General features: G+C 41.0%; 1 protein-coding gene across 2 annotated transcripts; it reads left to right on the top strand.

The window, feature by feature from the left end:
• The first annotated feature begins 11,654 nt into the window (after positions 1–11,654).
• grk5l.S (G protein-coupled receptor kinase 5 like S homeolog) lies at positions 11,655–60,506 on the top strand. 2 transcript variants are annotated; one of them, XM_018254993.2, is made up of 16 exons: positions 11,655–12,626; positions 38,991–39,086; positions 41,920–42,032; positions 42,120–42,197; positions 43,924–44,024; positions 45,827–45,919; positions 46,059–46,122; positions 48,750–48,890; positions 49,418–49,608; positions 50,292–50,329; positions 51,200–51,289; positions 52,320–52,528; positions 53,631–53,768; positions 57,435–57,572; positions 57,961–58,092; positions 59,954–60,506. In XM_018254993.2, exons 1-16 carry the CDS (start codon positions 12,575–12,577, stop codon positions 60,062–60,064), a joined length of 1,785 nt encoding a protein of 594 aa, XP_018110482.1. In that variant the 5' UTR covers positions 11,655–12,574; the 3' UTR covers positions 60,065–60,506. The 2 variants fall into 2 exon arrangements, with proteins under 2 accessions (XP_018110482.1, XP_018110483.1); XM_018254994.2 differs by lacking the exon at positions 11,655–12,626 and adding an exon at positions 41,016–41,519.
• Positions 60,507–60,948: the final 442 nt, after the last annotated feature.

The following is a 60,948-nucleotide window of genomic DNA, read 5'->3' on the forward strand; positions in this document are numbered from 1 at the left end:
GTGGACCCAATACCGAGCCCTGATGGACCCCACTAAGAACCTTACTCCAAGTAGAGAATGTACCATTAACAACCACCCTATCCTGTAGCCAGTTTCCTAAAGTCTGTTGGGCTCAGACATTTAGAGGCACAGTGACTCCCCCTTCACCCCACAGAAATTCATAGGCATAGTGATCCCACCCCTCACCCCACAGAAACTCAGAGGCACACTGATCCCCCTCACCCTATAGAAATTCAGAGGCACAGTGATCCCCCTCACCCTACAGAAATTCAGAGGTACAATGATCCCCATTACCCATTACCGCTTTCCCATGTTTGAATTTGCTGCTCACTAATAGGTAATCAGCAGTGGAGCGGTCATATGGTAGGATCAAATGACCGTGACGTCAGGTCCTTTCCATGGATAGGAACTAGCCGCTACTGAAGAAGAAGGCGATTAAGATGGTGGCCTATGACGCGCAGGGACCCTCACCCACTGTCAGACTACTGTCAGTAAGGATCCCCGAGTCCATAGCAGGACCTCGCCTCTTCCATACATTATCTGCATCTGACAGCCCGGGAAACTTTGAGGAGTGGTTTCCTCTTGCCCCCCCCCCAACCTGTCTCAGTGCTTCTCTCCACCTCCTCAGCCCCATTCCGCCCAACAGCATCATGGGGGTGCAGGGCTTCCAGGAGTTCCTGGAGAAGTGTTGCCCAGGGGCTGTGGTGCCCATGGACTTGTTGAAGTTGGCCAGGATAGTAGCCAGACAACAACACAGGGCCCAGGGGTTCCCTAGCACTGGATTTAGTGGGCAGCCGGTCCTGGTGCCTGGCCGTGCAGTCCTAGTGCCCACATACACCCTCTGGTGTGAGCGCACATGCGAGCCCCCATGAGCACTGGGGAGCTGTGCTCCCCGGTAAACGGCTGGGCGCCATGCCGCCCCTAATATTCTGCTGCCCTAGGCCTGGGCCTAAATCATAAAAAATGAAAAGCAAATTGTCTCAGAATATCTCTCTTCATCATACTAAGAATCTGTTGGGGCCAGAAATGGGCTGCCAGATCAATTCTGTGCACCGTTTATAACCACAGCTGGGCATACTGGGTGCTAGTAAGGCCTGCTTGTAATTGATCTGGCAACCTCTTATTCTGTTGTTGCTGTCCTCATGCTCTGCAGAGACTCAAAGTTGAAATTGCACACACAGGAGGCATAGGGCAGGCAGAGTATGGCACATACAGGGAGCATAGGGAAGGCAGACTACAGCTGGAGACAGGGAAACCTATCAGGACGACTCTAATATGAGCGGTTCACAGGCCCGGATTTGTGGAAAGGCCAGAAATGCCTGGGCCTAGGGCGGCAGAAATTTTAGAGGGGCGCATGCCGCCTAACCACGCCCCGCATTGGTTCAGTAGCACTGGGAATTTGCAGGAGATACAATAGTTTTTAAAATGCCATGTGCACCAATCACCAGTACTCCAGACCCGATGCTGAAAATTTCCGCATGTACACAAAGGAAGCGGAGGGGATGATGATGATTGGCAGTAGGCCCAGGGGCACCTGCATTATAAATCCAGGTTCATACTGCGCTACATACAGTGACACAATGCTGGTGCCCCTCCAGCAGTTTGCATTAGGTGTGAACAGTGTTGGCACTTTCAGTCTGAGATGTGAACAGTAAAGGGCTTTAGGGGTGTGAACAATAGAGGGGTTACAGGTGTGAACAGTGCAGGGGGGATTAGAGGTGTGAACTATGCAGGATTTTAGAATCTGAATTTGAAGTGTAATCTGTGCAGTGGCCAGTTAATCTCAGTACTGACATTTTAAAGCTTGCACCTGGTAAACAGGTTTTAAATGATGTATTATAGATAAAAAAGTGTTGGAATATAAATAATGTTTCTCGTGCTAGGGGTGATGTTACCAGTTCAGATACACAGCAGCCCTAATGCAGTAAAGGCCCATGTTTCCTTGTGAAGCTCCATATGTCTTATCTTGACCAGCCTTTTCCTTGGTTCCTTGGTGCCACCCGAGCTCCACATTCTCCACTTGTACAGGGCCGCTAGTGTTTTCTGGGAAACGTGTCAATCATGTGCATAAAGGCTTATGTCTTGAGTAGGGAGAGGGTCAGAGACTGCTTTCTAGTCTTAAAATATAATAACATTTATAGAATATGTTTACTGAAACTCTGTTTCTGCATTCCAGGTATTTTAGAGCTTGGAGGACCATCACCTGGAGGTAGTATCCTTCTTTCATGAGAATAGTTTCCATACACTAATTGCTCATGACTCTGAGTAAACCCTCTGTAACATGCCTTCATACTACAGCTCCCATGCCCTCAAACTCAGTTGGAATGAGGAGAATTTGACCACCAATCAGTTTCTAATGCAGGAAGTTGCCAAGCAGTTTGGCCTTAAAGAAGAGACACTTTCCAATTTTTGCAGCTCTCTTAGGTAAGAAGATGAAGTAGCAGCAGTGTGAAGAACACGTCTTGTAGTGCCCTAGACCACAAGCTTCCAATTTAAGGCAATAGGAAATTGCAACAAATTCTTCAGCCTTTTGATTAGCCTAAAGAATGAAATATATCCTATACACATACTAGCCTCTTTTAATGGAACAGTCATTGATGTGTACCCTCTTTATGGACCCAGCATTTTGCCACTTGAGTGTTTACAGTGCTGTGAACATACACCAAACCACTCCAAATTGCCACCCCCACAAAATTAATTTCTGTAGAAATTGCTTGTGCCTGTATATACATTTTTGCATTATCACTTGCAAGCTGGTCCCATAAGAATGAATTGACAAACATTTTGCTCAATGAAACCTTTGGTGTTCCATTACACTTAAAGGAGGGAAAAGATATCATGTTATCTCACTTTCTCCACAAAGTGCACACATACATTCACTTTATCCTTTCCATTCAGTTTTCTTAGTCTATAATTTGCCTTCATCTCCTTTGTGCAGCTAAGTTTTAACCATATCCTGTCCTGTGTAGTAACCCTTTCCACAATAACTTCTCCACACTTATTGAAATACATTTTGCATATAAATGTAGCTGCAGCCTACAAGTGTTTACCAACCCTGTCAAGTCTCTATAGTAAAGACAGTGGGATGACAGAACTTATCTATAAAGGAACAGTAACACCAAAATTTTTTAACACTTAATTCATCCTCAAATAGCTATAGTACTAGGTCAGGTTTACTCTAATTTTTTTTTATAAAAAAATTCTTGAGCTTGAATATGACTTCCTAAGTATTCCATAGCAGAAAGGTGAAGGCGGCTTGAATTCCTCTGCTATGCTGAGCTTAAAGGAATTGTTCAGTATAAAAATAAAAACTGGGTAAATAGATAGGCTGTGCAAAAAAACACGTTTCTAATATGGTTAGTTAGCCAAAAATGTAATGTATAAAGACTGGAGTGACTGCATGTTTAACAGAAAAGGAAACTACTTCCTGCTTTGAAGCTCACTTGGTTTCCACTGATTGGGTTTCTTATAAAACAAGAACATGAGTAGATTTCATTTTCATTCTTCTTTAACTTTTTAGTGTTTCTTATTTGTTCCATTCTCACCCCACCTACCCCATCTATATGTTACCCCTCCCAAATGTGACCAATACCCAGAATAAAGACACACACAAAGCAACTTGATGTTAAATCTATGTACGTCACAGTTTTATTTATAATAATTAGATAAACTGCGCTATTTGATCCAGAGGAAGGCAAATAACCTCTGGCAAGCTTGGGACAATCTGCTTACTAGAGGGAAAAATTCCTTCCTGACCCCTTAACGGCGATCGGATTTGCTCCCAGGATCAATGCGCCAAATTAAATCAAGGGAAGCAGGGTGAGGGAAACAGAAGGGAATATGGCAGCATACACATGAGCACCTTTAAGCTACAAGGTGAACACTACATTCCATTCTATTGGACCCCAGGCAGCCTGTAGACCCGGCTTCTGCAGTCTGAGGGATTGAGTGGACAGGAATGCAGGGTCTACCGAGTGGCTTAAAGGCGCTCCTGTCTATGGAACCATATTTAGGGGGAAAGAAAGGACACTGTGGTTGGAATTGCGATGGAGGGAATGGAAATAGAAGGTAATATGGCAGAATACACACAAGCACCTTTAAGCTACAAGGTAAACACTGCATTCCTCTCCATTCTATTGGATCCCAGGCAGCCTGCAGAACCCAGCTTCAGCAGTCTTGAGGGATGGAATGGAAAGGAATGCAGGGTCTACTGAGTGGCTTAAGGGTGCTCTTGTTTATGAAACCATATTTTAGGTGTAAGGGGGCAGCGCTGGTGAAATTACAGTGGAGGGAATTGAAACAGAGGGGAATATGGCTACATATACATGGGAGCGCCTTTAAGCTGCTAGGTGAAAACTGCATTCCTCTCCATTCCATTGGACCCCAGGCAGCCTACAGACCCGGCTTCTGCAGTCTGAGGGATGAAGTGAAAAGGAATGCAGGGTCTACCGAGTGGTTTGAGGGTGCTCTTGTCTATGGAACCATATTTTAGATGTAAGTGTGGCACCGTGGTGGAATTACTGTAGAAATAATTGGGGAAATAAGGGACACTGTGGTTGTAATTGCAGTGGAGGGAACTAAAATAGAAGGGAATATGGCTGCATATACATGAGCACCATTAAGGAACAGTAACGGCTGAAACAGAAGAGACGTAAGGTTTGCTAGTCACCTTAGTAAAGGTGGCCATACACGGGCCGATAAAAGCTGCCGACAGACCGAGTCGGCAGCTTATTGGCCCGTGTATGGGGGCCCCTGACGGGCTTCCCCGATCGAGATCTGGCCGAAAGTCGGCCAGATCTCGATCGGATGGGGTTAAAAATCCCGTTGGATCGCGGCCGCATCTGTTCGTTGATGCGGTCCCGCGATCCGACCGCCCGTTTGGCAAACGCTAGGATCCGATCGTTGGGCCCTAGGGCCCACGATCGGATCAGCCCGATATTGCCCACCTCAAGGTGGGCATATCGGAGGGAGATCCGCTCGTTTGGCGACATCGCCAAACGAGCAGATCTATCCGTGTATGGCCACCTTAAAGGTAGGAGGAGATGGGCATGTTTCGGGGAGAGGGAACCAAGCAACAGCCCCCAGTGCAGGAGACTGTCTCTTCCTTTAGTGCTGAAAGGAAATGCATTGCCATGTGCCAGCGCTTCAGCCCCCCGTTACCATAGCAACCCGCACCTTGGACCTTCCTCTAGTTGGAGAAGTAGAGGAAGAAATAGAAGCAGACACAGTGAAGTTGTCAGCTCAGAAGCCCAGCAGAGAGGCTGGTGACAGATGTGCGCAGAGCAGGACAGTGAACTAAGAAATCGCTGCGGGAGACGGGTACTAAGGGAAATCCTAAAGGATGGCTGGGACAGACACTAAGGGGGGAATCCAGGAGAAGGTTTAGGGGATACTGGCTAGAAGAACGAGGTAGCGAGAGCAAGACGCAGCGAGAATGTGTGGATAAGTGAATGAAGCAGCGTCTTTATTTGGCTTAGAGCACGGGTCCCCAACCTGGATATTTGTGGCCCGTAGCAGCTATTTACTAAGTGGCCGCCTTGAGGTATCAGCTTTGATTGAACCCCCCCGTCTGCGCTGCCACTCTCGCAGTAGGAGGCTGAGTCCCCGCAAGATCTCCCCGAGGCGCGCCGGCTCTGCGGGGAGTCCGGGGTCAGGACAAGGAATTTCCGGGCAACCACAGGATAGGGTTAGGCTGTGGGAGCAGGGGAGGATAATGGGCTCCCTGTAGAAGGAGCCGCACATCGGGGACTTCAGCTCTTCATCCAGCCGGGTCACTTTTCCTGCTGTCAGTAGCCTATGGGAACTAGCCAGGCAGGAGAAATCCAGCGCCGCATGGATGGTCGCCATATAGCCGTTTCTGAACAGGAGTGGAAGTGGAGATTCGGTAAGTTATTTCTTAATAAAGCTTTTACAATTTTACATTTTAATTTGTCTTGGTGTTTTTGTAAAAAATGTTTTTACGTTACTGTTCCTTTAAGATACAAAGTGAACCCTGCATTCCTCGTCATTCCATTGGACCCCAGGCAGCCTGCAGACCCGGCTTCTGCAGTTTGAGGGATGGAATGCAGGGTCTACCAAGTGGCCTAAGGGTGCTCCTGTAAAGGGGGGAGCACCACTGGTGGAATCATGGTGTATTGGAGTGGAGGCACCGCTGGTGGAATTGAGAATGGCTCACTCACCTCTGTGTCATGAAGATCACCTACACAGAGGTGCATCGATACGTGGTACCGTGTACACTGCGACAGTGCTGGTGGCTGGTGGGCTCTCTGCAAAACCAAATAAAATAACATTAAACTTGTACCGAAGGGTTTTACCTTAGCAAGTGATATCTCTGTAGAAATTCGATAACATTTTGGGGGATTTTAATCAGAAATATGGCAGTTATGCAAATTAACATTACTAAATGCGAATGTACCATTTCCCTCTGTGATTATGGGACAAGTTGCAAATCGCAGGTTTCTCTGCATTTTCAAGCCATTTGATCCCAATTCCTTGCCAAAATGATGAAGATACACTTCCCATTAGTTTCTATGGCATCTCAATAGGTTTCAGCTGCGCAGGAATTATATGTTCTTTTCGTGGTTGTTTTTCACAAAATCGCAGCATTGCAATGGCTTTCAATACATCTTCCCTATTACAAAATAGTAATAATTGAACAAATAAATTCATTAGATACTGTACCTGGATATGTTTCCATGTACTTCCTGAAAATTGCCCAGTTTATCTCCTCTAGTTGTTTGTAGAGGGATTTCAGTTGGGCTTTGGCCTTCATCTTGTCCTGCAGGACCTCAGCCATAAATCTGATTTTCCACCACCTCGTTAATTCCAGGCTATACAATAATCATAGCTTGTCCATTTTATTTCGCCAATGATGTCCTTTCTCATGCTCTCCAAATCAGTGATCTTAGAGATCCTCTCCTCCTTCCTGTAGATCCACTGTGAGCCCTAGAGAAATGTAAAAAACAAGAAGACATTAAGGTTTCCAGCAGTTTGTGTTTAATCCCCAGTAATAATGAAAGTGACAATTTCTTCCCATAGGCACAATAAGCAAAACAATATGTATTTATCACCACTAGGGGAGCTGTTACATTGATAGTCGTTGCAAAGCAAAAGCTTTTTGGTTCAATAGAAGTGTTGGTGTTGAGGTGGGTAAAAGACATGCTTTTAAGGCTTTCAAGTTAGCTGGGACAGCCAAATCATTTATAAGGTACAAGGAGGCCAATAAATCATGCAAAGAAGCTATAAGGCAAGCTAAAATTGATATGGAAAAGGATATTTTTTAAAAATAATCCAAAATAATTTTTTAAATATGTTAATAGTAACAAAATGAAGCAGGAAGGGGTGGGACTTTTAGTATCAGAGGGTGGTCAGCTGGTTGATGAAAACAAAATACCTGTACAGATTCTGAACTCATTTTTTTCGTCTGTCTACACAAATGAGGAACCCGTTAATGAAGGTTTCCTTCTTAATAGTCCCAATTTTAGTAATACAGCTAATGATGCATGGTTCACACATGAGGAAATTCAAAAGAGACTAGAACATGTTAAGATTAACAAAGGTCCGGGCCCAGATAGTATTCATCCCAGGGTACTTAGCGAGCTTAGCTATGTGATTGCCAAACCTCTTTACTTAATTTTTCAGGATTCATTGAGGTCTGGCATAGTGCTGAGAGACTGGCGGATTGGTAATGTGTTGCCTCTATTCAAAAAAGGATCCCGTTCTTAGCCTCAAAACTATAGGCCAGTTAGTCTGACGTCAGTGGTAGGAAAGCTTTTCGAAGGGTTAATAAAGGATGGACTTTATAGCAAATCATAATACTATGAGTGTGTGCTAGCATGGTTTTATGCATAATAGATCTTGCCAGACTAACTTAATTTCTTTTCATGAGAAGGTAAGCAGGGACCTCGATTCTGGGATGGCAGTGGATATGATTTACTTAGGCTTTGCTAAAGCATTTGATACAGTGCCACACAAAAGGCTACTGGTAAGATAAAGGAATGTTGGCCTGGAACCAGCGCCGATCGGCGCCTTTATGCCGCCTGAGGCGGCCTTCCGTTGCCGCCCCGACCCCTCCTCACGGCGCTCACATTTTCTGCGCAGGAGGGGGTCGGGGCGCTGCACGACGCTAGTGCAGAGAGCGCAATTGCCAGTGTTTTGGGAGTTTCTATAAATGAGAAGGATCTAGGGGTTTTTGTAGATAACAAGTTATCTAATTCTGGGCATTGTCATTCAGTGTCTACTAAAGCAAATAAAGTTATATCTTGCATAAAAAAGGGCATTAACTCAAGGGATTAAAACATAATAATGCCTCTTTATAGGTCCCTGGTGAGGCCTCATCTGGAGTATGCAGTGCAGTTTTGGACTCCAGTCCTTAAGAGGGATATAAATGAGCCGGAGAGGGTGCAGAGACGCGCAACTAAATTGGTTAGAGGTATGGAAGACTTAAATTATGAAGGTAAACTGTCAAGGTTGGGGTTGTTATCTCTGGAAAAAAAGGCTCTTGCGAGGGGACATGATTACACTTTACAAGTACATTAGAGGACATTATAGACAAATAGCAGGGGACTTTTTTACCCATAAAGTGGATCACTGTACCAGAGGCCATCCCTTTAGACTAGAAAAGAATTTGAAGCAACGTAGGTGCTTCTTCACAGTCAGGACAGTGAGGTTGTGGAATGCACTGCTAGGTGTGTGGCTGATTCAGTTAATGCCTTTAAAGGGGAAGGAAACCTCGTCGGCGCTAACCCCCCTCCCCCCTCCCGTGTATTGCTTCTCTCTCTTCTTCTTTTGCTGTCTCTTTCACAATCGATTTCTCTCTCAAAGTGGTCTCTCGCAAATCGCTCAGAATATTTCACTTTTTGGGGAGAAATAATAAGAGATTGTGAGCAGGAGCATAATGGGGGCTGTGGACCCTGACACTTCTAGAGCCCCAGATGCCCTAAATGGCAGTCAGCTCTTTATCCTTCTACACTGTGATTAAAAATAGTATGCCAATGCATAAACTACCATAATGCACTCACTATAAGGCTGTAATTGGAAGTGAGGGAGCTTGACTGCTGTTGCGTGTGCTATTTAGCTAACAAAAATGTTGGGCAATCAGGATGTAGGCTTTTATCACTGGCATCTCCCATGATGCGCTGTAAGGGTTGACCATAAGAGGTAGGTAACATTTGTATTGCTTATAATGTCATGATCAGGGTGGGCTTGTAACAGCCCTACAGATCCCATCATGCTCTATGAATCCTTGGTTATATTAATACAGGGGTCATCTCCATATTCCTATTGGTTTCCCTTTCCCCCTGCATGTACTAGTGTGCCTGCTTCCGATAACCAGCTGTGTTTTGATCAGTGTCCCTGCACCCATAATGCCAGGAATCCTAAGGGCACACATTTATTCTTCTGATTTGTGCTACTTGTCTTTGTCTTTTTTTTCTTGTCTCCGAACTGTCACCCACTCTAGTGCTGAGGCCAATGACTGTTGCTAGGATGAGTGCAACCGTTGGAAAATGACAGTTGGCATTTATAGCAGAGGCAGAAAAAATTGTCTAATGCACTTTGACACCCACATGTGTTAGTTGATTGGGGGTCAGTGCTGCCATCAGAAACCCATTTTCAGGTGATACCCTGTATAAGTGTAATATCTAGGTATCTGTATCCAATTAATACTGAGTTAATTTGAATATATGTTCTGTGCCTCTCAACAGGCTGCAGTTCCCGTGTACAATTGCAGAAATTTCACATGTTTAGAAAGTAAGAGCACAATGTATCTTATACAATCATAGTGTATTTATTGCAGGAATGTAATGACAAGTTGCCTTAAAGGAGAAGGAAACCCCCTGGGCGCAAAACCCCTCCCCTGTGTTGCCCCCCCTCCCTCCTGGCCTACCTGTCCTCCTGGGCAAATGCCCCTAACTTGTTACTCACCCCTCTGCGCAGGTCCTGTCCACGGAGTTCACAGTCGCCATCTTCTCCCACGCGCGTCTTCTTCCTGCTTTGACGGTGTCTTCTGGCACATGCGCAGTAGGAACAGTTACCGGTACGGATCTACTGCGCATGCGCCGAATGTCACGAATCGGAAAACTTTGTGACATTTGGCACATGCGCAGTAGATCCGTACCGGTAACTGTTCCTACTGCGCATGCGCCAGAAGACGCCGGTCCACATTTTCCGTCAGCTCATGAAACACCAAGGCAACAGTTTCTATACAATTTATTGTTCCCAAGTTGTCCATTACATTATTCTCCATTAAGGGAGACTTTCAGTGCATGGCAGAAAAGCAAACCTGTTTATGGTTAATGAATATAATATCATTATAGCTGTGTCAGTATGTCTTGCCTTTTATTTTTATCTTGCCATTGTTGCACCGTAATTGTGCGAGAGTAATGGTTAAAAAAAACCCCCAGCTCCAACAACAATATTGTAGCTGCATTTGGGTGTCTAAATATTGAATACAGTCTACCTGACATTAATTCACTGTGATCCCCCCTCACCCCACATAAATTCAGAGGCAGTGATCCCTTCAATCCCTACAAACATCCAGCGACACAATGAACTGCCCCAAAACCTGAGGTAGAGGTTGCAACCTGTACTAAACATACAATACAAGTTGGCAACCCTGGGAATTTAGTTGCAGGTCCTGTCAAGAGTCCGCAGCCCGCCACTAGAACCCATTACCACTTTCCCATGTTTGAATTTGCTGCTCACGAATAGGTAAGCCGCAGTGGAGCAGTCACATGGTAGGATCACATGACTGTGACGTCAGGTCCTTTCCTAGGATAGGAACTAGCCACTACCTTGGCTCATGTGACCTAACATGTGTGTGGTTTGTTTGTGTGTGAATCCTAAGATCCCAGGCGGTGGCCCTTATTTTTTAAAATGCCAATTTTCTATTTAGGATTGCCCAATGGCACATACTACTAAAAAAAAGTATATTATTATGAAAATGGTTTATTTACATGAAGCAGGGTTTTACACATGAGCTGTTTTATGCAATATCTTTTTATAGAGACCTACATTGTTCGGGGGGGGTTGTTACGTTTTCCTAATGGTTTTCGTGAAACAATGGTTAAACTCAATTTCACTAAAACCAAAAATACCATGTCATTTATTAAAAGATCCGAATATAAGTACAACCGTAAACACAGAAGATCCACATTAAAATGAGAAAGTCCAAATGGCTAAAAAAAATATGGTCCAATAGGATGAGCGCAACTTTTATGGTGTTCTCCAATGTTTTTATTTGGAGAAGTTTTGCATCAGAGTTTTTTGTGGTTTTTACACTTTATAAAGCTCAACTTTTAAACATTTTAAAGAAACAAAGACACAGGCCCCAGTGATCATAATATTTTAAAGGAAAACAGACTCCTGTGACTATATATTGCTGTTAACATAATGCCCTGATTTTTACAGGGATTTTACATCATTTTGTTCCTGGTCCCCTGAAAAATGTGAAACCGGTAGAAACGATGGATGTATTGTCACCGGACACTTCTCAAATACTTCTGGGCTGATATAATTCTAGGCTGAAGTTCCGGAATAAAAAGCAGGCACATCTCCAGGGGCACAGTATCACGCAGGAGAACAAACTAGTCCACAATTGCAGAGAGCAGGACTGTGACTAGACTGCACCAAGCAGAACTACCGGAAATCACTTTCGTTTCAAACTGGTCCTGCTGCTCCTCGAAAGAATCTCCTGGCGAACCACAACTCCCAGAGGCGCTTTGCGCGCCCCCGTTGACGTCATGTAAAATATCCCCGCCCTCCTCAATGGGGACGGTGCGTTTCCAGCCTTCTGATTTCCAAGTCCCCGCCTCTTTTTAGAACGTTGTGTATCCTGCCCTCTAGTTCCATGTTACTTCCTGCTGGTGCTTTTGCTGCTGATTACCGAGGGCTGATCACGCGTGGGGGTAACAAGCGGAGACATCCCCAGGTTCTGTTACTGGGCTGCTCCGATCCTTTGTCCCTGCGAGGAGGCGCTGACCCTTAGGGTCCCATCTTGGCTGCTTGTGAGGGGCGAACATGTAACAGGCGCTCTCAGTTCTGTTCCTTACATCCCCTTATGAATGGATATGGGGGGTCCCAGCTTGTAGATACTCTGCTCTTCCGAGAAGTGTTCAAGCCTTTTAGAACCAAACCTCCCAGAATATGCCATTGGGCCAACACACCCCTTCTTGGGATTTGGGGAGAGCCTGTGTAGCTTTCCTATTTTAACTACTTCTATTTATTTATGTTGTTTTCCCTGTATCCCAAACTGATGAGTTTGTGGATTTCGCACAGAATTTCAAGCCTTGCGCTATTTTATACCCTTTCATTTTTAACCTTGTCTATTTAATGACTATAAGATGAAAGGGAACCTATTAAATGGAATTTAATTATTTATTTTTGGGTTGATCTGCAACCCACCCCCTCCCCCATATCATTTAGATGCTGATCCCGGGAAGGCATAATTGGATTATTTTTTCGATTGCTGGTCATTCCTTGTAAAGACATGCACCCCTTTATATGGCATTACTAGTGCACCCCTGTACTGTTTCCTGCACAATCTTGGGCTAGTTCTTCTGTATCCCAGAACATAATGGAACTTGAGAATATCGTAGCGAATACGGTTTTGCTGAAAGCAAGGGAAGGTACGTTTTTGTTTGTTTGTTTTTTTTGTTTTTTTAATGTATGTGACGATACAATGTTCTTTATGCCTCTCTGTGGAGGTTGAAAGTTTTTCTTTTCTTTTATCCTATATATCTTTAGATACATTATTTGTATGTTTTTGACTTGGTCAGGGATGTCCAACTGGCAGCCTGTAGGTTGTATGTGGTAATGATGCGCGGGTCAGGAAAAACTGAACCTACACCTAACCCATGGAATCGGTGACCAATTTTGCGTTCAAAACACCAATCAGACTGTTCACTTAGTGCAGTGCACGATGGGCAGTTTGTGCATAAAAAATTATATTCATGACTACTAAAGATATGCTCTTTAGAGGGGCCAGCTGCCATCATCTTGCCTGGTTCACTACGAGGATTGAAGCTGGGCACATGCACTGTACAGATCTAAAGGGGATGCCTGGGAACAAGCTAGAGTGCTGTCCAACTACTATGGTACTGAGGGCTGAAATTTTTCTGGTCTACATGGTGGAGGGCTGATAATGGAAGCCAGTGTTAGCTACTCCCTGTTTTTAGACCACACCCACTTTAGATCACACCCATTTTACCTCAAGGCCACATGACACTACAATTGTATTGAAATGGTTACACCGCACACCTGGAATTTTACTCACTTTATCTGCTTTAGTGGTGCTGGTTATCCTTCGGCCTGACGTGGCCTTCCAATGGCAGCAGTTTCAATTATGGATCCGCACACACCAATTTTCTGCAGTTTTTCTTTTATTTATATTCACCACCAATATCAACGTTTCGGGGGGTACAACCTCCCTTCGTCAGGATATCCTGACGAAGGGAGGTTGTACCCCCCGAAACGTTGATATTGGTGGTGAATATAAATAAAAGAAAAACTGCAGAAAATTGGTGTGTGCGGATCCATAATTGAAACTGCTGCCACATGACACTACAAGACATGTCCACATTAATAGCACACCAAAAAACCAAAACGGTTGGTGCTCACTGCAGGGATGTCACTCATATGTGAAAAAAAGTTGTCATATTAAAGAGATACTGACAACAGAAATGAAACCATTTTACATCTATCATAGTATTGGCTTTGTTTGCTTCTTATAATTTTGCCAAAAAGTATTTGCTCAAAGCTTTTACATTACCCATCTGACTCCCTGTGCTCGTCTATGAGGGGGCTGCCATATTTGTGCAGCAGAAGTCAGTTAGCATTAGAAAATTAAAAACGGGACAGTCAGGTGGCAAAACAGTCAGGTATAGGAACTTCAACTAACAATTATTTACAAAAACAAAAAATGATCAACATGACCTATATGTAACTTTTAATGTACATTCATATCTTAAAAAAGTATTTTTTAGCATCCGTATCACTTTAAGACATACCCTTAAATCCATATGCCTCTTCCTCCCTGTGGCTAACACAGCACCCCCATCATATGATTAAACACCTTAGGGGCCCCTAACAATAATTTTCAAACGCTAACAAACCCCCAGAACAAATACCAGGCTTATGTTCCACAGGCAGAGTATGGCATACCCAATGACAATAAGGCAGGTAGAGTTGGGCACACCCAGGGAGCCTGGGGCAGACAGAATATGGCACACACATGGAGTATAGAGTAGGCAAAGTAGGGCACAAACATGGAGCATAGGGCAGGCAGAGTATGGCACACACAGGGAGTATAGGGAAGGCAGAACAGAGCAGGGGGGGGGGGGGCGCCACTTGGAAAGCCCTGAGCTAAAAGATGGCCAGGGGGGCAAAATTTGTGCACACCCCAAGTGACTGTATTCCCTTAGCCAGTGTCCCTAACTAGTAGCTCACTATCAATAACAAGAGAAAGCAGTAAAACCCCACACTACCTTACTAAAATTAATTGAGATCTAATTATAGAAGTGCTTAGTGCTATTATAAACATATGCTTAGTTCTCAATCAATTTAGCACCAACATACAATTAATGGTATTTCAATTGATTGTGTTAATACAAATAATTATGATTAAAATGCTTTAGTGCCACAAATTAGGTGCTGCGACCTTCAACAATATGTTTGGGCACAAAAGAGGAGGCCCTAGATTTTGTTGACAAACTTAATATCAACAATCTCAATATAAAACTGACTGTCAATGTATCAGAATCCATGATTTCCTTCCTGGACCTCATGATAATTAATAACGAAGGTGGCAAGTTAGGAACTAGGAACTATAGGAAGGTAACCGCTACTAATTCCTTGTTAAACTTCTCCAGCTATCATCCTTATTCGGTGAAAAAGTCTCTCCCAATAGTTGAATTCCTACGCCTGAAAAGAAATTGCTCTTCCTTTGAAATATTTAAGGAACAAGCCAGGGAACTAAAAGTCAGATTAAAACAAAGAGGGTACTCCATACCATAGAGCCCTATGTACTGAGAGGTCACAATTATTACAGATAAAAGAGAAATCCACTGACTACAATACAGTGAGATTTATCACCACATACAACACAAACAGTTGTCAAATACAAAATATTATCAATAAACATTGGTTGATTCTAAAAGAGGATGAAACACTGAGTACCATTCTTGATGAAAGAGTTTAAATTTGCTATAAACGAAGTCCAAATTTAAAGGACAAATTGTCCAATAGTCATTTTAAAAATCCCCAGAAACTGGCTAGTAATAGGGGATGTTTTCCATGTGGTGAATGCAACATGTGTTTCGAAAAATGTCAAGAACTACATCCTTTTATGACACAGATTTGGTAAACATCATAATGTCAATTCACATATTAATTGCAAATCCAGGGGAGTGATTTATTGCTTGGAATGCCCGTGTGGCAAGAAATATGTGGGTATGACAACCCAAATGCTGAAGATAAGAGTTCAGCAGCATTGCAGTTCTATACGCAATGCTGGCAAGACTGATAAAACAGATGCAACTCTATCTATAGTTGCTTGGCATTTTAAAAAATACCATAATATGAATCCAGCAGACTTAAAGTTCTGGGCCATAGAAAAAATCAATCTAGGCATCAGAAAGGGTGATCTGGAACAAGCACTTCTCAGAAGGGAAAGTTACTGGATTTTTAAATTAAATACAATCTCTCCTAATGGTATAAATGAAAATATGCTTTTCCAGGCATTCATCTAAGTCTATATACACCTATATTAACGCTTTGATTAAAAACAGTGAACCGAAATGTTACTTCTGGACATTATATTGGTTGCTATTTTAATCTCGTTGGTAACCCTTTTCCCCATAGATCCGTGGTAAAAACCCTGACATCCTCCCCTTATGGGCGGAGATTATCATTGAGTCTGGTTGTATTCCTGAGACAAACTGGCGTGGTTGACATGTTAGGAAAGCTGTGAGTATCATGCTGACAGATGTGCAGCAATGAGGCTCCACAGTGTGAGAATCTCGCGAGATCTCAATGAGATCTCTGTGATGTCAGACGCTGAAGCTTTAAAAAGCCATGCAACAGATGAAAAGCCCATTTGCCTTGATAAAGCGTAAGTGAAACGTACGTCGGCGAGCCTTCAAACCCTTTTTTTTTAAAAAAAAAAGCTCATTATTGAAATCTTACCTTTTTAAACTTTAATTGAATCTCGGATCCAGAGAAATTTAATGGAATTGTAGCGCTATTAGCGCAGCATTCATTCCTTTTATTCTCTTTTATCTCACTAAGGCACTGAGGATTTGTTGGTTTTATAGCAAAGTTAGCTCTCCTTACAAGACAGTTAAACGTAGCAACGAGACCACAGTCCTCAGTGTTCTGCCTTTCTCCCACGTGTGGTGTCCCAGGGCTTAGATCAACGCAGCTAGTTTCTTCGGGACAACTCTATACTATTTTCTAATTTCTAACTTTTGTTCATGAATTGCTGATGCTTTATTTTTAATTGTTTGATACCATGAACTCACTTTAAAATTATAACTACAGCACTAGCACCTTATTTAATTCATATAAGAACCATGAACTTTTAGATTATTCATCAATTGTGTGTAGATACATTTTGTTGAAGGTCGCTGCACCTAATTTGTGGCACTTAAGCACTTTAATCATAATTATTTGTATTAACACAATCGATTGAAATACCATTAATTGTATGTTGGTGCTAAATTGATTGAGAACTAAGCATATGTTTATAATAGCACTAAGCACTTATATAATTAGATCTCAATTAATTTTAGTAAGGTAATGTGGGGTTTTACTGCTTTCTCTTGTTTTTAGTATCCCTATTCTGGTTTATATACCTCTACACAGCCTGAAATTGGGTAATACAAGTGAGTGAATATTAATTACAAGTGAACTATATTCACTTGTGGTAGTAGCTCACTATCAACATGTTGCTTACCAACACCTTGGTGCTTTTATTTGAGTTTCTGGTTGGAGGCAGGATTAGGTGGCATAAATACTGTGTACTGCCAAAAAGAGCCTCCATTAGGCTGCCTGTCCACATAAGGGCTACCAATTAGTAATCCTTATCTAATCCTATTAGTAATTAGTAATTAGTATTAGTAATCCTTATAATCCTTATGTGGCACTCCCAGGACATTTTTCATGCTGGTGTTGCTCCCCAACTCTTTTTAAATTTGAATGGTAAAATTGTTGTATACACAGCTCTCACCTGATACCCCAGGCTGGTGCTCCTTTTATCAGAAAACTGCTCCCGCCCCAGGGTTCTTCTCAGAAAGTACTATAAAACAGGGTTATCCTATTCCCGCTTCTTTCTTGGTGTGGGTGAGCACCTGCTGTAGAGCGGAAAGCCAAACTTTAACAAAAAGCTAGCTTTTTTTTTAGTTTACTGCGTATCCATCAATCCTGGGGTAGAGAAGGAAGCAGAAGAATAAGGCTGATCTGTGGTGCTTGCTGGGAAGAACCCCAGACGAGGGCAGTTTTCTTCTAACATGAGCATCAATCTAGGGTGTCGGGTAAGTGAATACAATCACTGGGGGTGCCTTACTTTTGGCAACCCTAGTAATTTTACCTTTCCTTCTTCTTTAAAGCAGTTCTTGCCATTTGGCTCTTTTTGACAGGGATGCAGTGATCCAAAATGCCTGTATGTCCTTACCCTGAGTTTAAACCTAATAGACGTGACATTTATAGAGCAAGGCAAAATAAAAAAGTTTTTATGCACAAATGACCACTTCAGTGAGAAGGAGCAAGTTAGCACGGTGGCATCTGCTGTGGGGCGTGCGATATTCGGCACAGGAATTTCATCAGTTTGCAGTGATTGTTACAGGTATTCACAGCTTAGAGGGAAAAGCCTTAGGCCTGGAACATTGCTTTGGATTATAGTTGGAGTTCTGTGCTGGATATCTCTATTTGTTAAATGATTCTGATTTCTGAGATTAGTTGAGCAATAGTTTGCAGCCTTCTCCTCCGGTATCCTTTGGCATTTTAACAATTACCTGTGAATAGATCCGGAGCAACCATCATACAGTACTCCGCATTCTATTGTTTTCATCGGTGAAGCAGTGTTACAGCACAGTGACTTCTAGAGACGTGACATGAATTGAATCGATATGCACAGCTTTAGGCAAGCTTAGGAGTAACTCTGTGTATAAAACCTGCAGAAGTACATTTATTGGGAATACACCAATGGACCTACAGCAACTCCCTTTCTGCTTAAAAAAAACAGTTCCACATTTAAAAGGGTGGTTCACCTTTAAGTTAACTTTAAAATGTTCTAGAATTGCTAATTCTAAGCAATGTTTCAATTGGTCGACATTATTTTCTATCATTTTTTAATTATTTGCTTTCTTCTTCTGACTCTTTCCAGCTTTTAAATAGGGGTCACTGACTCCATATAAAAAACAAATGCTCTGTAAGGCTACAAATTTATTGTTATTTTTTATTACTCATCTTTGTAATTGGTCCTCTCCTATTCATATTCCAGCCTCTTATTCAATTCAAGGCATGGTTTCTATGATAATTTAGACCCTAGCTATCAGATGGCTGAAACTGCAAACTGGAGAGCTGCTGAATAAAAAGCTAAATAACTCAAAAACCACAAATAATAAAAATGAAAACCAATTGCAGAATATCCCTCTCAACATCATACTAAATGTTATTTTAAAAGTGAACAACTCCTGTAAGGTGAAAAAAATGTGCAAAATTTATTTTTGCTTGTATCTGTAATCTAAAAGATATTCTGATAAACACTGCTTAGTAATGTCACTCACATCCCATGAGCACTTGAAACCTATAGGTGCCCATATATGTAAAGATCCACTCTTTTGAAGGAGAGAATTTTGCCCACATTCACGTGGGTGCTATGGTCACCTATGCTATAGGTGATTGCTCTTTATTGGGTACTCGTGAATGGACAATGGACTGTATATGGACACTACAAGTACCTATTAATTATGCACCCTCCCAGGAGGGGAATGTCCCACTCACAAGAACCTGTTTCAACCTTTAAATGTATCTCATACTGTTGTTTATATTACACTTGATAAAGGGCCCAGAGCCCGAAACATGTTGTGTAAATAAACACTGAAATTCCTTTCAGCAGCTAGCACTGCTCCTGTGGCTTTCTCTCAGTTAAGCTGGCCATAGATGCAAAGATCCGATCGTACGAATCATCGTACGATCTGACTTTCCCATCTCCTGACCCGCCACTTACCATTCAGATCAAAGTCTTACCAGTCAGATTAGTTAAAGAACAGATCAGCAATGTGCTGCCCCTGACAGCAATCGTACGATATCTATGTCCAACCAAAGCTAGTGACAGTCTCCCACTGAAAATCGTACGGTCGGCAATACACGCAGAGATATTATCGGCAGCCGACAGAAATTTTCTAACCTGTCCGATCGACCAAACGACCGATCTCCGCCGGACGAAAAATGTCGGGACTCTCCACACACGGTCCGAAAATCATACGAATCCTCGATTCGTACGATCAGATCTTTGCGTCTATGGCCAGCTTAACCCACAGCTTGATTAGCTATGGGGCTGATCTGACGGTTTGGCTCTGGACTATCAGTTGGACCATAATTGCCCCTAATGCAAGCCTTCAAAAAGAGGAACGTACCAACATGCCAATCTGTCAATCAAATCTGCCTAAAACATATCGAGCAAGCCTGTCAACTGGGAAAGATTGAGTCAGCAGCTTTTATCAGCCCATGTATTGCCACCTTTATCTAATTAACAGACTTTACCTCAGACTTCCATGACCTGTATAAAAAGCACAGGTCCTTGTGACTGATGTGCTTATATTTTGCCATAAGGGGTACATCGTTCCCTGTATAAAAGGATTTTTTGCAGCAAAGCTCTGCATCTACCTTGGTCTGTTCCACCAACTACATTTTCAATCGTTCCCTGTATATGTTAAGGTGGGTGACATAAGTGAAATAATTACACTTTATTTGCAGACAAGCCAGTGCTTCCAGTTTTGGCGGCAAGGATGATATATTTTGGGCTGCTGGGTTTCCTTTTGGGGATACATTTGATCATGTGGTGTAGTAGGGCTCATACTTTGCATTCCACCACAGGGGAGCAAAGGCCGAAACATAGCCTAGTCTTTCTTCCAGGCCTGTACTCAAACAGGTGCATCCAAGTACCAGATACAGCTGGATCAACCACCCTAAGGCTGTACTCCACAGTGCGCTTACGTCCGACTCGTTGCCAAGCGATGACACGCATGCAACAAGTCTGACGTGCTGAAAAGAATGGAACTGGATGTGAAATTGCAGGTACAAACTACATGCATCCGACTGTCGGATGAAAACGTGCGGCGAGTAGTTTGTATACTCATGTGTGTTTCGTCCAGGTCTTCCCTGCAGTGGAATGTAGAAAAACTGACTACATTGAGATGTGGATGTTACCTCTGAAATACCTATCATCGTCATTGAATCGTAACAGCATGTTCTAGATAAAATCAAGAGATTTTACCTTTTATAGTATAAATGTTTATTTTCATGTTAGAGAGCCCTGACCCCCAAGCCCCGCTTCCCACCATGAGTTTTTTCAAATCTTTTCAGTGAGCCTCTGGCTAGTAAGGTGAGTTTAATGAGAGGCAGATTCTGATTCACCAATGTTATCCAGTTTTGCACTGTGGGTGGTTGGGGACCCATCCATGCCATAGCAATTACTTTCTTGGCATAGTACAGCAGTGTTCGGTATCTAACATGATTAGCGTATATGATTTCGTCTATGATTCCTAATATAAACACCTGTGGGGTCCGCAGCATAGGGAAATCTAATATTTAAGATATCCATAACTTCGGTTGGACATGTGTAAGAAGTTTGCCATGGCCTTAATCGCACAGGGGTGATATAGAATTAATGAAGCCATTTAAAGTGAACTAGTTTGTCACGTAGTGAGTAGAGATGGCTATAACCTTTTATCTATTGCTTCGTCCCATTCCTCATCTTCGAGGTCTGGGATGTCAGCTAGCCATTTTTGATATGCTGACTTAAAAGGAGGGGGAGACGTTTGCAACAAGGTCTTGTATAGCGTGGATGTTAATTTCGTTCAATAAGGAGACCATAACACCATTTCAAATTGAGGTTGTGAGGTTTGTATTTCCAATTCTCCAAATTGTGCTTGAAACACTTGTTTTGAAATGTGATAGAAGTGGGATATATTGGGCTCCGCAAGCGTCTCTTTTAAAGAACTTGTATTAGCCAAACGCGGCACCATCCTGCACATATTCTAAACAAGGAATAAAGACTTTTTCCAATTTTTTGCCGGTTTTTCAAAATCTAGGTTTCAAGGTTAATATTCCTGTCTCTGGCAGCTCAGTGATCCAGATGCAGACTCTAAACTGTTACAATTTTGCAACATTTAGTTGATACATTTCTCAGCATCATCTCTGGTGAATTATCATTTATAACAGCTGCTTTTAATGAAACCCATGGATTCTGCTCAGCAGGGACAAAGGTAAGAAATGTATCAACTAAATGAATCAATTTCAAACTTTAGTTAGACCCCCCCTTCCCAGAGCTGCTTTAGAAAGTGAAAAATGAAAACTTTACACTTAAAGGGCACCAATCATGACCAAAATCATTTACTAAGTAAATACACTATGTGAAAATTCTAGAAATCCGAATTTTAGAATAGTTAGAATTGTTTGTATAATGTAAATGATCAGCTCACTATACCTTCTACAAGATCCCCCCTATCTCCACTGCAGTTCTATCTGAGGCATCTTGGATTTCACTGGCTCCGCCTACCTATATCTTCCCACTAACTGTAGCTCTGAAATCTCGCACATGCTCAGTTGAAATTCCTTGCTTGCTTATCAACCCTTCTAAGCTATTTTCAAATCAGCCAAACCTGTTTGTTAGCTGCTGTACAGTAGTGCTGTCACCTGCTGGAAGTTAGTGTGTGTCCTTCATTTGCATAATGACTTTACCAGCAGGGGACAAAAGAGGGAAATCTCGTGATACTTCTAGTGGAGGAGTTTACTTAAACAAGGCATTCTGGGTAGAATACTCAAAGCAGTGTTACAATCTGAGCATGCTCCTGAAATTTGCATATTAGAGTCTCTGTTATAGTCACAGTATGGCCTCCCATTTGACAAAGTAAGGGATTTTTTTAAAACCTGCAGTTTTTTCAAAAAACTATATATGTAGTTTGATTAAACGTGTTTAGCTTGTACTGGTCAGATTCATTTACAAATCAATAGCAGAGGTTGGTTGAACTATTTGAATATGTTAATTGCCTTCGTGACATTCAAGTTTTTTTTCCGAGGTATAATTAGATTTGAATTTGATACAAATTTTCTGGTCGGGACTATTCGATTGAATACTAGACGTTAGAATTTTTTTAAATAACCTCCCATTCAAGTTAAAAAAAAAAAAAAAAAAAAATTCGAAATTCGACCTCTGATAAATCTGTCATCCTCCTTTGGTGCATTCCCTATTCCTGCCACTCTGGGCTTGACCATCCCAGGCCAGCATGAGGGAAGAAAGACAGAAGCAGGCCTGCACTGGAAATGTGAGGCTAAGCTGCCCTGTGTAGGACTTTTCTATTTTATCTCTTTAAATCTGTCCACCATTATTTCCTAGAATACTGTCACGTATTCCTTATGTGTAATGGCACTTTTAGAACATCTGACTTATCTTATCGTAGCTGCGCTTGTGTAATAAAAGGTACAAAGTTTAATAGATGTATAGTCATCTGCAGCCATCAATCAGCAATTAGTGGTCATCAGGTTGCTATGGTTAACTAGGCCTATTGTAGACTTTGTTCATAATATTACATTACCCCATGCTAAAAACTGGGTGGACCTGTTGCCTTTCTGCAGTGAGAACTTTCAAATCTCATCCTCCTTAAAGGAACAGCTCAGTGTAAAAATAAAAACTGGGTAAATCAGCTGTGCAAAAAATTTTGTGACTGGATGTCTAACATAATAGCCAGAACACTACTTCCTGCTTTTCAGCTCTTTTGATTTACACTGGTTACTGCCTGGTATCAGAGACTTGAGGGGGGCACATGGGTCATATATGTTGCTTTTGAATCTGAGCTGCATGCTGAGGATCAAATGCAGATATGTATCATGTGGCCCCCCTTCAAGTCGCTGTTTGCCAGGGTCATTGAATGGACCATACATTTTCAGCTTTTGGGCAATGCCAAATCATTCCAAAACTTCAATCAATTAATGCTAAATAACTTTGAGATGAACTTGGTGCTTTAAACATAGATCCTATAAAGGGATGATCCATTATTACACTGGTTCCCAAACCGTTATATTGGCCAACAACAGTGTAAGATTTGGGGTGCTTATTTGCAGACCAGCAGGGGGGTTTTCTGGATAATGGATCTTTCCATAGGTTTACTAGAAAATCATTTAAATATTAAATAAACACAATTGCCTGTTTTTTCTTATATTAAGGATTAATTATATCTTGGTTGGGATCAAGTACAAGGTACTGTTTTATTATTACAGGTATTGGACCTTTTATCTAGAATGCTCAGGACCTGGGGGTTTCTGCATAATGGATTTTTCCATTATTTGGATCATCATACCTTAAATCTGCTAGTAAATTATGTAAACATGAAATAACCCCAAGAGGCTGGTTTTACTTCCAATAAGGATCAATTATATTTTGGTTTGGATCAAGTACAAGCTACTACTATTATTACAGGGAAAAGGAAATCATTTTTAAATATTTGGATTATTTGGATAAAATGGAGTCTATGGGGGGGGACAGCCTTTGCGTTATTTGGATTTTTCTGGATAACAAGTTTCCAAATAAAAGATCCCATACCTGTACAGAGAAAAAGGAAATAATTTTTAAGACTCTGCATTAATTGGATAAAATGGAGTATATGAGAGGCAGCCTTTGCTTTTTGGATAATGGGTTTCTCTTGATAATTGATACCATACCTGTAACTCTATACCTCCCGATTTGCCATTGTGGGGTAGCCAGTGAAGGCGCTGGAAAAATGGGATAGTATGAGATGCATTCCGGAGAGGTGGATGCAAGGAATGGGTTTTGAAAGGGTCAGCAGCTAATAGGAATTTGCAATAGCTTGGCTGTAGGATGGGAAGGAAATGGATAAAAAACAGTATGTGCGTCACTAGAAGTCACCATTCATTCTGCATGGCTGATGATAGAAATTCTACATTCTCTAATTTTAATAAAAAAAAAGTTCATGTTGCTTGTTGGCTTGACATACATGTATATTAATGCACACTTGACAGACATTTACAGGACGGCTATATAATCATGGGTTGAAAGTCTTGAATTATTATTTAATTTGTATAATGCACTTCATGGCATTGAGTATATATTGAGTATATAGTTTAATTTTATTATTGCCCAACTCCTTTTCTGTATAATGGACTCTGCACTATGATTCCCGATATAGAAGATCTTAAAATATATAAGAATGAAAATAAAACAAAGCTGCTGTACTTAAGGTGCTGGGTCAAGGAGAAATTCTTCAGAAAGAATTTTGTTTTCATATCACTGAGAATGTAAGAGGAGTACACAAAATTATTGGCATCTCTCAAGGGCTAAATAAAAAGTGGTTTTAATTCCATGGTTCTGCACTTTTTATCACAACAATCTACTTACAGGACCAGTAACATCAATTTTTTTTTTTTAAATTGTTCGTATACATTGAAAAAAAACACCAAGACAAATTAAACTTTAAAATCACAAAGCCTTTATTAAGAAATAAGTTACCGAAACTCCACTTCCGCTCGTCTTCAGAAAAGGCGGCACGGCAACGATCCATTGTGCTGCGCTCGATTTCTCCTTCTTGGCTATCTCCTTTAAGGAAGGCAGGGAGGAGAAATCGAGCGCTGCACAATGGATCGCCTGATTGGTTTCTGAAGAGAAGCGCAAGTTTCGGTTATTTCTTAATAAAGACTTTGCAATTTTAAAGTTTTATTTGTCTTGGTGTTTTTTTTCGATGTATACTAACAAATTTTTTTAAAGTAATTTTTTGATGTTACTGGTCCTATAAACTCCACATAATAGGTATCTAATGGAAGGCCTGTGTACTGAGCTCTTGTTGTATTGTTTCAATAGGACATTGTCTCTCTTGAGGGCAGAGGTAGGGAGAATATGCCAGTACTATATGAATAAAGAAGAATAATATTACTAGGAGTGGGACTTAAAGGAACAGTTCAGTGTAAAAATAAAAACTGATTAAATAGATATGTGCAAAATAAAAAAAATTTCTGATATAGTTAGTTAGCCAACAATGTAATGTATATAGGCTGAAGAGACTGGATGTCTATCATAAAAGCCAGAGCACTACTTCCTGATTTGCATCTCTCTAACTCTGAGTTAGTCAGCGACTTTAAGGGGGGCCACATGGGACATAACTGTTCAGTGAGTTTGCAATGACCCTCAGAATTCGGCACAGATTCAAAAGAAACAGTTATGACCCATGTGCACCCCCTCAAGTCACTGATTGGTTACTGCCTGGTAACCAATCAGTGGGAACCAAGAAATCAGCAAAGTTATCTTGGACATCCAGTTACTCCAGCCTTTATACATTACATTTTTGCCTAACTAACCATATTAGAAGCATTTTTTATTTTGCACAGCCTATCTATTTACCCAGTTTTTCTTTTCACACTGAACAATTCCTTTAAGAAACAAGATGACCACAATGTAACAAAAAATCAACCCACACCCAACCTGGGAAGGCTCCTCTATTTTACCCATCTCTGACATCACACAAGGTAGTGCGCCTATACGTAGAGGAAGCTGGGCAGAATAAGGTTGTGGCCAGGGAGAATTGAAGGAAGAGATCAGCGAACCTGCCCATGACCCGGAAATACTGTGTGAATGTCGGCCTGAAACCGTCCAAATCAGGGGACCCCCAGGTTTTGATCTGGCCTGCACATCACTAGTCGATAGCATCAAACAATTACAGTTAAGGCAAATGATAAGGGCTCTCTAGAGTTGGAGATCTCTTTGGCTGGATTCCTGTTGATATAAATGGGGATGCCGTTACACGATTGTTTAGATCAGACCAAAGTGGCATTTCTGACATATGTTTGGGTGCAGTCATGTGCACCCACATGCACATGACTGCACCCAGATCAGAATGACAAAAGTCCCACCCTTTGGAGATGCTAATAATTTTGTGTACTCCTCTTACATTCTCGGTGATATGAAAACAAAATTCTTTCTGAAGAAATTCTCTTTGACCCAGCATCCAGTACAGCAGCTTTGTTTTACTTTCATTCTCAGATATTCTCATTGTGAGTCAGATCTTCTTTATTGGGAACCAGTTCCGGATTCCCACTTATATTGCGAGTGCCAGTGTCACGTTTCAACATCAAACACGGGCAAAAAAGCCCAGTTTTCTGGTTGCTAGGTATTAATTACCCTAGCCTTCAAGGGTCAGTTTTGAGATCAAATGGAGGATGAATAGTAGGGGGTCTGAAAACATAAATAAGCAAAAAAACACATTACCAAATATATTGAATATTTGAATTATTGTCTTTTATTTATCTCTTGATATACAGTGGTGTGAAAAATTATTTGCCCCCTTCCTGATTTCTTATTCTTTTGCATGTTTGTCACACAAAATGTTTCTGATCATCAAACACATTTAACTATTAGTCAAAGATAACACAAGTAAACACAAAATGCAGTTTTTAAATGAGGGTTTTTATTATTTAGGGAGAAAAGAAATCCAAACCTGTGTGAAAAAGTAATTGCCCCCTGAACCTAATAACTGGTTGGGCCACCCTTAGCAGCAATAACTGCAATCAAGCGTTTGCGATAACTTGCAACAAGTCTTTTACAGCGCTCTGGAGGAATTTTGGCCCACTCATCTTTGCAGAATTGTTGTAATTCAGCTTTATTTGAGGGTTTTCTAGCATGAACCGCCTTTTTAAGGTCATGCCACAACATCTCAATAGGATTCAGGTCAGGACTTTGACTAGGCCACTCCAAAGTCTTCATTTTGTTTTTCTTCAGCCATTCAGAGGTGGATATGCTGGTGTGTTTTGGGTCATTGTCCTGCTGCAGCACCCAAGATCGCTTCAGCTTGAGTTGACGAACAGATGGCCGGACATTCTCCTTCAGGATTTTTTGGTAGACCGTAGAATTCATGGTTCCATCTATCACAGCAAGTCTTCCAGGTCCTGAAGCAGCAAAACAACCCCAGACCATCACACTACCACCACCATATTTTACTGTTGGTATGATGTTCTTTTTCTGAAATGCTGTGTTACTTTTACGCCAGATGTAACGGGACGCGCACCTTCCAAAAAGTTCAACTTTTGTCTCGTCGGTCCACAAGGTATTTTCCCAAAAGTCTTGGCAATCATTGAGATGTTTTTTAGCAAAATTGAGACGAGCCTTAATGTTCTTTTTGCTTAAAAGTGGTTTGCGCCTTGGAAATCTGCCATGCAGGCCGTTTTTGCCCAGTCTCTTTCTTATGGTGGAGTCGTGAACACTGACCTTAATTGAGGCAAGTGAGGCCTGCAGTTCTTTAGATGTTGTCCTGGGGTCTTTTGTGGCCTCTCGGATGAGTTGTCTCTGCGCTCTTGGGGTAATTTTGGTCGGCCGGCCACTCCTGGGAAGGTTCACCACTGTTCCGTGTTTTTGCCATTTGTGGATAATGGCTCTCACTGTGGTTCGCTGGAGTCCCAAAGCTTTAGAAATGGCTTTATAACCTTTGAAATTGAACTCAGGTGTGATAAACCACAGTTAAGTTATTTTTTAACAAGGGGGGCAATCACTTTTTCACACAGGCCCATGTAGATTTGGAGTTTTTTTTCTCCCTTAATAACGTAAACCTTCATTTAAAAACTGCATTTTGTGTTCAATTATGTTATCTTTGACTAATAGTTAACGGTTTTTGATGAGCAGAAACATTTAAGTGTGACAAACATGCAAAAGAATAAGAAATCAGGAAGGGGGCAAATAGTTTTTCACACCACTGTAACTGTCTTATGGGTATGTTTTTGCAAAAAAGGTTATTGCATATCAGATGGGGACAGTGTTAGGTTAGCGTTAGGGAGGTCAATCCCACACCCCCATCCCAACCCCAATCCTGAAAACAATCCCAATCCCGAAAACAATCCCAATCCCACATTCTTGGCCCATTTCCAGCTCCGTATCAAGAGTTCTGAGCATGTTCCAGCCCTAATGTTTATCTTAAGATAACACAGCCGACTTTCCACCCTCTGCTAAATTTGATTTTTATTATATAATATTTACCTTTTGATAGGCAATTAAATGCTCTGCTTGACAGACTTTACCACAAAGAGTGGCAGCATTTTGGCCTCCTGCCTAATTTCCCATTGAAATCAAGGCTGTAATGTGTCGTTGCAGAAAGGGAGACTTAGATAAGGGTCTGGCAGCAGTTATAGGAGCAGTAACATAATATAATTCTAGAGACGCAGCTCCCGAGAACTGCAACAGTATGTTTATACGGAATTGGCCTTCACATACCTCCAAGGTATTTTTATTAAAGTGTTTATTCTTAAAGGAGAAGGAAAGGCATTGTACACTTGGGGTGCAAAATGTTAGGCACCTCCAAGTTATTGTATTGACTTACCTGAAACCCTGGGCTGGTGCTCCTATTGGCAGAAAACTGCCCGGGGTTATACCAGGGTGCACCATGGAGCAATCCTCTTCCGTCTTTCCTTTTCGCAGGTGCGCATGTGCAGTAGAATGAAAAGCCGAACTTTAACTAAAAAGTCGGCTATTTCGTTCAACTGCGCATTTGTTTGCCCCAGGAATTTTGAAGAAAGAAGATGCCAGAAGAAGATCGCTCTGTGGTTCTCACTGGTATAACCCTGGGCCAGTGCAGTTTTCTGCTTATAGGAGCACATGCCCGGGGTTTCAGGTAAGTATATACAATCACTTGGGGGTGCCAAACATTTGGCGCCCCCAAGTTTATGAAGACTGTCCTTCTCCTTTAACAAAAAAACATCACACGAAAATGGAAGTACCCCTTACCCCCCACGGCCTCACAGTGGATCCAGGAGGTTAAACATATTTGAACCCTAGAGAATCTCATTTACCAAAATAGAGGCAGTCTTAAAAAATATCAAGATTTGGGACAAGTGGTTGGAGTGGGTGCATGATTAGACATACTCATTGAGTACATTATTACAATTTGTCAATGTGATATACCTTGTATGCTGGTAGTTAATTTGGAACGGTTATTTCTACATGCTGTATCAAAACTTTAATTTGAAATGGTATAACTAATGAACGATGTGGTAAACATTGTATGTAACTTTTTTTTTTTTTTTTGCGCCTACAAAAAACATGCTTGAATTTTAAAAAAAGGAACAGTAACACCAAAAAATTCAAGTGTTGAAGTAATGAAAATAGCATGTAATGTTGCCCTGCACTGGTAAAACTGGCCTGTTTGCTTCAGAAACAGTACTATAGTTCTTATAAATTATACACAGCAGCTTATTAGTAGCTATAGTAGTGTTTCTGAAGCAAACACAGCAATTTTACCAGTGCAGTGCAACACTGCATTATATTTTTATTACTTTCAAACACTTACATTTTTTGAAGTTACTGTCTAAAAAATTGTATCCAAAGGCTTGAAGTTTAAAAGACAAAACAAAAAATGCCACCCCCTCCATATTATATTCTAGTCCTTATAGTATCGCTGAGTGAGCTACCTTCTATATTGATATGGTTTAAGGGCCACTATACACCTGTTTTTAAATGAGCCAGTTAAATAGGGTTGATAGGGTTAATCAGTGCTTGTTTTTTTTTACCCACACTTCCTCCCTCCCATTGGAATCATCAGGGTGATAAAGAGCACTGTATAACACACCCCTCCCTTCCTTGATTTACTGGCTGTCTGTCAGGCTTAGAGATAATGAGCTCATTCTATAGAGTTGATTAACTCCCTTCATCTCCTCCCACAAGTGCTCCAAAGAAACAGTGGTGGGCTCAAGGGCTAAATAAAAAGTGCTTTCAATTCCTTGTTTCTGTTTATCACAAAAATCCACTTAAACTCTACATGATATCCATCCAATACAATGCCTATGTACAGTAGTTAAGAACAGGGGAGCAAACATGAATAAAAATATATTCACAGGAGCAAAGGTTAAGTAGCACTTTTAAAGAGACATGAGAGAAAGAAATCGTCAGCTCTGAGGGGCAAAACATTGGTGTATATTGCTTCTTCGATGCATATTGTTTCAATAGGAAATTGGCTTTCTTGAGGGCAGAGGTATGCAGAATATGCCCGTACTATATAAATAAAGAATAATAATGTTACTGGGAGTGGGGCTTAAGAAACAAGATACCGTATATACTCGCGTATAAGCCGAGTTTTTCAGCACCCAAAATAAGCTGAAAAACGCCGCCTCGGCTTATACGCGGGTCAGTTAAAAAAAATTAACTATTTGACTGATGCGCGATGCGCGTGCCTCTTCCCTGCTGCTGGTCAAATGGTGCTCCAGCTCCTCCCAGCCGGTCGTGTTTTTCTGTGTGATTGGCCGGTGGCCTTGCAAGCTCCTCCCGCCGTGTCCTAGTTGTTAGTCAACATGACCCCGCTAAGTGGTTTGGTAGCGTCCTTCTTCCTCCTCCAACTACTGATTGCCCCGGGATCCCCGTCCCCCTTCCCTCCGCGCAATGAAACGGCCCGGGTGGCGCATCACTGTGACTGGGGCGCCCTGGCCACTATCTCCAGCCACTCGCCCGTGCAGGGACAGCCCTTCGCCAATGTTTTCTCTGTCAGCGACGGGCCCAAGGGAGCCGGCAGTGGAGTCCCTTACCTGTACCTCACCAACATGGAGATCTCTGTACAGGACCTGCAGGTGAGGAGGGGGAGGGGAGTCACGTGACTCTGAGAGCTGTCTCTTTCTCACCTTGGGGCTGTGGTGGCTAATGGGTCAGGTGACCTGAAGGATGCTGTTTCCATAGTGAAGAAGTAAGTCAGGTATCAGCCAATCAGTGCAGGCGCTGCCTTCTGGGGGTTTCACCTTTGTCAGCAGTCTAGACCAGGATCCGCCCTCTCTGATTTTAAAAACAGTTCGGGCAGCAGGTAATGAGCACAGATAGATAAGTGGCTGGTCTCCGAGAATCAGAGACGGGGAATAGACGATGCGTCAGCGGTTCACCCACATTGCTACCTGAATAAGTAGCAAATCTTTCGCTGGCTTGACATTTTCAGATAAGGAGGAAAATGATTTCAGGGGGAGGTAATCTATTAAACAAGAGAAGTGTTGTTTCAGTGAGCACAGCACACAGAAGTGAGACACAGAGAGTCTTTAGCTTTATTTCTCACCCTAGGCTTATACGCGAGTCAATAAGTTTTTCCAGTTTTTGTAGGTAAAATTAGGTACCTCGGCTTATACACGGGTCGGCTTATACACGAGTATATACGGGTAAGTGTAACAAAGTCAACACACACCCAACCCCGAGAGGCTCCTCTATTTATAGACCCGTGCAGTTGAGTCCTGCGCGGGTCCATTTTCTGGGACCCGTACCCGACCCGTACCCGCAATTTGACCCACATGGAACCGTTACCCGCACCCGAACCGCATACTTGCTTCTTGGACCCGGACCTGCAACCCGACCCGCATGTTCCCGCTACCCGCACCCGAACCGCAGGAGGACCCGCTCATCTATGACATCATAAAAGGGGGTCTGACAGGTGTGTGCCTAAAAGTAGAGGCTGTTGGCGGGGAAAGCTGAAAAGAATAAGGTTGTGGCGAGGGAGAATGGAAGGAAGAGCTGAGTGAATGTCTGCCTGAACCCGTCCAACCCGCGGGTCCCCCGGGTTATAGGCTGGCCAGCACATCACTATTCGATAGCATCAAACAATTACAGTTAAGGCAAATGGAGATATCCACCCAAAAATTCTTATTTTGCGTCATCAAGGAAATGTGACTGTCTAAGCAACTTTGCAGCATGCATTCGTTACAAATTCACAATTCCAATGAAAGTTACAGAACGCCCCTTAAGAGAATTGGGAAAAAAAACAAGAAAAAATATAGTGTAGCATTGTCACTAAATGCACACCCTTAGGGGCAAATTCACTAAGCGCCGAAGCGCCTAACGCTAGCGTCAATTCGCTAGCGTTGGGCATTTTCATTACTTCGCAAATTCACTAACGAATGCTGGCGTAAATTCGCTAGTGTTACTTCTCACCCTTACGCCTGGCGAATATTCGCTACGGACGTAGCTACGCAAATTCACTATGCGCGCAGTGTACTGAACGCTACCTTTTACGCTAGACTTCCTTCGCCACCTCAGACCAGGCGAAGCGCAATAGAGTAGATAGGGATTGCTTCAAAAAAAGTTCAAATTTTTTCTAAGTCCCAAAAAACGCTGGCATTTTTTTTAAATTATGGGTGATAGGCTGAAAAAGATCGAAAAATTTTTTGGGGCTCCCCTCCTTCCCCCCCTACATTTCCTAACTCATGGCAACTTAACTATACAGTGGGCACATGTGTAGGGCAAAAAAAAAAAATTATTTGATGTTTTGAAGGTTTCCCAGGCATTTGTAGTGATTCTACGTATTCCTCCATTGAAATTTGAATTTGGCGCCGTATGCAAATTAACCATCGCTAGCGTAACTTCGCTTAGCGAATCAACGCTAGCGCAACTTCGCAACCTTACGCTACCCCTGTGCGCAACTTCGGATTTTAGTGAATTTGCGGAGCGCTGGCGAAACTACGCCTGGCGAAGTGCGGCGAAGTTACGCCTGGCGCAACTACGAATCTTAGTGAATTTGCCCCTTAGTGTCTCAGAACCCACAGCAAAAATTAGCTCAATTCAAAAAACCATAAAGGTGAATGTCATTACATCAAACATAAGTGACAATTGTGTATTGAAATTAAGGGAGCTTAAGAATGGTTGGTACCCACACTTCAACCAACATTAGTTAAGGTAGTTGATCATACTCACAGACATAAAAACATAATTCTCTTATCAATCTCTGTCCTCAAGTTACGCATCACCACCGGTATCCTTCCTTGGTGGACAATAAAAGCGTGACGTGCAGAAGTGCCTTTCAAATGTTTAATGAATAATAAAATTACACTCACAAATTGCCTTATTAAAACAGCATTTAAAATCAATTGAGTTCTCCCGCAGCCGTTGTCGAAAAGATTTTAGCATCCGTCAACATCCACTGTATATGTCTCTGTTACACTTCGGCACTCCTCTGTCTCCACTGATGCGCCTCGCCTGTAGGGCTTCTTCCCAAGTGGTGACTTATCTTCAAAAAGTTCACTCTTTATTCCAAAAATCTTGAAGTCCACAACTTTATCAATCCAATAACCCTCATATAGTTGAAAACTTTATACATAACTTATCAACTGTGCAATTTACATCAGTTAATACCTAAACAAATTAAAATCTATGTTAAGACCACCAGGGTAGAGGGATTTTAGCCTATGTATCCACCAGCTTTCTTGCTGTAAGTTCTTGTTACCAAATTTTCCCCCCTTCAGTGTGCCCTGACTGTCTCAATCCCAAACCAACCTAAACCTATTGGGCTTTTGTTATGTTTCTCTAAAATGATTTGTATAACCTTTACAGATATTTATATGTTCACCTTTGGTGGTCTTAACATAGATTTGAGAGTGGCTGTTTCAGACTCTCAATATTGCAGCAGAAAAAAGGGTTCAAGATCCCATTTTTTATTTTTGAGGGACCCCACTAAGAACCTTACTCCAAGCATCCTCTCTGTACACGATCCTGTAGCCAGTTTCCTATCCATGTGCAAAGCAGTCATTTGTGGGGCACGGTATCAAACGCTTTGGCAAAATCCAAATAGATCACATCTACTACCCTCCCACTGTCCAGCATCTTACTTACCTCAGCATAAAGAGCAATCAAATTTGTCTGACAGGACCTTTCCTTCATTAAGCCATGCTGATTGCTGCTCATAATGCCATTCACTAGGACAACATTTTGAAAGTGATCCCTTAACAAGCCTTCAAATAATTTGCCCACCACCATTGTCAAACTTACTGGCCTATAATTGCCAGGCTGAGATCGTAATACCTTTTTAAATATTGGAATGACATCAGCTGTTCTCCAATCCATAGGTACCATACCAGATGAAAGTGAATCTGAGAAAATCACAAATAGGGGCTGGTCTAAAACTGAACTAAGCTCTCTTAGAACTCGGGGGTGTATGCCATCAGGCCCTGGAGCCTTGTTTACATTCATTTTTATTAAAGCTTTATGGATCATATCCTGAGTCAGCCACTGACTAGATTGAGCTGAGCCATCAGTGCAGCTATGAAGTATGTCTAGGAATTCAGACTCCTCTATTGTATACACTGAAGAAAAGAACTGATTTAGCACATTTGCCTTTTCTGTATCTGTTACAACCATACTGGTACCATTATTTAATGGAGCAACACTCTCAACCTGCATCTTTTTACTATTTATATATTTAAAAAACTTCTTGGGGTTAGTCTTAGCCTCCGCCGCAATGCACTCTTCATTTCCTTTTGTTGCCTTCCGGATTGCTGATTTACAACATTTATTATACTGTTTATATTCATTAAATGCAGCTTCTGTCCCAACAGATTTGTAGTTTTTAAATGCCTTTCTCTTCTTTCCTATTAACTTCTTATTTCTATATTAAGCCACATAGGGTGATTCTTGGAACTTCTACATTTACTCCTTAAGGGGATGCATTGAGAACAGTAATGATTTAATAATATTTTAAATGGCAACCATTTCTGTTCTGTGTTATTAGCTGAAAACATAATGCCCAATCAATTCTCTGAAGGGCAGCCCTCAATGCACTAAAATTAGCTTTTCTGAAATTCATGGTTTTTGTTGCCCCAGTGTGTATTTGTTTTTTGCACCAGACATTAAACGATATAACATTAGGGTCACTATTACCCAGGGGTTCAATAACAGGCACTAAAATTAGCTTTTCTGAAATTCATGTTTTTTGTTGCCCCAGTGTGTATTTGTTTTTTGCACCAGACATTAAATGATATAACATTATGGTCACTATTACCCAGGGGTTCAATAACAAACAGACATACCCCTCCTCCTTTTCTATTGCCTCTGTCCCTCCGAAACAAAGTATAGCTGCTGATATTAACTGCCCAGTCATGCGACTCATTCAGCCATGTTTTGGCCACACCAATCATATTTTCCCTCCAGCTCTCCCATTTTACCAGTCAGACTCCTTGCATTTGCAAACATAGATTTAATACTAGTACCACAAATTACCTTGAAAGTCCTCGCCCTCAACTTTACACCTAATTTTTAAAATTGTTCTTGAGGACTTAACCACATCGGCTTATTTGGTCATTGGTACTTATGTGTACCAAGACTGCCGGGTCTTCCCCAGCCCCTCCCAATAATCTTTTCCACCACATGCCGAACCCTAGCACCAGGCAAGCAGCAGACTGTTCGGCATGAAGGGTCCTTAAGGCAGATTACACTATCGACCTTTCTAATAATTGAATCCCCTATAACTAGAACCTGCTTTTCCTTCCTTGCACTCCCACCACCACCCCTATTAGAGCCACTGCCTCCCAGGGTGCTCTGAGAGTCAGCCTGCTCCATACATGCCAGTTCAGAGCTTTCCTACCCAGCATCTTCAGCCAAAATGGTGAATTTGCTGTTTTGGACAAACTGTGGACCAGCGCCCCTACCCTTCTGTCCCCTACTACCCTCCTGACTGTCACAAACCTTCCTCCCTCATTAGCCTCCACTGCCCCTTCTCCTCCCCCCACTCCACTAACCCCTGCCAGTGGTTGCTCTGTGAGCCTCCTTTCCTCCCCCTTGTTTGCCACTGCTCTCAGTGCTGCAAGTTCACCCATTAGAGTCTGCAGTTCAGATTCCAAGATGAAAACCCACCGACATCTCTCACATATAAATACTGCATGGAACTGCTGCTCCAACACTACATACATGTGACAAGACACACACTGAGTGATTCCAGCAAACCCACTTGCACTCATATTTACACTGGGTACTTACAGTGCAATTCCTCACAAACGCCTTTTTGTTTTTAAACGCTTTAAGGTTTTTAACGCTGCTTAACACTTAATTCACATGCAACACTTAGATCACATGCAACACACGCTTAGCAGCTCCCACCAGGCCGCCATCAGGGGGTCACAGGGGGACAGTTGTCCCGGGCCTGCAGGGTTTTGTTCCTAAGGGGGGCCCGACCATGCTTCACTTACTTGATTAGCCGGGCCCCCTGCTTTCAGCGTGCTGCACAGCAGCTCTGTGCACGGAAGCTTTTCTCCTATTAAGATTTCCTGTAACCTCATTTGTCATTTAAGAATAAGTCCTGGTAAATCTGTATTGGTATTGGATCCCCTTATCCAATCCCTGTAAAGCTTTACAGGGACTTATTCTTAAAGGACCACGAGGGTATAGGAAATCTTAATAGGAGAAAAGCTTCCGTGCACAGAGCTGCTGTGCAGCACGCTGAAAGCAGGGAGGCTTGGCTAATCAAGTAAGTGAAACATGGCCGGCCCCCCCCCTTAGGAACAAAACCCTGGCAAGCAATTTTTTTAAAAATGGGGGGTTGTCTGACCTAATCACCAATGGCTTTTTACAACTTGTGGGGGGGCCTAGGCCATCAACTTTTTTTTTTACTTGTAAGGGGGGACTTGCCACCAATGTTTTAAAAAAATAAATAAACAAATAAACTCTTATGGGGGGCCCTGGCGCCAATGTTTTTTTTCCCCTTAACTTATAGGGGGGCCCTGATCACCAATTATTTTTTTTTAACTTGTAGGGGGGCCCTGACCACCGATTTTTCAAAAACATTTTTATGGGGGCCCTGGCACTACAGTTTTTTTTTAACTTATAAGGGGCCCTGACCATCAATAGCTTTTTATAACTTGTGTGTGGGGGTTACCTTTTTAAGCACTAATGTCTGTGTTCTTTTAACTGTAGTGTGGAGTGGGCGGGATGTGGGGTGGGGCTTGGGGGCAAGGGTGGGCGGGTCAGGGGGCCCTGAAGATTTTGTTGTACAGGGCCCTGTGATTTCTAATGACGGCCCTGGCTCCCACACTCGCTTATGAAGTCACAGGGATAAAGGTTTCAAACCACAGAACACAAGCCTGATCAGAATTTTCCTGATTAACTCCCCCCCTTAATTAGCAGACAGAGGGAAAGAGAGAAAATAAATGCTGTTTGCTACCAGCAGTAAAACAACCCCTTATTAACTTTTTATTAAAAAAACTCAGGATAAAACACAAAAAGAAAATAAATTTACTAAATGTATTTACAAGTTAACCCCAAACAGAGAAAAAAAAAGCTTTTTGTCTGTCAGATACTCTCAGAGCACCCAGCAGTCAGTTATTTGCACTTACTCCCTTTTTGCTCCCAGCAGTCCCAGCATGCACAGCAAACACCAATGCCTTAAGGTTTTTAACGCGGCTTAACACTTAATTCACATGCATCACACGCTTAGCATCTCTGACACTCGCTTATGAAGTCACAGAACACAAGCCTGATCAGAATTTTCAGAAATTTAGGGTTTTATTTTATGTACTGCAATTCTATGTCTTCTTTGTAATATATTCTTTTATATACATGCACTGTTACTGTTAATATTAAAAATAATACATTTGTCCTTGTGCTCCAAAACTCATTGCCCATATGAATGCATGTATCTAATTGTATGAACTCTTTGTATGTGTGGAAAGGGAAAGTTGCCTATTTACATGTTGAATAACTAGTACGGCTATCAGTGTTTGAATGTAAATTAACCCTTTGGCTGCTGGAGTGCTTGTTGGACAAGTAGGATCTTACGCTGACTAACTACTATAAGAAAGAGTGTTTAAAGGGATCCTGTCATCAGAAAACATGTTTTTTTCAAAATGCATCAGTTAATAGTGCTACTCCAGCAGACTTCTGCACTGAAATTCATTTCTCAAACGAGCAAACAGATTTTTTTATGTTAAATTTTGAAATCTGACATGGGGCTAGACATTTTGTCAATTTCCCAGCTGCCCCTGGTCATGTGACTTGTGCCTGCACTTTAGGAGAGAAATGCTTTCTGCCAGGCTGTTGTTTTTTCCTTCTCAATGTAACTGAATGTGTCTCAGTGGGACATGGGTTTTTACTATTGAGTGTTGTTCTTAGATCTACCAGGCAGCTGTAAACTTGTGTTAGGGAGCTGCTATCTGGTTGCCTTCCCATTGTTCTTTTGTTTGGCTGCTGGGGGGGGGGAAGGGAGGGGGGTGATATCACTCCAACTTGCAGTACAGCAGTAAAGAGTGATTGAAGTTTATCAGAGCACAAATCACATGACTTGGGGCAGCTGGGAAATTGTCACAGAGGAATAGTCACATTTGGTTTCTGTCAGCTGTTAATGATAGATGGTGGCAGCTATGTTTTGGGGTGTCTGTTGCTATGTTTTGGGGTGTCTGATGTTGGTTTAACCGTGTGTAAGCTGATTGAGAGACTGAGGATAACCCCTTATAGCCAAACCCAAGTGTTATGTTTGGTGTTTCTTGACACTCGGGTATGGTAAAGCATTCTACACATGTCTCATATCTGCTTTTGAATCTGAGCTGAATGCTGAAGATCAATTGCAAACTCACTGAACAAAAATGTACCATGTGGCCCCCCTTCAAGTCACTCACTAGCTCAGAGTTAGAGAGATGAAAAGCTGTTAGACATCCAATCACTCCAGTCTTTGTACATTACATTTTTGAATAACTAACTATATTAGAAACATTATTTTGCACAGCCTATCTATTTACCCAGATTTTATTTTCTCGCTGAACTATTCCTTTAAGGTGCTGCATTGTGGATTACTAGTGCAATTGCAGGGCACTGATACTAGTGCATGTAGGAGTAATTTTGAAGATATTTTCATGTGATTTCACGTAGGCTACAGTGAAATCACATGTGGTGTAAGGAGTCTAAGTAGAATGTCTGTACATCTGTCTAATAAGACAAGTAAAAATATGTAGTTCCTGAAATGAATTTAATCAAAGAAATCTCATTTTGTCTTTCTGACCTTTAGGTGGAGGTGGAAAACGAAAAGGGAGAAGCAAAAAATGGAAAGAAATCCTGAAATTTCCCCATATCATTCAGTGTGAAGACTTGCGCAAGCAGCTTGGTGAGTCCTACTTTGTTATATGGAAGATTCCGTGAGCTCTATTAGTGTAATGCTTAATGTTGTTCTTCGTTCCTAGAAGTTATTACAACATACTTGGAGGCCGTAATAGTTTCTAGCAACTTATTTCAATGCAGGGAATATATTACATATTTCAATAATTTTGCACGACTTCATGTAAGTTTTACAGCCTTTGCCATCAGATGGGTCAGCCGGTATTTACAAGGCTTGAATTGTTGATAGCTGCCATATGCATTTTCATTTAAATGAACAATAACACCATAAAATGAGTGTTCCAAAGATACTAAAATATAAAATGTGTACTGTTCCCTGAATTTGTGAAACTGGTTTGTTTGCTTCAGAAAGCCTATTAAAGATTATAAAAACAAGGAGCTGTGTATCCATGGGGCAGCTATTCAAGGCTCAGGTTACATAGCAGATAACATATGCACGCTGTACAATCCCATTGTGTACTACAGAGCTTATCTAACATGTGCCTTTTCTCAGCTTTGAAAGGCTGCCTACACGGCTACACAGCAGCTTGTTTATAGAAACTATAGTAGTCTTTCTAAAGCAAACACATAACTTTTACCAATGCAGGGCAACAGTACATTATATTTTAATTACTTTAAAATGCTTTAATTTTTTGGTGTTCCTTTAACAAAATCCCTGTGCAATAAAAGATAAATCTCTCTTTTAATTGACGGTAGACATGGGTTGCGAATAAGACATGCAGGTGCGGGTATTATTGCGTATGAGAGCAGGTTTTGCTTCTTTAAACCCCCCCCCTTCATCATCACGTCTGGTTTAATGGTGGTCAGTAGGGATGAGCAAAAATTTTCGCCTAGGTTACACTATGAAAAGGATGCCCACAGAATCCAACGGATGAAAACATTTGTTGCACATTTGTTTCGGTGAAACAGGTCAGATTCACCCATTACTAATGGTCAGCAGGTAGTGGGTTAGGTTACAGGTAAGGTAGCTGTTAGAAATGCAGTGTCGGTCTGGGTTGGGTCCAGGTTTTAAAAATGTGCAGGATCATATGTTGGGCTACATCAGACTTATCCGAATGTTTGGTCCCCCTGGCTGACATTCATATAATGGAAACCTTTGCAGATATTGGGAAAGGGCCCCATACGTTGTGCAATTAAATGCTGGCTTTGGCCGGAGGGGCCAAGCTGGCAGGTTAAATCGCCCATGTATGTGCAACTTATGGCACTTGGGAAGATTTGTAGCTGCTCTTTGTATCTGGCTAGAGTTATGTTTCATAATTACTTGTAGGCGGCATCATTCATGGACCATAGCAGCAAGTTACAATTAGCTGCTACTAATCTCAAGGTATTGCCAGTATAACAACCCTGCTTTGATGGTCTTAGTGTTCTACTCCATGTAGTGCTTCAGCTCCTCATTTTGACTGTGGTGACACCTAGTGGGTCCACATTTGATTTTTCTCCACCAATTCAGTTGCTTTGTACAGGTACATTGCAATAGAAATTCATTTTATTTGGCACAGCCCTTGTAAGTGCACACGAACAGACAGTCTGAATAATTGATCATACTGCACCAAGTACACTCTAAAGAGTACGGAATGATGGTATAAAGGCGCAGTATGTGCTTCACCTTAATTAACCCATAGCAGCCAATCAACAGGAAGCGTTTATTAGACGTTTATTTGTTTTCGTTATATGTATGATGATTTAATTGGGGTGGTTGGCATTGTTACATTACATATTCAGACTTTTCCTTTAGTGTACAGGTATAGGATCCACTATCCAGAAATGTGTTATTAAAGGACCAGTAACATAAAAAAAAAATGTTTAAAAATTCGTTTGTGCACAACAAAAAATAAACACCAAGACAAATGAAACTTTTAAAAAGCAAAGCCTTTATTAAGAAATAACTTACAGAAAATCCACTTCCTGTCCTCTTCAGAAACGGCGCTCACCTCCCTCTCTGTCTTCCCTCCTCCCCTGCTCCACTACTCTGAGAGAGACATGCGGCGCCTGATTACAATCCAGGAAAGGCGCACGTAACAGGCTCTCCTTCACTGAGCAGTGAGCGATCCTTGCCTAAGCCCTACCCTCCCACGTGGGAACTGGCCTGGGATTAACCCTATCGCTGCCAATGAACGGTGAAGAGGAGAGCCTGTGACACTGCCTGTAACGTGCGCCTTTCTGTTCTGCCTGGTTTGAAATCAGGCACCTCATGTCTCTCTCTCAGAGTAGTGGAGCAGGGGAGGAGGGAAGACAGAGAGGGATGTGAGCGGAGCAGGGAAGCCGATCCACGGGAAAGGAGTGAAGAGCCTGATACACAGCTGCTGCTGGACGCCGGGAGGAGGATGCCTGTCAATGAGGAGCCAGGGAGGAGAAATCGATCGATGCAGTGTGGATGGTCGCCTTTTCGCCGTTTCTGAAGAGGACAGGAAGTGGATTTTCTGTAAGTTATTTCTTAATAAAGGCTTTGCTTTTTAAAAGTTTCATTTGTCTTGGTGTTTATTTTTCATTGTGCACAAACTAATTTTTAAATATTTTTTTTTGATGTTACTGGTCCTTTAATAAAGCTCTGAATTACAGAAAGGCTGTCTTCCATAGACTGTTTTGTCTAAATAATCCAAATTTTAAAAAATAATTTTCTTTTTCTCTGTATTAACACAGCACATTGTACTTGATCCCAACTAAGATGTAATTAATCTTTATTGGAAGCAAAACCAGCTGTTGTATTTTCATTTGAACATTAAAATCAGAATTTTGGTATCAATAAAAATAAGGAGAGAAGCTTGTAGCTGTTTTTTTTTTTTTTAATTTTCTGTTGTTTAATTGTATTTTTCTATTTTCAGTAAGGGACTATCCAAGCTTGTGTGAGAAACAGCCGATCGGCTGCCGCCTTTTTCGCCAGTTCTGTGATACCAGGGAGCATTTCCTTCGATGCATTAACTTCCTCGATGCGGTGGTAAGAAACAGGCACTTGCGGTTATGTATACGCTGATTAGACCTCTTAAGTAGAACATGCTGGTTATAACATCTCTGTCTCTCTCAGGTAGATTATGAAGTTTCACCCGATGAGAAGAGAAAGGAAACAGGAGAAGAGATTATTTCCAGATTTTTCACCCCAGAAGTGAGTTTCTGCTTTGTGTTTATGATGTAGCATGATCCATGTGTGAAGAAAAGACTTGTCCAAATCTTTTAAATGAGTGGAAAGTGTGTCTGCTCCAAAGAGAAACATTAAAGGGATACTGTCATGGGGAAAAAAAAAAAATTCAAAATGAATCAGTTAATAGTGCTGCTCCAGCAGAATTCTGCACTGGAATCCATTTCTCAAAAGAGCAAACAGATTTTTTTTTTTATATTCAATTTTGAAATCTGACATGGGGCTAGACATATTTTCAATTTCCCAGCTGCCCCAAGTCATGTGACTTGTGCTCTGATAAACTTCAATCACTCTTTACTGCTGTACTGCAAGTTGGAGTGATATCACCCCTCCCCCCCCAGCAGCCAAACAAAAGAACAATGGGAAGGTAACCAGATAACGGCTCCCTAACACAAGATAACAGCTGCCTGGTAGATCTAAGAACAACACTCAATAGTAAAAACCCATGATCCACTGAGACTCCTTCAGTTACATTGAGAAGGAAAAACAGCAGCCTGCCAGAAAGCATTTCTCTCCTAAAGTGCAGGCACAAGTCACATGACCATGGGCAGCTGGGAAATAGACAAAATGTCTAGCCCCATATCAGATTTCAAAATTGAATATAAAAAAATCTGTTTGCTCTTTTGAGAAATAGATTCAATGCAGAATTCTGCTGGAGTAGCACTATTAACTGATGCATTTTGAAAAAAACATGTTTTCCGATGACAGGATCCCTTTAAATAAATATATTGTCACGAAAAATAGCAAAACAATTACCCAATGGTCTCAACACATTAAATTCCCATATGCATGTACGAAACCTGGTGGTAATAAAAGCGGTAGTTGAATCGTCTTTAGATACAGTTGAATTCTATTGTTTCTTTCTGTATATCTGATGATTCAGCTTTAACATGTTTGCATTGAAAATGAACGATCTTAAAGATTGTAATTGATACATCTATGGCCACATAGAGATTTTACAATTAAAAGCTTGCTTTTCCTTTAAGTATACAAAGCCATTTAAATTGGGGGACATGGGCATGGTACTGTTATTCTTGATCCTTAAAGGATAACTAAACCTTCCATGGTGATAAGTCCCCACTGGCCACCCTCTGATGCCCCCCCTCCCTGCCTCCCCCCTGCACCCCCCTGAATTTTGTCCCCTCTAGAAATATCGACCGCACATGCAGAGTGAGCACAGCGGTGCTCACGGGCGACATCTTCTTCTCTTCAGTAATCTTCGTGAAGTGAGCATGCGCAGTTGGCGCAATCTACACGTCCTGGACAACTGCGCATGTGCTGAAAGAGATGGAAATTCCCGAAGGGGAGGAAGAAGACACAAAGATTACCAAAGAGAAGAAGATGCCGCCGTGAGCTCCTCTGCTCTCACTATGCATATGCGGTCGCTATTTCTAGAGGAAACAGAATTCAAGGGTAAGACCGTGCAGGGGGGAGGCAGGAAGGGGCGCCTGCAGAGCTGCCAGTGGGGGCTTATCGCCATGGGGTTTCATTCTCCTTTAAGAGGGGAAACAAGTATAAGGGGACTTAATATCCCATGTGTCTCTAGCATAAAGAGGTCAGAAAGAAAATCAGAATTTGTACTTTATGTTGGGAACACTGTATGGCTCTAGTCTGCATGTTTGAGGCACAAGCAAGGGCCAAGGAAAGAACTGCACAGCTCTCATAACTATTCTGTACCCATTTTTCCTTTCAGTCGTCCGACTATATGCCAGAGATCCCAGATGCTTATATGGAGGAATGCATTGAGAATCTTGGAAAAAATCCCAGCAAGGAAATATTCACTCGGTGCATTAGGTGAGTAGAGGCACAGCTTACAGATGTCTGTCTGTTCTTGGAGTACAACCTGCAGCTGAGGGGAATAGTAGAAATTTAGACTTGGTTTAATGGCTGCTGGTGCTTGATCTGCCCCATCTATATAGAACAGTTTATAAATTAAATTCATTTACTTTGTCTATAAATGTTTAATTGGACATTTTGCATGGAAGGTCCCATTTATCATTGACTTCAAAATGAAAATTTAATATAAGCTTCAGCATACTGAAGTAAGAAACTTTCTAAATACAACCAATTAAAAATGCTGTACCGTTTCTGAAATAATCAAGTTCATCCTCGCTATTCCTCTCTCAGCATCTGTTTCTCTTCATTGTCTTCATGCAGGAGTTGGGTGTCAGATATTCATTGACAGTTAGATCAAATATATCTTATAGGAGGGCTCTTTTTGCCTAGAAGATGTATTAGAACTCACTCTATTAAAATCACCAGAAACCCTTTCTTTCTACATGCAGAATTTGTGCAAAAGGCAGCTATTTTGTTAGATATTGTTTGTACTGGAAACAGTTATTTGAATGAGCTCTAATTCATCTGCTAGGAAAGGGAGCCCCCTATAAGATATAATGGATCTAACTATCAATGAATATCTGACACCCAACTGTTGCAAGATGACAGAATTGAAGGGAAACAGATGCTGAGAACATATAGTGAACATAAACTTGATTATTTCAGAAACGGTACAGAATAGTTAAAGTTGTTCACCGTTGAGATAACTTTTTGTATGATGTAGAGAGTGATATTATGAGAGAATTTGCAATTGGTTTTCATATTTTATTATTTTTTTTTTTTTAGTTATTTAGCTTTTTATTCAGCAGCTCTTCAATTTGCATCTTAAGCAGTCTGGTAACTAGGGTCCAAATTACCCTAGCAACCATGCATTGATTTGAATAAAAGACTGGAATATGAATAGGAGCCTGAATAGAAGGATCAGTAATAAAAAGTAACAATAACAATGTACAATAACAATGTAGCCTTACAGAGCATTTTTTTGTAGAAGGGAGTCAGCGACGCCCATTTGAAAGCTGCAAAGAGTCAGAAGAAAAAGGACTATTTTAAATAACTATAAAACTATAAAAAATGAATAATGAAAACCAATTGAAAAGTTGCTTAGAATTGACCGTTCTATAACATAATAAAAGTTACCTTAAAGGTGAACTACCCGTTTAATTGATTGTATTTAGAAAGTTTCTTATTTCAGCATGATGAAGCTTGTATTAAATTTTCATTTTCTCGATCGTTCCCCTTTAACCTTTTTTTAATTTTTTTTTTTTTTTGTGGGAGCACATAGGAGTCCTCTCTTATGAGAGAGCCTTCCCACTTTTGACTGGTAAGAAAATGACCCACAGGTGGCGCCGCTGTAACGAAATTCATTGATGTTAACAGTACATGAATCCTTTAATATCTTGGAATTTAAAAAAATAAATAATGAATGAATGTATTGCAAAAGTGCTTAGAATAGCACCCTCATCAATTTTACATTCTTATTTTTAAGGTTTACTTGTCCTTTAAAAGCTTCCATTAAACAGCAGTCTTATTGGGTGCTTTGAAATTAATGACACCCCTCTAATTCAAACATTGCTAAAGTCTTATTACCTTACCCAAAGGGGCCGACTGTTCTACACCCCAGCTCAGCAATATGCATGTATTCTTACCACTAGGAACCATATTAAAGCCCTTGGAGGGCCACTCAGCAAGTGCTACTTAAAGCATTTCTAAAATATTTGCTGTACTGCAATGCTCAAACATGTCCATCTTTTTGCCTCCAGCGAACTCCATGAGTTCCTTAGTGGGTCCCCGTTCCGAGAGTACCAGGAAAGTATGTACTTCGATCGTTTCTTGCAGTGGAAAAGCCTAGAAAGGTAACACAACAATGAGACCTACTGTGTTTTAAAAGTATGTGTATTATGATGTTTTTTTTAACCATTCTGAATGTTGACTGTTGAATTTTAATAAAAAAATATGTATCATAATAATGAGTGGGTTGTTTTACTATTTCAGACAACAGGTTACAAAAGATACTTTCCGGCAGTACAGGGTACTAGGCAAAGGTGGCTTTGGGGAGGTAAGTCAGTCTTTTAACGCACATGCAAATTGGTAATGGCTCAACCTGTATCCTCTGCTTCACACTCCTATTACATATTGCTGCCTGACTGTTTATATCTACATTGTGTAATCTATATTCTTTTATTATTCCATATAACACCTTCCTATAGATTTGTTGTCCCATTTAACTCCTCTTTATATCTTCTCCTTATAACCCCTTTAGCTCTTCCTATTACTATATATGACCTCCTGTTACACTTCCTATTGCTTTATATAACCTTCCTATAACTTCTTCCCCCATAACCCTCCCTATAACTCCTCCTATTGCTCCATATAACGCCTCCCTATAACTCCTCCTATTGTACCATATAACACCTCTGTATAACTCCTCCTATTGTACCATATAACCCTCCCTATAACTCCTCATATTGCTCCATAAAACGCCTCCCTATAACTCCTCCTATTGTACCATATAACCCCTCTGTATAACTCCTCCTATTGTACCATATAACCCCTCCCTATAACTCCTCCTATTGTTCCATATACAGTGCCTTGCAAAAGTCTTCACCCCCCCCTTGGCATTTTTTATGTTTTGTTGCCTCACAACCTGGAATTAAAATGTTGAGTTTGCACCATTTCATTTACAGAACATGCCTACAACTTTGAAGATGTTTTTTTATTGTGAAGCAAACAACAAATAGGACAAAATAACAGAAATCTTCACCGTGCATAACTGTTCACCCCCCTATAGTCAGTACTTTGTAGAGTCACCTTTTGCAGCAATTGCAGCTGCAAGTCGCTATGGATAAGTCTTTATGAGCTTGCCACTGGGATTTTGCCCATTTCTCAAGGCAAAACTGCTCCAGCTCCTTCGTTGGATGGTTTTTCCTTGTAAACCGCAATCTGACCATTCAATTGAATTGAGGTCTGGACTAGGCCATTCCAACACATTTAAATGTTTCCCCTTAAACCACTCAAGTGTTGCTTCGGGTCATTGTCCTGCTGGAAGGACAATGGCTTTTTTCTATGGAGTGTACGACTTATTGTGGTCCTATGGACAGATACTCCAGTCTCTGCTGTGGAACTTTGCAAGTCCTTCAGGGCTAAATTTGGTCTCTGTGTTGCTTCAGGGCTAAATTTGGTCTCTGTGTTGTTTCTCTGATTAATACCCTCTGTGAGTTTTGGTGGGTGGCCCTCTCTTGCCAGGTTTGTTGTGGTACCATGTCAGAAAAGGTGTGTTTATACTGACAGATGATGTGACACTTAGATTGCACACAGGTGGACTTTTTTTTTTTTTTAAGGTACATTTTTTTATTGATTTTACAAAACCAAAACAACACAAAACAACAATGTCATTACATTTTTTAACAATACTGCATGCAGATGATGTCAGGTCAAACTTAAGTTTTAAGTAGCTGGATAATTCTCTCACAAAATAAAGTAGTTATCATTATACAAGTAATCGTAGGTAACATTATATAGCCGGTCACAACAATTTAAAATGGGGCCAGTTATTCATCAAATTCTTGGTCGCAGCAGTCCCCTCAAATTTTATCAAACTTGTCGTGCTCCCCTCTAATTTCATAAGTTAGTATTACTAGGGGGAAAGCTCCATCTACTAGGTTTCTCCAGAAAGCCATGGATGAGATCCCCCCATCCAGTGCATGACCACTGTTTTTTTTTTAGGATAGAACATAACAGCAATCAAATCATTCGCAATTGTTCCTTGGCCGCAGCAGAGGATAATATCTCGTCTATTCCCAGCAAGCAGATTGCTGGGTCCACTATTTGTGGCGTACCCCATTCGTCTGCTAGGGTCTCCATCACTTTAGACCAGAGTTCCTGCACTGGAGGGCAGGACCAAGCCATGTGGATAAAATCTGCCCCAGAGGTTTTGCAATTATCTGACTTTTGAATGTAATTGGTTGCACAAAGATTTTTTAGGGGCTTCATGGCAAAGGGGGTGAAAACATATGCACATGCCAATTTTCAGTTTTTCACTTCACCAACTTAGACTATTTTGTGCAGATCCATCACATAAAATAAGATTAAGAGACATTTAAAATATAGGTTGGAATGTAACAAAATAGGTAAAAAGCCAAGGTGGTGAATACTTTTGCAAGGCAGTGCAACCCCTTTCCTATAACTCCTCCTATTACTCCATATAACCCTACTCCAAATGCTAAATTTTACCCTTCAAATAATCCTATTTCTCTATAGAGCTCCCCCTTTAACTTTATTGCTTCATATAACACTCTAATAATTTGTCGCTCTATATATCTTCTAGTAATTGTATTACATCATCCAATAAATTCTGTTGCTCCCCTCTATTTAACTTTTCTAATGTACCATATACCCTCTCCCTATAACTCCTCATATTGTATCATATAACCCTCCCTACAACTCCTCTTATTGCTCCATATAACCCTATCTTTAACTTTTCTAATGTTCCATATACCTTCTCACTCTAACCCTCCTATTGCTCCATATAACCCCTCCCTAAAATTTCTCCTATTGCACCATATAAACCCTCCATATAACTCCCATTGTTCCATTTAACCCTTCCTATAACTCCTGATTCTGCTCATATTAGCCCTGTCCATCTCCTCCTATTGCTCCCTTTAACCCAAGTCTGATCTCTGGAAGGTGTGTGCGTGCCAAGTCCGTGCCACAGGGAAGATGTATGCTTGTAAAAAACTAGAGAAGAAGAGGATCAAGAAGAGAAAGGGAGAATCAATGGCCCTGAATGAGAAGCAGATCCTGGAGAAAGTGAACAGCCGTTTTGTGGTATTGACCCTTTTAATGTTTGGAGCTTGTACAGATGGTGTATTGTACCAATTGACTTCCTGCTAATAATAAGTGGCAGCATAATCAGACTGTGTAAAACAATATGATAGAGACACTCTGAAAATAAATGGTCGTCTGCAAACATCATCTCATTTTCATATACAGGGTCTTTAATAAGTATTTGTGTGCCTGAGGCTACAAAGGACTGCAGCAGCACAATTGTGGTTATAAAATTATTGTAACCGTGTGAATTGTCCCTGCCATAATAAAGCACTGCATGGATTTCATTTTCTAGATCTAAATCTACCTGTATCTATTTATTGTTTTCTGTATTATTTGTAATATAAGCATGTATTCCATAAACCACAGAGACAATACAAGATGATACCTTATGACCAGGCAATCCAATTCCAGGTTCTCCAGGAATAAACTGTAGACGTATATTACTAATTTAAGAGAGCCAGGCTGGAGAATTGGGAAATCTGTAGGACAGTTCAGTCGGCCAATAACCTTCTCTTTTGCATTAGGTTAGTCTGGCTTACTCCTATGAAACGAAAGACGCCCTGTGTCTGGTGCTGACGATCATGAACGGTGGTGACCTCAAGTTCCATATCTACAATATGGGAAATTCTGGCTTCGAGGAGGAACGTGTGGTCTTTTATGCTGCTGAGCTCTGCTGTGGCTTAGAACATCTACACCAGGAGGGAATTGTTTACAGGTTAGGGATAATCTACTGGTGTATTTCAGTCATGCAATCAAATTCCAAATGCTGCAATATTTTATATAGAAGAATTGACAAATATCTCTTTATGGTTATCTTGTTATCTGGAAACCCATTATCCAGAAATCTCCGAATTACTGATTGGCCATCTCCTATAGACTCCATTTTAGCCAAATAATCAATTTTTTTAAAACGATTTCCTTTTTCCCTGTAATAATAAAACAGCACCTTGTACTTGATCCAAACTAAGAAGTAATTGATCCTTATTGGAGGCAAAACTAGCCTATTGGGTTTATTTAATGGGTACATTATTTTCTAGTAGGCTTATGGTATGAAGACCCAAATTACAGAAAGATCCGTTATCCGGGAAAACCCCAGTTCCTGAGCATTCTGGATAACAGGTTCCATACCTGTACCTGTTCCAGCTGATATTTGGACATAAGTGTCCCGATAATAGGTTGCTATAAACGTTATATTTGAGAGGCACATCCGTCTCTGTGGCTTTGTAAAAAGTCACTGACAATCATGGAACATTTCAAAATAAAAAAATCAAATCTGAATAAATTGTTGAATAAAAGTAAACTAACAAAGACCTTCAATGCACACAGATCACTAGAGCTTGGAACAACAAGTGGACACCATTCTGCTCTCAAACTCATGTCTTCTTTTTTTTTTTTTAGGGATTTAAAACCAGAAAATATCCTTTTGGATGATGATGGTTAGTATTTTCCACTGTGTTCAGTCACTAATGGGGAAATTAACTAAAAGGGCGTAGGTCCAGTAAAACACAGCAACCAATTAACATTTGATCAGCTGCAGTTAGAGTCCTTGAAGGATAAGTAAACCTTTAAAATCAGTGAATATAAAATTGATGAGGGCACTTTTGTAAGGTACATGCGTTATTTATGTTTTTAATTCCAAGATATTAAAGAATCTTTCGCTCTCAAAGAAAGACGGGTTCTGTTAAGTGGACCTGTCACCCAGACATAAAATGCTGTATGATAAGTCTTTTTCAAATTAAACATGAAATACAAACTCTTTTTTTTTTATTAAAGCGTTCAATTAAAAATCTCAGCTGTCAATCAAATATTGCTTGCCCCTCCTCTACGCCTTAGGCATAGAGGCAGGGCAAGCAATTACGTTAACTTTAAATTCAGCACTTCCTAGATGTTGCCGCTCTCCCCACATTCCCCTAGTTCTCTTAACCATATAATTGTGTAGCCAGTGCGTGAGGATGGACATCAGGTCCCCCATTCTGGTGCACAAACAAGATTTTGAGATGATGCAAGCATTGCCTTAATAACAGTGTCCACAAAATGGCTACTGTCTGCTTGCTATATTTATGAGTTCCCAGACTAATGGAAACACGATTAAAATAATTTATACAGTGTGATTAAAATTAATTTTACTTGACTTACATGATAAAATAAGATTTGGAATATTTTTTTTGGGTCATGGGTCCCCTTTAATATATAGTGCTCCTAACCCATTGCAGCCATAGCAAACTGGCATCCAAGAGTGTACTGCGAGCGCAGTGAAGGGCCATATATGGCACATCAAGACTGAACAACTTCAACTCTTCTTTCAGGTCACATCAGGATATCAGACCTTGGTTTGGCAATCAAGATACCAGAAGGGGACAGTATCCGGGGAAGAGTAGGCACAGTGGGTTATATGGGTGAGTTCATGTTCTTAAAGGGATTCTGTCATGATTTTTATGGTGTTTTTATTTCTAAATTACACTATTTACACTGCAAATAATTCACTCTACCATGTAAAATTTTATCCCTGAACCAACAAGTATTTATATATTTTTAGCTGTAATATTGGTGTGTAGGCAGCCATCTCCAGTCATTTTGCCTGGTTATGTGCTTTCAGAAAGAGGCAGTGCTGCACTATGGAACTGCTTTCTGACAGGCTATTGTTTCTCCTACTGAAGGAGTCGCAGTGGGACCTGGATTTTTACTATTGATGTGATGTTCTTAGGGAGTTACCTTGGCAGCCTTCTGGTTACCTTCCCATTTGTTCTAATGATGGGCTGCTGGGGGGGGGGGGAGAAGGGAGTGGTGATATAACTTCAATTTGCAGTGCAGCAGTAAACAGTGACTGAAGTTTATCAGAGCACAAGTTGCATGACTGGGTGCACCTGTGAAAATGACAATATGTTTAGCCCTCAGATTTCAAAATTAAATTTAAAAAATCAGTTTGCTTCTTTGAAGTCTGGAGCAGCATTATTAAGTACCATGACCGTATCCCTTTAACTTTAGCCGGGTGGATCATATCTACAAGTCTTCCAGCTTTTCCAGCCAGATCGTGGAACTCTGTGCTTTCTTTTAATATCCTTTATGATATAGCCAAGGGATGATGTTTTTCTTGTAATGGTAAAATGCTATATTTTCCAATGTGCTGCAACACCCAGAGGTTTCTCTTATACTGTCAACTCTTGGCCCTAAGTCCATTGAAATTCTTTTCCCTAGTTTGTATAAAAAGCTACAAGTCCCATGATGCATGTCTCAGAGCAACAGAAGAAGTTGTAGGGTCTATACCACACAAGTATGTTTCTGGGAGAATCTCATTGGTCTATATGGCCCTATGACCAATGCTGAGGGGGAAAAAAAACACTTGGATTCGAGTGATCATTATAGTCCTAAGAGGATCATTGAGAGTGTTCAAATGTAATGAAGCATCTGTGCGTTCTCTTCCATTAGCCCCAGAAGTGATAAAGAATGAACGCTACACTTTTAGCCCGGACTGGTGGGGTTTGGGTTGTCTCATTTATGAGATGATCGAAGGCCAGTCTCCCTTTCGGGCACGGAAAGAACGAGTAAAGAGGGAAGAGGTTGAGAAGAGGGTGCAGGAAGAACAGGAGTCCTATTCTGCTAAATTTACAGAGGACGCTAAATCAATTTGTCAAATGGTAAGATATGTGTTTCAGAAACAACACTCAATATCATGCAGATCATAATGGGCTAAGCGCTGCCACTGCTGTTTGGTACAGATGGTTTTTTTTCTGTAGAAAGATTCTATATTTATGGGAATTGTCCGTGTTGGGGTTTGGTATTCCTGTGGTAGCTCTAGGGCGTGATTTGGGGGATTTCGCCACTACGTTTTTACAGTGGGAGTAACTGCTGTGTGCAACACCCCCGAAACCACGGTGTGTACAATGAGCCATGTGGAACTTTTAACTGTCCCATCTATCTGTAAGAGGAGGTTAGTCATTGCTATGCCAAGTAATGGAATGCTTGCTATGCAATGTTAAAGTTTACTAGCTGGCACATAGTCATTTTAAAGAGATACTGACACCAGAAAATATTTTTTTTTATATCCATCATAACATTGTATTTGAATGCTATTTATAATTTGCCATAATAGTATTTGCCTGATGCTTTTACATTACTTTCTTACCCCCGTGTTACTCTATGAGGGGGGGTGCCATATTTGTGCAGCAGTCTGTTAGCATTAGACACTCTAACTGACAGACTCAGATGGGACAGTCAGGTTGGCAAAACAGTCAGGTTTAGTAACTTCAAGTAATAATTACTTACAAAAAACAGAACTATCCGCAAGAAACGATCAACATGACCTATATGTAACTTTTAATGTAGGTTAATATTTTGAAAAGACAATGTTTAATGTCGGAATTACTTTTAAGTCAGTATAAGGATATTCAAAATAACTGAGGGGTTCTGTGACCATATAAAGGCACAGGGCTGCAGGCTGAGTTATACTGGGAACTCTGAGTATCACTCATGTATTATAAGGGATAATGTACCCCTACTGTAAATGATAAGGATATTAGAAGTCACTGAGGGGTTCAGTGACCATATAAAGGCACAAGGCTGAGTTATACAGGTCAGGGAACTGTTGTAGGTTAAACAGGTATCAAGGACTGCACAGAAAATATCTCCCACATTCTTGCTTGCTCTGTGAAACTGTCATATATCCATATTAGTTCCATACATAAAGGAAAGTATAGCTTCTGTCCTTCATCCTCCTCCTCGTTGCTTTCTTGTTGGCAGCTGTTGACCAAAGACCCGAAGCAGAGGTTTGGCTGTAAGGAACATGGCGCTGACGAGGTGAAGCAGCACCCTTTTCTCAGGAACATTAACTTCAAAAGGCTGGAGGCAGGAATAATGAAGCCACCCTTTGTTCCAGATGTAAGGAGAAGTTGTTGGATTTCCTTAACTTTGTATTTATTTAGACATATGTAGACTGAGTAAGCCTACAATAATCGCTCACTGCACATGACGTCCATGTGTACTCTGTTATGGTTGCTGGGGTGCTATAGATATGTGCTACGCAATATGGTGGCGCTATATAAATACATGTTAATAATAATAAACAGATGCCACAGGTCAGAGGGACCTTATGAACGTAACAGTATCGGTGGTCGCAAAGTTTTTTTATAGGTACAATTTTGTGGGAATTTGCATTTCCCTCTCTTGCAAGAAGATCTGCAAAAGTATCTCAGTTTTGGGCAACATCTTGTCCCATAAAAAAACTACATCCCTGTATGATTAACTTCCCTGGCCAGTTCTTCTCACACTGGGGAAATACAAAGAGTTTGGGTCTACAGCACTTGTATGGGGTGTATGCTGGTGGGGAGGGAGTGTAGAGCTTGAGATACACCCAGACACTTGGCAGATATAGTCACTCTTTTTAAAGAACCAACAAAACCTACATTTATTCCAAATAATGACGCTCAATTTCTTTTGTCACGGTATTCCTGGGTCGTTGTTACAGGGCACTTGTTGGGTAAAAATGTTATCCCCAACCAAAGGTGCGGGCTAATGGAGCCTGCATTCCGGTTCGGGATAACGGTAGTTTTTTTTTTTTAAATGGCCCCCGCCAGCACTACGAAACCAGCACTGGAAGGGAGCATAACGCGCATGTGACGTCACACGATTTGCAAAATGAGCAATTTGTGGCACATTTTCATTATGCGCATGTGAGTGACCAGACATGGCTGCTTGCAGCGGGAGCTCCCTCTCGGTACGGATAGTGTAGTGCTGGAGTGGGGCTTTTTATTTTTATTTTTTTTACAACTTTGGCCTGCCGAGCTCTATGGCTGAAGCCTTGGGCAGCAAACATTGCTTCCAAAAATAATCATCTTAATATGCTGTTTGAAGGGAAAAAGTTACTTGCGTCAGAATTAGATCTACTTGTTGGAAAGAAATCAGATGACAGAGTCAGCGGTCTTCCACAGGATAGAAAACAAAAGAAACAATTTTTTTGTACGCAAGGTTCATCATACAAAACGAGCCCTCAAGGAAGCGGGATCAGATCCAGAAGGGATACATTTTCCTTGTACAGGGGAAAACAACAAAGAGGCACCAGTCCAGTAGGGGGCAGACTGAAGAACTTTATATCGGTCTGGGAAAAGATAACAAGTGGGTCATTTAAACAATCCAAAAGGGTTACTCCATAGAATTTATAAACAAACCACCAAACAAGTACAAGTTGACCCCAAGGCCACTCATCAGTTGTCAAAGACAAGCCCTCTCAGAAGCCATTCAAGAATTCAAAGATCAGTGCATACTCATTCTAATCCCTCCAGTGGAAGCGTTTTTAGGGGTTTATTCTCCTCTGTTTCTTATTCCCAAATCAGACGGAAATGATCAAACCATTCTAGATTTGATTGAGTTCCTAAATCCATTCATAATAAAGAATAGTTCAAAATGGATACAATCCGCTCATTAATAGCATCATTTTCTCCAGGAGACTACATGATCACACTTGACTTACAAAAATGCCTTCACGTTCCAATAAGACCTGTCAATAGAAGCAGACCATTCAGTGGAACATCTGCAGTTTACAGCACTCCCTTTTGGCATCTCAATCGCTCCCCGAATTTTTTTTACAAAAATCATGGTAGTGGTTGTAGCTTTTTTTAAGGGAAAAATCTATGGCAATCATCCGTTACCTTGACGATTGTCCATTAAAGGCAAGATCCCCTTTCATTTTGCCAACCTTCAAATGTTCTGGAACTTGAGGCAATCCGGAGGTCAATTCTGGCCTTCAGGGATTCTATAAGAACCCCGGGGACATGATGACATTATAACACAATCAGAGAGCTATGGGGAGTGATTTGAAAGCCTAAAGGCCACCTGTTGGGTTAAAATGATATCCCCAAAGGTGCGGGCTAATGGAGTCCGCATTCTGATTGGGGATAACAGTAATTTTGTAAAAAAAAAAAAAAAAAAAAAAGCCACTCAGACTGCATAGCAACAATATACTACTTGAATCACCAGGGAGGCTCAAAGAGCCAAGCCCTTTTAGAATTGTCAACAAAAATCTGTTCTTGGTCCGAAAACAATCTGGAAGAATTAACAGCAAGACATATAAAAGGCTCCACAAATACAAAAGAAGACTTTTTAAGTCGCCAGGAAATTTCACCAAGAGAATGGAGTTTAAATCCAGTTGTGTTTTCTCAAATCTGTGGCCTGTACTCCAGAAAAAGACTTTATCATCATAAGTGAAAAAAATTCTTTCCCTAAAGGCAAACCAGGGAAAAGTTGCAGTGGATGCCCTGATGAATTGCGAGGGTAATCAAAAAGATCAGACAGCACCTAGTAACAGTAATTGTAATTGCACCAGCCTGGCCAAGAAGAGCTTGGTATGCGAATTTGCTACAAATCTCAACCTGTCCGCCTTGGCCTCTACCAAGAAGAAACAATCTGCTACTACAGGGGCCAGTGCTACACCAGAACCCAGATGCCTTAAAATTGATGGCCTGGAAACTGAGAGGGATATACTAAGCCAAAAAGGGATCTTACCCAAGGTAATTGATATCCTGTTGCAGAGCCGAAAAAGAATCCCTAACACTACCAGAGAATTTGGAGAAAATTCAGTTCCTGGAGTAAGGACAGAATAATTTCCCCAAAAACAGCTTTAGCTGTAACAATCCTGGATTTCCTTCAGGAAGGCTTTGAAAAGAAATTGGCACTGAACACATTGAAAGTTCAGATTGCGGCCTTGGGGGCCTACAAAGGTAAATCATTGGCAGAATACTTTAATCGAAAGATTCCTGAAAGTAGACTCCAACTTGAGACCAAAGACATTCAAACACGTTCCTACTTGGGACCATGACATTGTATTAAAAGCCTTACAAAAAAAACCCTTTGAACCTTTATCAAATGTGTCTTTGTTCCATCTAAAAACAGCTTTTTTGTTAGCCATTTGCTCTGCAAAATGAGTTGGGGAACTACAGGCTCTATCATGCAAGCAGCCATATCTTCAGATCCAACCTCAAGAATTAATTTTGAGGGCTGATCCCTTATTTTCCCAAAAAGTTATGTCAGACTTCCACATATTCACTTGCTAACCTTTGGTCATTTTCCCAAGAACCAGAGGGAGAAAGCTACAATTGCTAGATGCAAATATGATGCCTGATGTGCTACCTCCACAGAGTCAAGCCATTTAGAGTGGCTAATAACCTGCACCTTTCTTTTGCTGGTCCTAATAAAGGGAAAGCAGCCTCAAAATCAACCATCTCTAGATGGATAAAACAAATGTTTATGGCGTGTGGGGAGAATCTGCAGTACCTGTCGGAAACCCATGCCTGGGCAGAACATACAAACTTGCAGTATTCAGGCAGGTTACTTGTGTGAATGCAATAGGGACCCAAGCTTGTAAGCTCCACCAGGGCAGTGACTGATGTGAATTATGAACAATTTGGATTTATGAATTATTCTGTAAAAAATGTGGGGGTGGCTAGAGAGCTAAAGTAGAGAGCAGGGCCTAGATAATCTTTAGGAATGTGCGTGGGTAGAGTAACTGCAGCCTGCTATATAGTCTCACGCTGCTCTTTCTGCTCTCCATAGCCCCGAGCTGTATACTGTAAGGATGTCCTGGACATTGAACAGTTTTCTACCGTCAAAGGAGTTAATTTGGACCAAACTGATAATGACTTTTATGCCAAGTTTGCAACTGGCTGTGTGTCCATCCCCTGGCAGAATGAGGTGAGTGGGGGTTTGTGGGTGAAGCTGTGTATTCAAGCAAGGAGTCAGGCTATGATAATGACAATATGAACAAGCGCTGGACATGCTCATTCCAATTAATCCAAAGTTCAAATGTAAACAGTGCACGTGCCTGCTGAATGCATTAAAGGGATTGTTCACCTTCCAAACACTTTTTTCAGTTCAGATGTTTTCAGGTTGTTCACCATAGCAAGAGTTTTTTCAATTGTTTCCATCTTTTATTTTTTACCATTTTTCCAAAATTGAACTTTAAAGTTTAATGTTCATGCGTCTCTGATTGAAAAAAAAGTGTCTGAAGGTGAACAACCCCTTTAAAAGTAACATAAAGTATACTCTTTGACTAAATGACTTGCCTTGGATCATCCCACAGATGATCGAGACTGAGTGCTTTAAGGACCTCAACATCTTTGGACCAAATGGAACTCGCTCTCCTGATCTAGACTGGAGACAGCTCCCAGAACCGCCCAAACGTAGTTTGCTGCAGAGGCTTTTTCGAAGACACGTAAGTTATACCCATGTTTTAATCCTGATACAGGAATACCGCTCTCCTAGTATAAGTTTTAAGTCACGAGTGTAAATCATAATATAACAGCAGCTTAAAAACTGGCAACCATTTACCTTACATACTGTGGAGCTCATTTATAAAACAGTGGGCAAATTTGCTCCTAGGCAGTAACCCATGGCAACCACTCAGATGATTGCTTTCACTGCTCAACCTGCAGCTAGCTGAAAAAAAGCTAATCACTGATTGGTTGCTAAGGGTTACTGCCCAGGTGCAAATTTGCCCACTGTTTATAAATGAGCCCCAGTGTCTTTATAGGAACAGCTCAGTGTAAAAATAAAAACTGGGTAAATGGAAAGGTTGTGCAAAATAAAACAATTTTTCTAATATACAGGTAGTTAGTCAAAAATGTAATGTATAAAGACTTGAGTGACTGGATGTATAACAGAACACTACTTCCTGCCTTTCAGCTCTCTTGGTTTCCACTGACTGGTTACCCTGGTGACCAAGCAGTAACTAATCAGTGACTTGGGGGGGCCACGTGTTCCCATGTGGTCCCCCTTCAAGTCGCTGACTAACTCAGAGTTAGAGAGCTGAAAAGCAGAAAGTTGTATTCTGGCTGTTATATTAGACATTCAGTCACTCCAGCCTTTATAAACGACATTTTTGCCTAACTAACTATATTAGAAACTTTTTTTTTATTTTGCACAGCCTATCTATTTATCCAGTTTTTTACAGTGAACTGTTCCTTTAAGAGCATTTTCATAAGATGCCCAAGCCAAGTCACTAACAGCTTGTTAGATAGATAGTCTTAATAGCACTGATATGGTAAGGTAAACTTTGGAAGCAGTAAGGCATGAATTCGGGAATTTTTCAGCCCAGTCCTGACTTATCTGCCTATACCCAAAGGGGTCCATTAGTGCTTAAAAACAGGCCCCCTCTCAATCTGATGATATCATAGATGAGTGTAGAGACCTGACCAGAAGGGATGGGATATTGCAGTGACATGGAAAAAGTGTCTATTTTGGAAAAAATATTGCAGTGACCTCACTAGAGGTCTGGCATGTACACATTGTGTGTGGAAAAAGGTGCTGCCTTACACTGTATTAGACTTGCTACCCACATCTAGGGTTATTTATTAAAGTCTGAATGCCAAAAACTCGAAAAATTCTAGTTTTTTTTATACCCCAAGCATGGAAAAAGTCAGAATCTGAAAAGCCAGCATTTCAGACCTGCCAAGGTTGTATATAAGTCAATGGGAGAAGTCCCGAAGATATCCTGATCTGCACTGGGTTTTGTGCAATAATCCAAAGTGTTTGTGGTTTTCAGGCAAAAATCTGAAAAAAATCAGAAAAATTTATATGATTAAAATTTTCATACAATTTTCATGTTTTTTTCTAGTTTTTCCCAAACTGAAATTTTTTAGGAAAATGTATGGAAAAAATAAGGGGAAATAACCTGTGCGGATTTGGTCGGAGTTATTTCAGAAAATTAGATAAATTAGAATTTTGCTAAATAACCCCCTAGAGTAGCTATTTCACTATTCACTATTTAAAATACTATTATTTAAGTACCATTGCTATAATGTTTGTGAAACAATTAAATTTAAAGCAATACCATAGCGAATCACGGGTAGAAGACCTCATTGCACTCCTAATCAGCTTGTAAGTTCAGCTTCATGGTGGGAAAGAAAAAAAAAAACTTTCCTGAGCCCAAGATAAAAAAAAATAAAATAACTACCCAATCCCTAAAATCCTTCAGAACACAGGGTATTCTTTTTCCCAGCTTGGTCTCTCACTACTTTTTTACCTATTAAACACTCTCTGATTCTAACTATTATTTTTCCTCCTTGTTGCTTTAGAATGCTGACATAGCCATTACCGCGAATGAGTCCGCCATCTCCAGTGCCAATACCACAAACCATCACTTCCAAGAAAGGACACCCACACATAATGCTTCCCCCTTGTCTTGATGGAAAATCATGGGGGTCTTTTTAGAACTGATGACTGTGACATCAGTCATGATTTTTGTTTTTTAAATCCCAGAATCCTTTGCTGCCCTCTCCCTTTTTTTTCTCAGGTTTAACCTAGAACTCTATGTGAGTAAAAAACAGGCTTTTTACAGAATATATATATAAATACATATATATGTATACACAAATATTTGGGCTGTTAAGGCCCAAGGACACATGGAAAATTCCAAGTTCCTGCTCAAGGGAAACGCGACTCTCATTGCTCCTAATTGGGGCGAAAATATCCATCTGATTTGACATCTCAAGGAAGTTCAGTCCAGCGAATGTTAAGCGAATGGAAAAATACACGTCGTATTTTTTTATGTTTATTTTTTTTTATCACTTGTTAAGGCTTCATGTTCAAAACAAAGATTGGGATAAAATTGGACACCATTTTATTATATTTCTCTTTGTCTTTTTAATTGTATTCGTAAATATAATAACACAAATTCACAGAGTAAAGGGATTGTCCCCCTGAATGGAGGATCCACACTAAACTGCTTCCCCAAATCTCGTTAAGCTGCATTTCCAAGTCTGGTGCTCAGAGTTAATGTGACTGTAGGTTGGCCCATCAGCTTCTATGGAACTGCATCTCCCAGAATTCTACAGGTTATCAATGTGACACTGTAAGTTCCTGGCTTGTAAGTGCCTCAGTGTTAATATCTGCGCCGACTGTAGGATGTTTGCAAACTGCAAAATATAGCTTACACTGAAAGGAAATGGTACCATGGCAATCTACATATGGAAGTGTCTTCCATTTATGCACCTTAAATAGACTCTGGCGAATTTGCACTTGGCCTGTAACCTGTATCAACCAATCAAATGTTTGCATTCATTGTTCTACC

This window comes from Xenopus laevis, chromosome 3S, assembly GCF_017654675.1.
Source record: "Xenopus laevis strain J_2021 chromosome 3S, Xenopus_laevis_v10.1, whole genome shotgun sequence".
NCBI lineage: Eukaryota > Metazoa > Chordata > Amphibia > Anura > Pipidae > Xenopus > Xenopus laevis.

Excerpts from the sequence above, each read along its gene's own strand:
- grk5l.S (XM_018254993.2), top strand. The coding sequence starts at position 12,575 with ATGGAACTTGAGAATATCGTAGCGAATACGGTTTTGCTGAAAGCAAGG. Across the intron at positions 48,891-49,417 it reads AAGTGAACAGCCGTTTTGTG|GTTAGTCTGGCTTACTCCTA; the intron begins GTATTGACCCTT and ends CTTTTGCATTAG. Across the intron at positions 50,330-51,199 it reads TATCCTTTTGGATGATGATG|GTCACATCAGGATATCAGAC; the intron begins GTTAGTATTTTC and ends CTCTTCTTTCAG.